This window comes from Cyclopterus lumpus, chromosome 18 (genome assembly GCF_009769545.1).
Source record: "Cyclopterus lumpus isolate fCycLum1 chromosome 18, fCycLum1.pri, whole genome shotgun sequence".
In the NCBI taxonomy this organism is placed as follows: domain Eukaryota; kingdom Metazoa; phylum Chordata; class Actinopteri; order Perciformes; family Cyclopteridae; genus Cyclopterus; species Cyclopterus lumpus.
The window spans coordinates 9,871,791-9,943,879 of NC_046983.1; the positions used below are offsets into that span (position 1 = coordinate 9,871,791).

General features: G+C 41.3%; 1 protein-coding gene across 1 annotated transcript; it reads left to right on the forward strand.

Moving 5' to 3' along the window:
* The first annotated feature begins 12,921 nt into the window (after window positions 1–12,921).
* LOC117747995 (multiple PDZ domain protein) lies at window positions 12,922–56,601 on the forward strand. Its single transcript, XM_034557563.1, has 46 exons — window positions 12,922–13,017; window positions 15,998–16,077; window positions 18,274–18,440; window positions 20,814–20,975; window positions 21,312–21,451; window positions 21,839–22,052; window positions 22,430–22,552; window positions 22,832–23,029; window positions 23,539–23,641; window positions 24,215–24,303; window positions 24,921–25,155; window positions 26,877–26,948; window positions 27,243–27,322; window positions 27,495–27,641; window positions 27,921–28,076; window positions 28,799–28,984; window positions 29,426–29,635; window positions 31,045–31,197; window positions 32,857–33,198; window positions 33,618–33,729; window positions 34,631–34,829; window positions 35,680–35,721; window positions 36,928–37,035; window positions 38,003–38,083; window positions 38,314–38,491; window positions 38,683–38,793; window positions 42,457–42,519; window positions 43,605–43,782; window positions 44,694–44,890; window positions 45,080–45,171; window positions 45,938–46,016; window positions 46,367–46,435; window positions 48,009–48,104; window positions 48,187–48,258; window positions 48,439–48,547; window positions 48,634–48,779; window positions 49,426–49,509; window positions 50,558–50,751; window positions 52,754–52,901; window positions 52,989–53,075; window positions 53,163–53,253; window positions 53,364–53,527; window positions 54,212–54,316; window positions 54,597–54,691; window positions 54,851–54,974; window positions 55,095–56,601. The coding sequence occupies exons 2-46, from the start codon at window positions 16,062–16,064 to the stop codon at window positions 55,239–55,241; spliced, it is 5,964 nt and encodes a 1,987-aa protein (XP_034413454.1). The 5' UTR covers window positions 12,922–13,017; window positions 15,998–16,061; the 3' UTR covers window positions 55,242–56,601.
* The last annotated feature ends 15,488 nt before the right edge of the window (window positions 56,602–72,089 follow it).

Below are 72,089 nucleotides of genomic sequence, written 5' to 3' on the forward strand. Positions count from 1 at the left end.
TCAGTTGTGAGATTAGTTCAGATTCTGACACATATTCATAATCAAAGTTAGTTTACTAATGTCGATATAGAGGCACTGGTGATTGCTTATGTCTTAACGGGTTAATACATCCACCCATAAAGATGAACACTGGAACATTAAATAGTACTGGATATTGTATTCACAAATTTAAAGTGGAATGGTTTGTGATACAGAACAAAAAGCAAAACAATAAATAATTCAACATTTTTGTACTGAAAATGGTTGTTCCATTTTCTTATTGCATTTATGTATGCCAAAAAGCTAAACAATGCTAAATGTTAGTGAATAAAATGATGCAGAAGGAAGGTGGGGAAAGACAACAAACATAGTTTCTGAGCCAAGTCATTTGTATAAACAAACTCATCTCAATGTACGTATATTTCCTTGTCAACAACCTTTCAGTTCTTGGAAATATCTATAATTCTGTGCATCACATGCTAATGCTAAATGTCCAGCTGCCAACAATGGATTAACTAAATATAGAGAGTTAACACCTGAGACATTCATAATTGAACACCATAAAGTTATGCACAGGACCATAAAACCTCTGTACAACGACTCACCATGCTGTTGTAAGAAACTCCTGCCAAAAATAAAGCTGTTCAGGAAAATTAAGGCTTATGGGGAGAGTTGTTGTGCAAAGTGAATCCAATAATGTCGGAGCCATTTTCCCTGTTTATCCATGCTAGCATGCCCAGGAATTATCATCTCCACAGTGCTGACACTTCCATATGCAGCAGTGCTTTAAGTGCTTAGACAACGAGACATTATTCTTCAGCCGTTTGTGGGAACTGTGTGGATGTGCACTTGGCTTAAGAAAGTGGGCTACAGAAAAAAAAGTGTGATATTAGGACTAAAAGTACAAACAAAAAAAGACATTTTACAAATCAAAATCAACATCACCTGTCACAAGAAACTGAACAACGCTCTCACTGCTCAAGTCACAGCTGTTCACGACTAGTCAATCCACGTTGATACCCCATCCATGAGGTTTTGTAACCAAAAACATCAACTTCACAACTTCTGCCTTTGGTCCTGACAGACAAGACAATAATTCACTCTGCCACTAGAAATCCTTGTCAAGTAATCCTACTTGTATGCTTTTTAGGCATTGGAACAAATAACGATGCTGTGTTTTTACTTATGACATTCTTTGCTCAAAAAATAAATAAAGTATTGTTTGTTTGTTTGATTGTAGGATGCAAGATAAATTACTAATGTTAAAAAGTAAAGACACAACAAATCAAGGCCTTACAGTTTGGTTCTGTAAACTTCATCAGATGACAATAAAGGTCTGATGAAGGTCCTGCACCTAAATAATACCTTTGTTTTTTACCAAGTTATGACTGTCCAGACATTGACACAGGTGAGTCAAGGCTTTCCCATCAAAGTCAAGTACTAGATTGAAGAACAGATTCTTTTTACAAAACTCACCATTTGATATTTTGCGTTATTGGTCGATCCCTTTACCGATTACTTCTCGGCATCCTGGCAGTGTTGAGATCCCCCAGTGCTGCATCTACAGTAAGAAAAGAGGGACAGAATCCAGTCAAAAAGTTCAGCCAAGTTCAGCCAAAGCTAATATGAGGCTTCAGCAGTCTAAATTGTCAAACTGAGTCAGTGTCTTTATCAAGGTTTTCCTTCCTGAACCACGGCAAAAGGATACATCTAGTTAGCTGATTTACAGAAATAATAAGTAACAATAAATCTAGATACTCAACTTCCTGGACAATCCAGACTTAATGTTGATTTGGGTAATCCAGATGGCCAATTAATATTTATGCACGGACCGGGGACTCTGCTGGTTCTCATTTCTTTCAGTATAGTTTATCAAACAGAGAAATTGCATCATGGTCAGTATAAAGAGTAAGAATGAACAGCAACACATCCCTCAGCATACATATACTTGTGAAAACAAATTAGTATTTCAAACCAAATTGAATACGATTAGGCATCTCCTTAAGCAGGCCATCTTGCAATAATAAACCTATTTTGTAGATGTTCCTTAACGTGTTAAATAGTTGACTTCAGTGCACACACGACACCCCACAGTCAGTAGGCACGACATGCCTGCCTACATCCAACGTTACATCAGCTTCACCAAGCAACACCTACGCATCTTTCACCCACTGTGGCCTTAATTCTTCAACAAGGGAATATTCAATTTTATGTTAAAAAAACCAAACTTTTTTGTTATTTTAGAATCAGTTGCCTTCCAACTTCCTAAAATGGCTCAAAACAAGAATGGGAGAAGATGGTCTAGCTGTCACGAGTCAGAGTGCAGTCCAACATGCTGGTCGTGATTGATTGTATTTTCTGTATGCAGGAGCATGCGAGTCCACCTACGCATTATTAGCCTCTTTTTGGATCATGGTAAAAGTTTCTCTTTTAAATCTCAACCATATGATGACTAAGACATATTGGAGTCGGTCCTAATCAAATTTTATTTTCATAATTTAATCAACAACAACAATTTCCCTATCAGAATATTGGCTGCTATCCACTTCAGATTAGTCTGTGTCCTAATGAATAGCGGTGTAATGATTTTGACACAAACTAAAGAAAATTAAAAAAGCGTATTCAATGTGGTGAAATTAAAAGCTAGATCGATGACTCTCTCCTCAAGCTAAAGCGTGTGTCTGCAGTGAGTGTGTGGGAGCTGGGCCAGATACACACACCTACTTTTATGTTGGCAAAGGTTGTGCGTGGAAACGGGAAAGAAGAGTCACTTCTGCTGGGTGTGTATTAAAGTTGTGGGTGTGTTTATTATTTCAGCTTTTTTTAAACTTGAGTTTGCATCGTTTCTTAAGCTTTTTGCTTTCGTCTTAGTTGCTGTCAATAATACCCCTTCACAAATCATAAAATATATAAATGCCACGTCAACAATATTTCATTTAGATAAGCCAAATCAAATCAAAAGTTGTTGTTTTCCTCTATACAAAGGTTGAAGAATCAAAGTTCTATTAATAATCACATACATACAGTGCATCTGTGTTCCTTGAGATTTGGGCTTGACCTTTGATCTGTTAAAACCTCCAGGTGACTGAAAAATTGCTGCAATAAAAAAAGAGCAGCACAGAGACACCACAAAGGCAAACACTGCATCTTTGTGCTAAAAAGGGTCTTCCTAAGCCCACATTGCAGTGTTTCAGAACAGGTTGCTAGTTGCATACAGTTTTTGTGCACAAAATGTGAAATGTACAAACTTGTTTAAAAATACTCTATTTCTAAAAGTTCAGTTCATCATATCGATGCAACCAGAGCCATTTGTGTTATTTAAAAAAGGCGTAAATGTGGTTGGGAGAGTAGATCAAAATCAACAGCTATTCAAACAGACAAAGAATGATACGAGTCCTTTCTACAAATCCAGTTTCAGAGTTCTCATTAATGGGATGGATTTCCACATATTTCACTTCTAAATGAGATCACTGGGAAGCAGAATAAATGGTTTCTGAGATCATGCTAATAACCAGATTGATTTTGGCCAAAACACAGACTACCACACATTTTATATTTTCAAATCATCAGTCAACTATACAGAGGTAAGACACATTCAACCTTTAGAGAGCATGACTTCTAAAGAAGTCCTGCAATCAAATATGGGGATGCAACATTTGTCAATTTCGTTCATGAGATTAGTGTTTTGGATAATCGCTTTGACTCTAATTATAAGAAGGAATAAATCTAACATTTTGGGCAAATACTTGCTTACAGGGAGTTGAATGAAATTATCAATATAACTCTCAGGTCTGTGCTTTAACTTTACTTCATCTTTTACACCCCAGCCTATTTTTGTAGGATTCTGCTCGAAATACATACCCAAACTAAAAAAAGGGTGTATCTCCTCTACCACAAGGGCTATTTGAATAATGTTGGTGTTATAATAAAGTAAACGCTTGTGAGAATACTTCAGATGTGTACATATCAGCTGATATGTTACTGGTTAAGATTAAATGAAGATGGCTCACAGCACAAATTAAAAAGAATTACAGGTTCGCCTTGTAAAAAACACTTATTATTATTATTTTTTCCTCAGCATCCGAGCACAACATATGAACAGTATCTCTGCAAAGGTCGAATTTGAAAACGTGAAGCAGAACAGAATTAGAATTAGAGTTTTACAAAATTGGCTTTTGGCCACATTTGGCACCATCTGTGCCATTTGAGTTTTCTCATAATTAATATATATATATATATATATATATATATATATATATATATCACTTGTATATTACTAATGGGGTTCAATACATGCAAATACAGCATTAAAAAAATTGTATTAGTAATTTGAAAAATGTGTTTTTTGAAATTTGCACACTGTAATGTGATGAAGCGATTTGTGTTGCTTTGTCTTTTGCTTGCATCTCGGTGGGGGTTGGGTGTTGAGGATTTTTAAAACTATGAATCCGTGTGGACTCCTCTTGCTTTTTGGTGATTAGCTTTTTCTGCTAGGACGTAGCTACGGGTCGCTAGGCCCAGAAAACTGGACGGTGAGCTGATTCAAGGCAAATTATGAATATGATACTTGAGTTATTATTTTTACTATTGTGTGAGTTGTGTTTGGAGCATTTGAAAACGGCTTACTAATTATTGTAGCTTACATTCTGCTGTTTAATTTGATGTGAAACATCATGATATTATTGTATCATTATCTTTATGGTTTTACATGAAAACCCAGAGACTCCTAATTCGGACCCTTATTTGGGGGCTGTGGGAGGTAATTAGCTTAGTTCAGCTTAAAGACTGGAGGCAGGGGAAACGACTAACCAGATTCTCTCAAGTTAAAAAATATGCCTACCAGCTACTCAAAAGCTCACTAATTAACATAGTACATCTCATCTGTATACATTACATTTCATTTAGCTGACGCTTTTATCCAAAGCGACTTACCTTTATACACCGTAGACACAGCTACGGGGACCAATTAGGGGTTAAGTGTCTTGCTCAAGGAGACGTCAACATGGGCTGGCAGAGCCGGGGATCGAACCGCCGATCCTCTGATTTAAGGATGGACCTGCTAACCACAGTCGCCCATGCAAACTAAAATGTAAGCGCGTCAATAAAGTGCCTTGTCTTAACAGTGAGTGTGCCAGGGAACCAGCGGAGACGCTGCATGAGAGTATTGAGGCGATGGAAAGAGTAACATTAGTGAACATTACATCACATAATTCCTCCTAAGACAAATTAAAGAAATTAGATGTGTGTTAAATAATTAACTCATGTTTTAACCTTAGAGAGAACCCGGCTAGTTTGTTTCCCCCCCCCCCGGCTTCTGGCATTTATGTTAACCAAGCTAGAGTAATTGTCTCTAAGCTGCAGCTAACATATTCAAAAACCAAAACACAGTGGTATTACTCTTTCATGAACTCTAGGACTCTAGGATAAAAACAAAATCATCAAGTGCATTTCAAGAATGCTGAAGGACTTCAAATGTCACTTAACATCTTTACTTAAGTTTTATTAGCTGGCTAATTGTCAGCTAAACTAAGTTTCTTTACAATTAATTAAATGCACGTATTGGCAACTTTAATTTAGGAATATCAGGGCAATGTTCTGCGCCTGTGTGGGAATGCCAGCCACAGAAGCCAGCTGTTCAAAAGTCAAAAAATTGGCCGCGATTGAACGAGTCAGACTAAGTTAGCGATTCGCGTGAGTGTACTCAATCGTTTTTTTTCAAAAAAAATGGCCTGATATTTCCCTCGGTAGAACAGACTTAAAAAGGAGAGAGAATATTGGACTTACTTTTTTAGAAACACAACTCCGAACAAATGCCAACATTGCTCCACGTCAATTGTTTGCCATCACAATCTACAAGCCAATAGTACACCAGTGTTGTGTTCTACTGCCCCCCCCTCCCATGTATCCAAAAACACATTGCTACTTTACTAATAGGCCTTTTCTCACGCCAGACATTTTTGATATCATAGTAGGAAAAGCCCAGGTGTTACTAATAACACTAATGAGGGCTCTGTTCCATTCAGGTGGTCCATTGAGCGTGCCAGCGAGCACAAAACCAGGGACCTGAAATCAAAGCAGCGAAATTGAATTTGGCCATCGATAATTCATTATTTTACACCTGTGCTTTTTGCTACTGTGACAAGTCAAAATGTGTTCTGTGGAAACAGTCGGTTTCAGAATTTTAACAAGCTTTTTTTCATCAAAAAAGTGTGATCTCAAAATATTAAATATTTAGTATACCACACACGCACACGCACACACACGCGCGAATAGTCTCTTTCTGAAGTGTCTCACGTCAGAGGACTCCTTTCGGCTAATTAGAAGATAATGCCGTGACGTTTCGTTATTAATTGCCTGTTAAAACCAGGTGTGTTCCCTTCTCTGCGTTGACCGGAGGCGCGGCCAACTGTCACCGCTGTCGGCCGTGTCGACATAATATATAAAAAGAAAGTTTGTTTGTGAATAATTTCCGTCTAGCTGCTTTTCTGTCTCTCCGTGTCGGCGCCACTAGTGAGCACGACACGTTAAATGCACACGTCATTACTTTTACACAGTTAGCTTGAAATGTCATTAAGACAGAAGAAGAAAAAAAAAGCATGTGAGGTAGTAGTTAGCTCTGAAACATGCACTGTGTATATAGAAATGATTCGAGTTAATACACTTACTGTTCTCTGTCAGCTCAGCGTCAGCGCGGCTCTCCACCGACTCCAGACCAGATTTGACACGCGCAGCCCCCGGCGCACTGATTGAAAGCCTCAACTTCTCCTCCTCCTGCAGTGGCTTCCGACCATGCTGCTTTTGGACGGAGTCACGTGACAACAGATCAGCACCATCTGACCACTTGCTGCTCAACGAATCGTGAATGCGCAACGGAACAAACGAAAGTAAAGTTGCGAGGTGACCGCATCCAAATGAGTCATGATTATTCTTAAATTATTATTTAAAAAAATAAGAATAATACAAAAATAAAACTCAATGCAGCGTATGCGTTGTACTCTTACTTAATACTTCTCTAACAAAGAAAAATGTACTTAAAAAAGTTACTTGTAGTAAAGCTCTGGTGGCCATGCACATCCAATGAATGAACATCTGATGCAGGTGCTCTGAATTCAGAAAAGACATGTGGCTCTTATTAATGGTGCTGAAAACGTGTATGCACTTACAATCAGTATGATAAGTCTGTGTCTTCGTAAATGCATTATATGATGATGATGATCCTGACTTGGAATAAACGACCCAACAAAATATTTATTGTGTCCTTACCAACCCGACACTTAACAGTATGCAAGTTGTCATGTGCATCTTAATATAGAATATCAGTCAACAAGCAGACCGTTTTTAGCAGACATTTTTAACAAGATACTTGTTTCCCCCTGTCACACATACAGCAACAACTTCCTCGGCAATTAAAAAGCATTTCCACAAAAAACACTACATTATGTATCACCATGACAAGCATCCACAACTCGCTGACATTTTCCCTATAAAGTTTGTTGTGAAAATGCCTCTTAGAAAACAAGAAGTTTAATTGAAACGGATACAGACTTTACACTTGTCACATTCCACTTCTGTAACTTTGGTTTAAAAAAAGGCCAAAATATTAAAATGCCTGTGGCCAAAAGCTTTCTTAATGAGCTACTTTAACAATTGAAGCGTTTCACTTTATCGGCTATATGGAACACACGCATCCTGGTGGTAGAAGTCTTTAAGTTCTGAATGATTGCTCAAGTCTGGTCCCTCACAAAGCTCCATTTACCATGAGACACAGTCTTATGGTAATAATAATACTGACAGGTGCTTCCTGGTTCAAAACTCACTGTGTTCCACTTCTTTTGAATTTGTATCACCTAATGTCATTACGAAAAAAAAAAAAATTTGGCCTAAAGTAATGACATTCCCATCAGCTGTAATTTGTGTTCTTTGCTAATTGGTAAATGTTAGAATACTAATATGCTAAACCAAGAAGGTGCACCTGGTAAACCAGCATGTTAGTTAGTGTTTAGCTCAAAGCACTGCTGCCTATATGAATCCAGGCTCACACACATAGCTGCTAGCATAAATGTTTCTTTATGTAATATCGTATGCTTTTGTTCCTCAAACCAATAAATTACGGCAGCAGGATGTGAGATCACACTACCCGTTTTGGTCAAAGAAATATGGAAATGTTATTTTAAAATAATTAATCATTTTCCAAAGATATAGAGTGACGTAAAAAAAATAAATAGAGATGCATGAAAACTTTCAAATTTGGCTGATGCCAGCCAACATCTTTGTTCAGACAATAAAAAAAAAATGTAGGAAAAAAGGTTCCACATCCATCTTGTTTTAATTTGCTCATTGAATATGTTTTGTGGCAGCCGGATAGAAAAGTCGTTGAGGAAACAGAATGTGCCTTCAAAAGAGCAGTACGTGTAGTTAAATGACCTGCGGCATTTTTCAAAGTCTGGCTTGCGATTTATCTTTGACAAAAACAGATGCTATAGATATGTGAGTGGAATGTAATCATCAATGCAGTCCTAAATGTCTACATTATGAATACAAGAGAGCCACAAAAACTGCTGTATTATGTAAATGAATAAAATATGATACTTTCTTCCTCAGCATTGACAACACTTACATTTATAGAATGAGTGGCCTTTCCATACATCAGATTTGGTTTTCCAATCTTTTCCAAACACTGTTATTATTTACCCCCCACTGCTGCTCATCTCACCTGATGTGACTCATGTGTGCATTCAAAAGATGTTGGTTTGAGGGACATTCAGCGCTTTAGGGCCCTGATTGTGGCTGTCAGATATACTGAGATCCGATAACTGCTCTAAAAGCTCTTTCAAGTGTTACATGAAATACATTTCCTGTTACGTGATGTAACAGGAAATTCTAAAGGAAGGTGGAGGGAAAGAAATTGCTCGTAATAAGCTTCCATGCCAAGTTAGCAATCCACGACCTATAGCAAACAATCGCACAGCTGCCGACTCTCACGCATTGATGGAACTTAACCCAATCACAATTACTCACACCACATTTCTATTTATGGTGAAGTATCGTCTGAAATGCTTTCACGAGGAAATTGTTATATTTTCTTTTCACTTGCTTTCACTCATAAATGCTTATTTTATGCGCTATCATGTCATGGTCTTGAGGAGATGATACATGTTCCATTGTATATAGTGCTCTTTAATTTTCACATTTATGAAAAAATAAAGAAAACAGTCAAATAATCTAGAAGATTTTCCACTTGCTGTCCAGGACCTTTGTCCAGCAAACCCAGCTTTCCTACGTTGTACTATGTATTAGAGAATTCAATTCTGCATTCGGGCCAAAAGAAACTGAGAAAAACGGAAGGTTTTACTTCAGCAGTTGTCGCAGAATGTGTACAATGGATTTTATTTTCACGTCTGATTTGGCATGACATTTAATGTATACATTCACGCTCCCAAGGGGCAGAAGAGGATTGACTTTGATGACGTTATGTGGCCATCGCAGCCTCTCAAAGTCTCCAACGTCTCCTGCTAGATCGGCATCAAATTTCATCTGCACATTCAAATTTCCAAAATTTTCAATCCTGTGATCCGCGAAGACCAGACCCAAAGCTAGAATTCCCCACACGATCAGCATCAAGATAATCTTCTAGTTTACAAACTCCTAAATCCCCTCAACCTTTATTTGGTCTTTCAAGTTGTATGCCATTTAGCTGCAGAAAGTGTGAAAACCACTAATCATGATATTGAATTATTTCTGTGTACCCTTTTACATCTTTTGGGATGTTACACTTCCAAAGGCTATTTGAATGTTGATGGATTCATTGGCAATAAATCAAGACTGGCAGACAATGCCAGCTTCTACTCTGCCAATAAGGCCCAATCATTGGATTTGTGATTCCTTCAGGGCATTTATTTTATTACACCTTACACCTTCTTTATTACATCTCATGACTTCAGATACCCAACAGGTATCCAATAAAGTACGATGTGTGAGAAGTGAGGTATTTTAAAGAAAACGTGTGGTTTTCAAGCAGTGATGTGAGTTTCACTGCAGAGGGGGTTGTCATGTTATTGCTAAAGCATTGTGACCTCGCTGCAAAATGTCCGTTATTGGTCCGCACAGTAAATTGCTGTCAAGCAGTGTGAGCTAAGCCATGTGAACATGACTGGCACAAAGAACTGCATGTCACCCATCTATAGACCATTCCTTTTGACCTGTCTAACACAGGTGTTTCCAATAGCATCCATCATGACAGCTTGTCGCTTGGGCATGCTATACTTTTTGAAGCGGGGCAGTGCCTTTGTTAATGTTATTAGTTACACACATAGCCATGGACAACATCTCACCGTGGCCCACCACACATCAGGTAAATTGGTGTATTCTTTAACACAAAATACACCAATTGACCTTTTCAGCGTCCGCTTTAACTAGACTGAATTGGTCCATTTCAAAAGGTTAATGAAATGAACAAATGAAATGAAAACCTAGCCCGAAGTTGGAAACGGCGATGGAAACGACACCGTAGATTTGCATCCAGTTACCACAGATTTGGTGTCACGACTCACGAAGCGAGCTCAAACAATGACTTACTGAGGGCTCGTGACAGGCAGGCATAAAAATACAAAATGCTGAGGCTGCTTAGCATCGAGCTGAGATCTTTTTTTTTCTTCCTCTCTTTCTTGTTTCAATCTCTTGTCTCTTTTATCGTTTGGCTGAGTCAGACCTCCCACACAAAAGTGGCTTATTGTCAGAGTAAGAGGGGAGTTTTAGGGTGGATAAGAGGGAGGTAGAAGTAAAGATATAAATGGTGAAGGGATTTAGTCAGTATCAGCTCTCTGAAAGCAGCTTGAATCCCTTTCTCTCTTGTTGAAATGATTTCTTACACAGTGACCTCCCTGCTCCCCTCTGGGGTCTTGATCCATGAAAACTAAAGGTTCTTCAGGGTCAGATCAACAGCTTGGTGCGATCTACCTGACCAACCCATACCTATACAGACCTTCTCTTTTCCTTAAAACAATGCAAACATAATCAGAGCGTTGCTATTTTGGTGCTGTTGGATCTGAGTCATGACTTAACAGGCAACAGCTTCTATCCCAGTGGGCATTTGCTACATTTCATTTGGAGTCACAGCTCATATCAAATTTGATAAGCATGGTGCATTGCCGCCAGAAATGGAGTGCATAATCCTGTAAACAGGACACAGGCATTGCATTCTGGTTTTATCAGGATACGGTGTCCTTTTCCAAGGTGCTTCCTGGGCCTAAAAATACGATAATGTACTTTCCCATTGGAATCAAATAAAACCATGTATTGCTTATTGCACTTGGATGCCTATTAGTCTCATACATTGAGGTTGTAACATGTACTTCTGTGGGTCTTGGCATTAGAGTTGTGTGGGTGTCAGCAGTACCTGTTTATGAGATGGGAGTATTAATTATATCTTACTTTTACAGTATTACAGTGTTTGGTATGCAGTCTATAGATGAACTAAATGTGTAAATGAGTATTGTCAGAATAAACCACACACACCTTGTCTGACCCATGGGCCTGATTCAACGAAGATGGTGATAATCAGAAGCTGATTGAAACTGAATCATAACACCAGTTTGTGTCAGTTCTGCCAAGAATGGATACCCTGCAGCAGTATTTGTAATAGGCCAAGAATAATGAATTCAGGTCTGTGTTCTTACTACGTGACTCTAATATGTCTAAAAAGTGAGAAAAAAAGTATGTAGCTGTATTATTCTTCCCTTTATAATAAGCCTATATTAAAGATACAGACCTTATTTTGCTCAAGGATGTATAAACAGTGCACTACGACAGCTGTGACACTTATCGGTTACAAATGTTATCATTTCAAGGACTTAATTCAGTTTCCTTAGACACAACAGCTCAGTTTTGACATTTTGCCCAACAAACCTGCATGTTAAAAAGCTATCCTCCAAGGTAACTGACATTCACCTATTCATTGGTGCGAACAGTGCAAACTACAGCACAACACCGCTGACAGAGCTAACTGTGTTGACCTGAGGGGGAACCGGAGGGTGGGTCCGGTCGGTTTTATCAGCTTTAACCGCTGCACGAGTGCAGGGCTGACCAGTGAGGCATGCACACAAAAAGCCCGGCACGTAGCCCGGCTACTGCACCAAAGGCGCAGAGATGCTCGAAATACAACACACACACAGAGGGAGAGTGATTTCATTCCCTGCTCAGGTAGACATTACACCCTGTATTTTTACATTGCAAATTATGTTTGCTGCTATATTAATGCTCTGCATATTGTCCAGAGAGCCTTTAAGTGCACACTGCTGACTACAATATATCATATATGGGCCCCTGGGTGTCTTCAGCCATGGGGAACTACCAGTAAACTATCAGTCTTGGTGATAGGTATATAAATTCAATGTATGTCCTAGCTTTGTGCTTAAACTGAAAAAAACAAAAAACTGATATACATGAGGTAGAAAGCAGAGATGGGGAGACTTTGGCTTGGGAAGTGAATTTAATAAAGTCGCACACACACACACACACACACACACACACACACACACACACTGACATTGGACTTAACTTGGAGTTGCACAAACAAATGCAGAAATGGTGATAGTCCACACAACTCCTCAGTGAGATTTACTATCCTTCATTACTATAGGTGGACACATCTGCTCTGAATATGAATTATATTAGTACTAACATAGGGTCCAATATCCAATATGGTTATAAAAAAATAAAATAATAATAATTGCAATACATTTTCTCCCTGAATGTATCAAGTGGACCTCTGTTGTGGAGAATTGAGTATTGTATTAGCTGTGACCACAACACGTGTGACACACAGGAGCTGGGCTACAGGCCCAAACGTCCCAGGCCTTGGGCCACCAGTAAGCGGCGCTTCTGTCCCAGCTCCTCTCGCTCAGTGAACATGTCCAGAGAGGATCGGGTTACACTACGCCCCATCTTTAAGCCCCGGTCAGTGGCAGTGCGCCGTTAGCCGCGGGACTACAGCGGGTAGGATACCGGCGGGCCGGGGGAAAGTACACGCTCCACACTCATGTAAGTGATTGTTTTCGCTGACATTTTTTTTTTTTTGTTGGGTGGGGGGGGGGGGGGGGGGGGGGGGGGGGGGAGTGTATACTACAACAACAAACTTCAGCTTCGGCTGAGAGTCGCTTTGTGAGCTAGGTTACGATGTCGCCAATGAGAGGGAGATTTTCCAGAGACGCCTGTTGTCGTCGCGGTGGTTTAATGAGCGAGAAAGACGGGATTCAAAAATAGCTTGCTGTGTTTCTTCTCGAGCTTAAACTACATTCCGTCACTGTGAGTACCCTGGGCGTTTAAAAAAAATAAAGAATACACCCGAAACCAGCTATGCAACTTCTTTACCGTCTCCCTCTCGGAAGCCTGTTGCTTTTGCTCCATGGATGAGGAGGAGGAGGAGGAGGAGGAGGAGTTGAGAAAAGCGGATTTGTCCCAAATGCTCTGGCGACTTTATTCAAAATACGGATTTACCAGCAATATGCATACTTCTATTGGAGCAAACGCTCTATTAATATCCACAGGTGTTAAATGGGTACGTTCTCGGCCGACATGTCCTATTGTTTTGGAGAGGACCCGCACGATGCAGTGACAACCCGTTATTAGCTATCCGTGGTCACGGCAAAAGCTCACGCATGACTCACCTCCGGTTATTTTCGGAGGCACACGCCACCTTAAAGCTCCCGTGTTTTGGGTTGAAGTCCAAACTGTAACACGGACGAGCTCCTTAGGCCTTCTGCGAATTATTACAAGCAACTGGTTATATGTGTGTGCCCTTATTGGAGGAATAATAATAAACTATATAGCCCGAATACATTCTGACGAACAGTGTGTTCCAGGTCCCTGAACGCAACATCTATAGTTAGTATTATAGCCATATTATTGGTGTAGCATAAAAACACATATAAACCCTCTTACAAGCACAGACTGCTGAAACCCAAGACCATAACAGCCTTTATATGAATTAATCAAAAGTAAGTTTATTTGTACACAAGCACAAGAAATGCATCCTTTGTATAAATCAAATACACTGGGGCCACATACCACGCTTAGAAAAGCTCATTAGTCAGTTGGCAAGTTCTAAACATTGGATGGAGCAAATTAAATGAATATAAACAAACCAGTGCTGTGGTGATCCGACTGACACATGTACTGTGGCTATTCTGAGATTCTATATTGGGCTTTTAATTGTCTTACCAATCTCCTTTAATCGTGTAATGTCTCCCCGAGTCATGTCATGCTTGTAACAAACCAAATATCTAGTCAAGTGTGACGTTCCTAAGATGGGAAGTTGATGGCCATGACACCGCTGATGAAAGAATCAGTTAAATAAAAATCAACAACATAAAGTTACCTTAATATGTTACCATTTGGTTTCAAAGTTGTGACGTGTCAATGATTCTTCTCCGATTTAAGCATGTGACTAATAAGTGCACCACAAGTCAAGTCACCACATGGCAACATGTTTATAGTCCACTGAACTGTCGCACATTATAAATCAGATGTATGAATTAATGGTGGGTCGTGAACGAATGAGGACCTTCAATATATCTTATATATGATACATATTTTGAGCCAAGTAGTAAAAAAAAACAGATCACATCAACTTTGATTTTAAGAGAAAAACAAGTTCAATTCTAAACTTGCACTGAAATTCTGACATAGAGCTGCAACAAAAGGCCACCAAGGGGCGTCTCGTAAACATTGTAAACATTTTAAACATTAGTTTATGGTCTCAATCGCTAGTTTCAAGTCTTCTTCAATACAGCACGATGCGCATTTTGTAAATGATGGTATGGTTTGCAGTAAAATAGTCGATAGAGCAGGGGATGCGTTAGGCCGTGGCTACGTTGTGATTGACAGGTCGCTACCGAGACGTTTTCCGGTCTGGGATTTGAGAGTCTGTGTTTTCATCTTAAAGTCTGAAAGTAAATGTATAACCGCTTTGGTCGCTTAAAAATATATTTTTCTGCGTTCGGTTGTACTTAACCCTCTTGTGTCACTTCAAGATTCCATCAACCAAGATAGCAAGATGGCGATGCTCAAAATGCCCAAATCGAGGCTTCAAAACTACTCCACAAACCAGTGAATGGCGTCATGGTTACCTTGCTCTGTGGGAAATTCTTATGGGCATTTTCACTATTTTCTGACTTTTTTGTAAACAAACCAACTAGAACATACTCCGCAAATGTATATATATATATATATTAAAAATAATTGTTGTAGCCCTATTATAATGCAAGCAGGAGTTAAAAAAAGACTCTTGGCCTGAATATGATTATTTAACATCCGAATGTTCGTTTCAGTAAGAAATATGACTTTATTTATCTGATAGGAGTAAAATAGATAATCATACTTAATACTGGCTGCAGACATGCCGTGAATACTACAACACTACTTCCAAAGTGCACCTAATTAATGTGAATTACAAATTGATAATCCATCAATAAGTGCATTAATCAAATATAAGGGAACTAACAACTTGCAGTCGATGTGTGCTCAAACAGGCAGACTACACCATTATGCTGTGGACTGAGTAAATAGCCGACGGTTCTTCAGCACAATGGTTACTCTTTGACGTTATGGTGAAGATTTTTTGAAATAAATATGGCCCTGATGGAATGGAAATAAAACATTTTTTGCTTTCATGTTGACTTTTCGAGAGGTTTCAAGAAGCGGGTTCAGAGGTGAATGAGCTCTCGCTCTTACTTTCTATTTGGATCAAGTGTGTTGTGGAAGTGTACAAAAAAAAACGTGTGGCTGATTGTTGGTGTTGGCAACATTGGAAAGACCAGCAAGAGTAAGCACGATTTGATGGGCTTTTTATAGTCCTTCGACAGATACTATATATATAAATAAATAACATAACATATAGTCCTGCGACAGATACTATATATATATATATATATATATATATATATATATATATATATATATATATATATATATATATATATATATATATAGTATCACAGTAACATTGTGTTGTTCTTTGCAGACCTTGAAAATGGGAAGCGTTTGCTGTTAATGGGGATAAACCACATTCAACTGGAGTTCTAAAAATGATAGAAACAATGGGTAAGTAATCACTTTTTGTTATTGTTTTATGCCAACTAGATATAACCAATACCTAATGCTCAACCTAAACAAGAACAACTATTACCTTCACACACTACCTGTGCCTTTTTTGTTATTTTTAATCTTAATTTCTTAAATAAGTGGGTTTTTTTTTTGCACAGTTAGTCAATTGGGTGTCCGTCTTTGCTGGCTCGACATCCGTATTTGGCTTCTGCTGTGAGTTTCTCTCAACCAGAGTAAGAGGAACTGGATTTGGTTCAAGGCGTTGGGACTGCCAATGTTGCCATATCTGATAATGTTGCCATATACTTGATTGTTTGTTTGTCCCCATAGAGATGTATGTGTCCAACTGTCAAACATGGAGCCACATCGCTGCTGCCAGTTTCTTTAGTTTAAAGCTGCAAACAGTGGTCACTCTTAAGACTGGCATGTTGACCAGAAACGTATGTACGTCCTCCCTACAGTAATGTGCAGGTTGGGGCAATGGGGCAATGGGGCAATGGGGCACTACAAACCAGTCTGGGTAGTTTGACAATTGAGGCTTTAAGTCCCCCGTAAAGTGAAGTTGGAGCGTCTTTAGCTTCTGTACTGTGAGTATTCCCCAATGAAAGGGATTACTTGAGCGGTGTACAGTTACAAGATGGATTTAGATCAAATTATTTCTCTAGTTGATTGGACCACTATAAAGGGGGCCACCTTAGAATGTAGCTCGGTACAGACAGAGTATAACTAGGACTGTAGTTTCACATAAGGTTGGGCAATAATTAAATGTGATAATTATAGAGCTGGAAATATTGTTATTTCTTTCTCTATAATTTCACTTGTAACCATTATGTTTATTAAATTGTTAATTAAATGAGAACATATTCAGTAGTTTTCATTTGTCAAGCAATACAAAACGCTTTACCTGAAAACATGCTATATCGAGTCATATACCGTTCTCAAGCTATGAAGTGATCTATATGGGGAGAGAGGGTTTTGGCCATATTACCCAGCCTTGCTCCACACACTCCTCGCCTTTCCGGTAAACGTCGCAGATTGATGGATGGAAGTCATGACATTATTGGTTTAAATTAGATGGTACTATCTTAGGTAAACACACATCATATTTAGTTTTACAGGAAGAAAAGATGATTGGATTTGAAATATGAAGAAATAGAGTTTTTGTTCAAAAGAAATATGCATGTATTGTTACGTAGGTGGACAATATGACCATGGATAGGACCTAAACGGCTTTAAAAAAAAAATGTAATCTCATTTTAAAATCATTTCTATTGAAGTTTTACCCCATACTTTAAAAAAAAACTGTATTTTGAAGTACAGAATTAAATATAAAATGTAGGAATCCAATTGTGATAGTGCCATCCTTATGTTCAGACCACCCTGTCTTTTGGAACACACGCAAATGCAAACAGATGGACACACACATACATGCCACGCTCTGGGGGGGAGGCAGGACTCCTCATTATGCTCACTGTGGTGGGGGCAATACAAATGATACAGTTACCTCCAAAGTACAAGTGGCGAACAGCAACAGAAACATCTCTCTGAGACCCCACTGCGGCTTGTTTACAACCTTTGTTCAAACAACAAAGCTTCTAAGTGCAAAAAGTGTTTTGGACCTCGTGCGCGCCATATTAGGTCTTAGTCACAGTTGCTGAGCTTTGGAAATTGCTTTATTTTTGTCCAGATGACGTTGGGCTGGCCCATCCTCACTAACAAGGCACTCTGGAGTTGCTCGATTGTGGAGCTTATGCAGGGTCCAGCAAGCAAACGGTGCAGGGCCTGCTTCTTTTATCCTTTCCTGCCGATACCCATTCAATGCTCGTGTGAAACACTTAAGGAAAAAAAAGGGAAACATTACTAAGCCAAAGACAGATAGTGTGAGTTGCCTTCCTCTGGTGCAAACCGTGATGCTCTGCGATTTCTTCTTTCCACGTTGCTTTATTACATGTCACGGTAAACATAAAGACATATGTTAAAAGGTGGTATGGAATATGGCATATTATGAAAAAGTGAATAAAATGTAAACGAATACACACGGCTGTGTTCAAACACCCCGTACTATCTCGGCCCGTGAACTGATAAAAGCCTCTTTCCTCATCACCTCTCTCCACCTCTGCCTCTACCACGTCTCCCTGCATCCACTCCTTCAATCTGGCCGTTGCTGTCACTGAAATATGCGACGGCTTGCAGATACACAGCGTGCCTTGCAGGCGGTGGAGCGTCTCCAGGCCAAACTGAAGGAGCGGGGGGAGGTGCCCACTGAGGAGAAGCTCAGCCTTCTCAAATCGGTGCTCCAGAGCCCCCTCTTCCACCAGATCCTGGCCTTGCAGAAGTCTGTCCAGCATCTCAAAGACCAGGTAAACTGACAATTATTTCACGGTGTCTGCTTTTTGTCCAGGTATTCATAACAATGCAACAAGCACGACTACAGGACGATTTGATCAATTAAAAGTTTACATTCTCTTGGGAACAATGCAGTATTCATTATTGTCAGCCAAACTGGGCCTTCAAGACTGTGCACATGTTAAATTAGAATGACAATGCTGCATTCAAATGAGTGATGCAGGGTTCCAAGGCCCCGTGGAAGGTTACAAGGTTATGATCATTTAGAGTTCTGTGTCATTAGTACATATGAGTATATATAGCCAAAATGCCAGATGGCAGCATCACACTTTGTTAGCACATAAGTAATATAAACAGAAGTGGTCATGTTTGATGATAAAGAAGAGCTTGTCTGTCTATTTTCATTATCATGATGTTGGACACGCTGAGGCAGGGGTAATATAAAGTGCCAACCATAGTTATTGTGTTGGTGTAGAGAAGTGCTGGAATCCTGCATGCAATGTAAAAACTAGAAAACTTTGTATTACCTGTATTATATAAAGTATTTTCCATATCTTCCACAATTGCCACTGCCTTTTATCTTTCCGGCTCCCTGGGTGACCTCACTGATTCTGTTTTTTGGCTCACCCCCACCCCTTTAAATCCCCATCCCCAAATAGTGTTGCCGCTGTGGCCAAATTGCTGTCAGGGTTCACACCAGCCATAAATAATATGGGTGCACGAGCAGAGATACTTGGTCTAAGTCAGGAACTCTTTTTCAAGCTGATTCTCTCCATGGAGAATAGAACATTTGAGTGGAGGGAAAGAGCTCTTAAGTCACAGTGGAAAGGGGCCAGACTAAGCGTTTGAGAAATACAGACGAAAATATTTGAGCTATGCAGTGGGAGGCAGGGATGTTAGAGCTTTTTACCCCTTATGGAATTTAGATTATAAAAGCCCTGCTGGCATTTTTGTGTGCTGGTGATTTAGCTTATTTCAAAAGAGGTACATTCCGCCTACTGCATGTGTGTGTTTGCTAATGCATCTATTTGTTTTACTAAACAACATTCATCAAGCAGCTAGTTATCAGAAATTCCCCATCAGATTTTAAAATGGACCGATTCCATGTTGTAAAAAACGATAAAGAGACGTATTTCTTTTATTATTTTTGTGCATCTGCAACAAGTCGGTGTTGTGTTTTTAATAGAGATTCCAAACCTAACTTCACTTGTTTGCCCCCTTTCAGCAGATCCAATTTGGAGAGAGGATGTGTTTTGTTGTGAGACGAGAGCCAGACACACGCACACACACTGTCCTTCTTCTGGCTCTGCTAGTTAGGCCCTGCACAGACCATGTCGCTATGGCGACAAGGCCCCACTCTCCAATGAGATCGAGGCCACTGTATGAAGTGGGGCAGAAACAATTTCTTAAATGTGCAAGAACCAAACTGGAACTTTAATCCTCTTAGCCAGGCCCCAGCTAACAAAGCTCATGCATGAGGACAGAAACTTAGCAGCATGCTACGCTAAGTTAGCCCCGACCCATAGGGTGTTGTTTGCAGTTGCAGCACTAATGTGTCTTGTCCAATGCCGTTTTGTTTCTCAGTACTAATCTGGGACTGTATTTAAAAGGAGGCATAAGTTACACTGCATGTTTCCAAAGCTCAAAGTTGTGCAGTCAACTTCCCAAAATGCAATTGCGGAAGTTCCCAAGGACAGCTTTAGCTCGGCAATGCCATATGCCAAATGGAGTGTTTATGAAATTATTGCTGTGTGTTATATCCGTCCTTTTAAATCCAGTTCAGATGGCCATAAACATTATGCCCTTTGGCTAATGAAATTGGAAAAACCCTGTTTTATGCAGTTGTCTCGTTCATGTAATTCATCTGTCGCACAAGTAAAGTCATTGCAGTAATTAAAACCAACGCCTAGTAAGGCATCCAGATGGCCAGTGATGCTTCCCCCTTCCCTCCCCAACCCATCATGATAGAAATATTCTATTTGGAGCCTACTAGTCAGTGTTGGAACATCAGCTCAGAGCCATTATACCCTGAAGGATTAAGCAGCCGTAGATCCAGTGAATCATTGTGGGATAACAAACTATCTGTCATCCCAGTGATTTCAGACACGTGGACTTCTGGGTTTTGGTGTCTGAAATTAAACTTGCTAAATGTTTACGTCCACAGGAGGAATAAATGGAGATGTTTGTTAGACTTTTAATTGTCTTTGGCTGAATTATTGCCAGTAGTTGCTGCTCTCTGCAGATGCATTTTGCAGAAATTCAACTCTGCTATGTCGCATTTCTGTTTAGATATTTAGTTGAAAAATGCATATTAGAATAATAAGTCAGTGACACATCTGCGGTTTTCCACATGGCACACTACATGTGTATTTGTTTATTTATTTCAGGAGAGTGTCCCAGTGTCGAGTGGGAGTGACCTCAGCGATCACGCAGCAGCAGTCAAACCCAATGGCGGCCACGTTCCCTACTCTGACACATCAGATTCTACACTCATCAATGGCAAGGCATCGTGTGACGAATTTGAACACCTTGTTAACTCCATGGCACAGGTATAGACAACTGTAAAGCCAGAGCAATCATTGTGCAGTTCACTTCAACACACTCACACAAGTCAGCACCTCATCTTTAAACAGGTAGATTACCTTGATTAGGTCTTTCTTAACTCAAACCAAATATCTGAAGACGGTCAAAGATGAGAACTACAGGCTGCACACTGCATTCTTTTCTCTTGAGGGACCTCAGATAGACTTCTAAAGGCAGTCTACAACTTTGTTGCCTTAGTGAAGAGGCAAAGTGTGTACATATATATATATATATATATATATATATATATATATATATATACGGTATATATATGTATGTGTGTGTGTGTGTGTATGACCTAGGGGCGCTGCGTGACACACGTGGACCTACAAAAGCCAGAGTCAGGAGGTCTTGGCTTCAGCGTGGTAGGCCTGAAGAGCGAAAACCGAGGAGAGCTCGGCATCTTCATCCAGGAAATTCAACCAGGAAGTGTGGCTCACTGGTATGTAAAACTCAACATGCCATTCTTGAAAGGTTACAATTGTATCATAGCAAAGTCAACATTCCAGAAAAAAAGGATTTGAGAAGTCCATTTCAGACAGTCAGGGACTTATACAGATTTTCTGGAATATTAGAAATTTATTTATTTTTTTATTCCGTTTAAAAAAAAAAGAAAAAAAATCTTTTGCTAAAACTGCGGCTTTGAGATGTTTTCTTCAAATTAAAAAACTTTTCATTACATGTATGTTACTCAATTGGGAACATAATATAATTAAATAATTAGAGGCTGATTTTGCTGAGATATCAGAGGCTTTGACATCCAACAGTGGACCACACCCCTCTCTCTTCCTCACTCTGACACTCCATGCCCCTCCCCCCTCCCCCCTAGTGATGGGAAGCTCAAAGAAGCTGACCAGATCCTAGCCATCAATGGCCAGCTCCTGGACCAGAGAGTGACCCACCAGCAGGCTATAGGAATCCTGCAGTGTGCGTCAGAGAGGGTGCAGCTCACTGTGGCTAGAGGACCAATACCTCAGCTGACCAGTCCTGCGGTGTCCCGCACGCCCTCAGCTGCCAGTACACTGTCAGCCAGCTCCAGCGCGGTAAAGATACACTCTCACGTCACAAATAAAAACTTGCATTTGCACGCCCACTTGCCAATATTGAAAACAAGAATTGTGCAAACAGATGTCGGCAAGGAATGTGGAACAGGTACAGGATGTGTCAGATATTCTTGTGGAGACATACAAAAGAACTACACACACATGCTCGCTTTGCCAAAGAGTGTAACACGCAGAAAAAGTTAAGCTTTGCGACCGCTACTGATTTAAATATATTCTTATGGTACACTAGATAACAACAGTTTTAGTGAGAACACCATCTGCGTTATTCATCCAACAATGTTTATGGCTGAATAAATACAAGAAAATGAGTTCAAATGTCAATTCTTTGCCTTTACCTTCTCTTTTACTACGCCTAGTGGCAGCATGTGGAAACGATTGAGCTGGTCAACGATGGCACCGGACTTGGCTTCGGTATTGTGGGAGGAAAGACCACTGGAGTTATTGTCAAAACCATCCTCCCCGGAGGCATAGCTGATCAGGTGATTGCATTAACACATCCCTACTTTCTTTGGGGATTTTCTTTCAGTGTTGAGCCTTGCTAATAGTTGTTTATACAGTGTTTCCAATAAAATTGCTTTTTTATTTTTGTATCTTATGACACTTTCAGTGTTCTAGAGAGACAGCTTTTGTCAGTTAGGTATAATGAGAATGGCAAGCAAGCACATAATTAACTGTCACTCTTGTCTTTTGTTTGTGTCATTGTGGGTTCTCTTGAAGCAAAACCGACAAAGTCAGAAAACGTATTTTTTCTCCTGCAGGACGGCCGTCTGCGGAGTGGGGACCACATCCTGAGAATCGGAGACACTGATCTGTACGGCATGGGCAGCGAACAGGTGGCCCAGGTCCTGAGGCAGTGTGGCAACAGGGTGAAGCTGGTGGTTACAAGGGGTCCTGTGGACGAGAATCCCTCTCTCTCTGCTGTCATGCCTGTGGTGCTCCCCACTGTCAACGAACAGGTAAGAACCACAAATATGGAAGAACAATGTATACAAAGTCTTACAATATGGAAAAGCATCACTTTGCAATTGGTTGAAGCATTTGGCGTGTCAGTAAAGTAATGCAGTTTCTCTATAACAAATGGTCGAGATGATGATTCGGATCTAAAGTTCAGGTCTGTCGTCTCCAGCCCTGAATGAATGGAATCAGCAGAGCAAATGTCGCTTCACTTTCTCAACAACTGCACTCAAATACAGCGATCTCATGGCTACTCTCAGTACTCAACCCTACTTAAACATGAATGAAATTTAGTGGCTCGCTATATGAATGACATAATACCATTTTTATTGCACACGCAAGCTGTGATTTTATGGCTCCCAGGTTCAAAGCGCTGAAAGAATGTATTTTTGTAGTGCAGTCGGATGGCTGCAGTGCAATGACTTGCTTTTCTGCTGTTATCAAATGTATCATCCTTTACTTTTTATGTTGTTATCAGTGGCTGTTGATCTCACCATTAGTCCTTTCACAGGGCTATGAGGAAGAGGAGGATGAAGCATTTGATGTGAGCCTTATTAAAAACACCCAGGGACTGGGGATCACTATTGCTGGCTATGTTGGAGATAAAAATGCAGGTGAGAAATGGCAGCCTGAGTAGATGACCATTGAAATTAAAGTGTCATATTGATGTTTAGTTACCTCCGCGCTTCACTACATACTAATATAAGTTGCAAAGATTCATATTTTTCTCACCTATAATCAATGGATCCAGCGTGGCATATGAAAGTGGTTGCTGGTTGTGATGAACCCTGTATTAAGTCTCCAGAGTGTTTTAGCATCTTTTAATAGCTAATCTTAGACTTCAAGACAGAAACATGAAATATATAGAAGTTAATATAATATTTTCACTTTTGTAAAATGTAGAAATAGGCTACATACAATACATTGGAACTACAGACAACCTGTTATTATGAGCTGCTATATTTATTGAATCAAAGTGGCCTTGGCTTAAAAGTTTTTATTTCTCAAGGGTGGCTCAAGTGCTATGATTCATCACAAAAATTGTTTTGAGTTGTGCATCGTAATATTGAAACATGCAGGATGTCACCCTGACTTTGGACATCAACTAAGGCATCTGTTTGTTTTTCCTTGGCTCTTAATGTTCATTTATGTTCTTCCATCTCACCATTTCTTCTGTACTTCATCAGAGCCCTCTGGCATTTTTGTTAAGAGCATAACAAAAGACAGTGCCGTAGATCAAGATGGCCGTATTCATGTTGGAGACCAGATAATAGCTGTAAGTATCCCAATTATCCTCTTTGTAGCTATTACAATGTATCTGTCTTCAGTTGCATGAAGTAAAATGTGCAGTGAATGTTTAATATAATCTATTACAGTAATCACATTTAGTCGATGGAGAGGCATAATGAATAATTCACTATTAACTGATATTTCATTAAGTGTTTTTTTCCCAGTGACTGTGAATGTACGACTTTTATTAGCACACTGAGCAATTAGGTTTTTCGTTCCATTACTGCAGGACATTAACAATGAAGGTAAACTGTGTAATTCCTTGCGTCATTTGAAACATGAGTTAATGTTGCCCTTTGTTTTCTAAAGTTCTCCCACACTCTCGTTTGTTGTGGTGTATTGATGTTCCCGTGGGCCTGATGGGGTTCTGTTCTTAAGCGTACATGTTAATGTGCTTTGAGAACTTAAGAACTGCATAAAACACCTAATTGACCGTGAATTCTTTAAAACGAATGCCGTTTCTACCTGTCCTAAATGATCAAAATAAATTAAAGTTAATGACTGAAGTAAATGGGAATAGTCATGTGCAGCACTCTGTTTGTCGATTCAAGCTGTTTAGGCCCTTGTTTAATCCATGGCCTCACGAATGATCGCCCTCTGCAGGTCGATTGCGTAAACATCCAGGGATACACCAATCAACAGGCGGTGGAGGTGCTCAGACACACAGGCCAGACAGTCCACCTTAAGCTGATCCGGCGGGGCTTCAGGCCTGAGGAGATCCCCCCTAATGTGGACCCTGTTGTCATCGTCCCGTCCCCTTCCAGCAGCATCCCCACCACCACAGTCGTCATGATGGAGCTGGAGCCGCAGAGGAAGAAGGCAGAGGAAGCTGCTCAAGGTGGGAAGGATGAAGTGCGAAAAATTTAATGAGGACAGATGAAAACCCATTCCTTGTTACTCATCACCCTGTCAAAAAAAGTTGTCATTTGATATGTAAATGTAGCTCAGACTGGGTTTTTTATGATGCAGTAACAAGTGTCTCCAAATGGAAATTTCTGTCACTTTTATCAATATAGTTAATACAGAAAGAGAATATTCTCCTGCTCCATATAAAAACACTGACTTAAATTATACTGAAAAGCAGTCCAAATTGATGTGAACATTGTGATGCATTATAGAAAGAGAAAAGTGTCCTTCGACTGAATATATAGCAGGTGTCAGTATTATTCTCCCGAAATATTTATTTCTTATTATATCTTTATTAAATATTTCACATTTATTATAGAATAAGAAAGATTGCCCTCTACTGGATATGTAGCAGGTGTCAGTATTATTCTACATAATTATAAATTGTTCTAATATTCTGATTAAATATTTGACACCGTTCTTAATACTGAAAAAAGTTTTGCCTGTTAGAGGGTTCCTATAATGAGTACGCCCACATCACTCGCCTTCTTCCCTTCCTAAGAAAGTGAAATTATCACTGACAAAGGCCAAGAGGACATGTAAACACAGAGTCAAACAATTCCTATTAAATTCTATCCTTCTCATTCATTGTTATAGTGCACTGGATGGACTGACCCAATGACCTCATTTCTAAAGAAAGAATCCAAAGCTTTCCATCATGTTATTTAGACTGAAATATATCCAATAATAAATCAACCTGTGATGCCCAACATTATGCATGATATCCACACAGCTAAGTAAGACATTGGCAATTGCGTTACAACTGAGGTCTGCATGTGTGTGCAAGTTTTTATTTCGTTAGACGGAGAGTAAACAGAAAGATTCTTGTCCCCAGTCCTGACGGGACCTCCAGGCCACGACAAAAGCAGGAAAAGCAAGTTGCATAAGTTGTCAATATAGTGCTAGATGGAGCTTGAAAGTGATTTGATTTGGCAACGGGAAGTTCAAGCCCAAAAACCTGCAGAAAAGCAAGCAGCCAGAAGTCGACAGACAAGAGAGGGTTTTCTTGGCTGCTGTGAAACCATCACTTTTGAGTATTACAGATAATAAAAAGGACCATTTCAGTGCATCATGTTATATGGTGTTATGTTCCTGTAGCTCCCTTGTTATAAACACAGAATAGTTTGATGAGTAAGAATACATTTGAGCTAATTCGCTGGGCATGATGTCACACGTTTGATGGACAAACTGGTAATGGGTCATTTAATAAATAGATAAACGGAAGAAATTAACGACTCACTTAAATTGTTGTCAAGTCAGTGTTGCGATTTGTTTGCACTTAAAAAGGTGCCGGGGAACAGTGTGGAGTAATTTCATGGGCGACCACTTCGGTGCCCTTTGGAACTCCAAAGACATAAACCGTGGCATTAAGTTGTAAAAAACATACCAGGGTCATTAAATAGGTATTTGAAGTATGTTTAGAGTCTGCCATTATGGATAACATCAGCAGGACAATGTATATCCTTTCTAGACCAAGAAGGAAATTAGATCGACGGGTCTTTGTTTCAAAGAGAACGAGTATCACATTTTCAAATATGTTCCTGATATATATATATATATATATATATATATATATATATATATATATATATATATATATATATATATATATATATCGTATATTTGTTTAGTTTTTTCATCGTGCTCTTACAGTCACCACAGATGAAAAGAGTGAAGGATCTGATGTCAGCCCAGCCGCGGATCAGCTTACAGAAGACAAAGATGGTAAGGGCTCGGCGGCAGGGATTCCTCTAAGTACACCAGCAGAGATACTGGGCACACATGTGACAGATAAGGGTTTATTGTCGTCAGGAACACACAGACTACAACACACAGTGAGGTAACACTGAGATGGATGCAGAAGTTTGAACATTTCTTTTAATAAGCACAGATAAAAGTTTTTGTTTCAAAAGGTTTGAACTTGAAGACAACATAAACACTGCGGCTGTTGGATCATTTATGGCAAACTTGCTTTTTTATGTCGTTTAGTGTATCCATGCTTTTGTCTTGTTATCCAAGGGATGGAACTAACACCCTTTGAAGAGGAAGATCTAATGAAGAAGTGGCAAGACATTCTGGGTCCAAGTAATGAAGTTGTAGTAAGTGAAGCATCAAAATGTACTTCCCAGAACTTGGTTCCTGGGCATTTGATTCGCAAACTGGTCTCTAGACAAGAAGGACGACCTTCGTCGTCAAACCACATTGAGTTGAGTCATGAACACAATTTGTTTAATGTGCTAGCTGAAATGTGATTTCTTGTTTTCACAACAGGTGGCTCAGGTGGAGAAGTATAGTGAGAGCAGTGGACTGGGCATAAGTCTCGAAGCCAACAGTGGGCATCATTACATCCGCTCTGTTCTGCCTGAGGGACCTGTTGGTCGCTGTGGCAAGCTGTTCAGTGGAGATGAACTGCTGGAGGTGTGTGGCCCCGGAATGAAAGGGAGCATTTCATTATCAACAGTGTAGACATTTTCATATTGTGTCTGCCATTAACACTGATAAATACTTTGATATACGACATATACACATACCAGAGCTCATGGCTAGAGACATGACTCCATATGAATGTTAATGTTGCTCAGTGCCTGCAGGATGTGTAAACAGGCAACGGTTTGCCAACAAGAAAAAATAAATAAAATGAATGAACGCCGCTTATTAAGTATTGACTGGAGCTAATATTAGGCTCTCCTTTTGTAGGTCAATGGCTTACCCCTGATTGGTGAAACCCACAAGGAAGTAGTCAGAATCTTGAAGGAGCTTCCACTTTGCGTAAACATGACATGCTGTCGGCCCGCCCCTCACCTGCAGTCTGACGTGGAAGCTGTCCAACCAGAATCAACATCAGAGTTAAAGGTATTGCATTTGCACTGCTGAACTATAGCAAATGTATTCTTTTTTAAATGTACATTGTTAGACTTTCATAACTCATCATTGCATAGAATTTGTCAAGTATTGTTAAGAAATAATCTTTGAGCAAGGGACTGAATGAGCTCAAGGCTATAATAATGCAGGTTATTGCAGCAGATGATGCATACAAGTAGGTATGGAAACTCCCTGCATCCCCTCGAAATGCAGTTATGTGAATCATGAAAAATGTTATTGTTAATCTTGCAAATTAACAAGGGAGTATGATTAGGGAGCAATACTCACTAAAGTCCCCCTCCGTTATAACCCATCAACTGTTATTAGCTTAGCCGGTGTGTCAATCACTCCATTGGCTTTCCACATTGTCAACGACGGTGGATAAAGACAAAACACAGGGGAGGCTCCAAGTTTATTAACACCAATTCTAGTCAAACCTCATCATCAGCAGCAGCAGCAGCAGCAGCAGCCAGCAACATTTACTCGAGATATGAGACATCAAAAGCAGCTTCCCTTTGGGGACGGGGTTTTCATCTTTCCAGCTTTATCTGTTATAATGTACTAAGGCCCGGGCATCCCAAAGATATTTCCCTTTTATCTACTGCCAGTAACCTGAGCCAGAGACACAACTAGGGGGTAGCAGGCTATGGGGTTGGGAGTTAAAGTGACGAAGGCATGCTGTTACATAGAGATTTTGGGATTTTGCTCTGCAGAAACAAATAGACCCGAGCAGCGCACTGGTTGCTGAAGACTCAGAGGAGAATGTAGCGGCAGCGACACAGGATAATGTGACAGAGGAGGCGATAGGATCTCCTTTGGCTATGTGGGAATTGGAGCTCCAGAACATCGAGCTTGAAAAGGGAGAAGGGGGATTGGGATTCAGCATTCTGGACTACCAGGTGGGAAATCTTCCTGGGATTTAACGTTGTAATTTATAATTTTGTTGTCACTTTAATAGCTGTTGTATGTGGTACTATTTTACAACATATTGATACCTTTATAGATGTTGTATTTGTTTCCATCATAAACATATGGAGCCGTAAATGATGTCACAAGGAAAGCAATACGTAACATTTAAAGTCATAATCTGATGACATTTTGGAGTACTGTATTTTCCATCTACATTAAAATACTCCTTCTGATCGTCATACAGGTATCTCCACTGAAAAAAGAACATACTGTATTACGCTTACCGTACTTATTTAAGCCTTTGTATTGCTTGTGGAACATCGGCTAAAATATATTACTAACCAAATACATTAAATTCCCATATACGTTTTAAGACTGTGATAGTTTACCTTTTGGCATCATCACAATTTTTCTGGACCGGCTTGCCACAGGACCCACTGGACCCCGCCAAGACGGTGATCGTGATTCGCTCTCTGGTGCCCAGCGGCGTGGCCGAACAGGATGGCAGACTGTTGCCAGGAGACCGACTCATGTATGTTAACGCCACCAACCTAGAGAACGCCAGCTTGGAGGACGCTGTCCAGGCCCTGAAGGGAGCCAACCTCGGCACAGTCCAGATAGGAGTTGCCAAACCCCTGCCTGTAAGCATCAACCATAGCATTTTGTATTTGTATGCCTATCAGTTGGGGTTACCACAAGTTTTATAATTTCTTCGGTTACATTTTTCAGCATGTGGGGGATTTTTTTTTTTTTACTGTGTGTATTTGAGGTTGTCAGTCAAGTTGTCTCTGTATCATATGACTTAGCATCTAGTCAAGAGGGTTCATTTTACGAGTGCATGCATTTTTCATAAAGGAAAAAGAGCTGCATGGTGTAGCATTCAACCCGCTGCTCATTCAGAGGAGGCGACCAGCCTGAAAAGCCCTGCGCTCTTTGTTTCATATATTATGTTATTGGATTTTCCAAAAGCACATAACCTCTTGTACATTTTAACACACTGGGGCACCTGTCAAAATATTGGGTGGGTCCAACGGCATGTTCATCGCTCCAGGCACCTGACGGGATGTTTCTCTCTGCAAAGCTGCTTGCGTTTTTTTTTCCAGCTCGAGAGCTACATTTCTCTTGTATTGAATTTGCGGTTGGATTACACGGTGACACATCTGGGCTGCCAAGGTTAGCTGGATTACACAGCTGTAGGAAGCCTCTGTGGAATAATCCAACTCTCTGGCAGGATGTGGAATGTACCTCCGAGGTGTATTTTGGGGTATTGCCACTCAGAATTGAGTCTGAGAGTATGCATTCTTGGTTTTCTTATATTTGCCGAGGCTGCATGCTTTATGAAATCAATATAAAAAAAACATATTTTCTTTCAAGAATGACTTCAAAGAGAGTCATGAATGTGCCGTTTGGAGCTATTTCTCTGTTTGAACACTTGTGCACCAAGATCAATATTGGTCTCTATAACAAGTGTATCTTAGTAACTTCTAACATCTAACACCATTTTCATTTCATACTAATTTATTTGTACTTGATTTGGTCACACAAAAAAAGAAAGAAAAATCAAAAATCAAATTACATGAAGCTGGAGACACTGAAAGAATTTCTCCACTTTCTTAGGGAATATGTGGATATTCCCACTCTCCACACCCATATGGTGAGCAGGAAATTACTCCATCATCCACCATCCATTCATTTGACTTCATAAATATTTGGGTTGAAGAAGGAGAGGAAGAAGGACTGACTGAGGGCATCGTTTACCGAGCAGAGCCTGCATTGGTTAGTTAGCTTTTGGGAAAACAAGTGGAAAACAGATTGTACTTAACATGTAATATTTGCTTCTGCCTAATTTGACCAAGAGAGGTCTGTTTGTTTGTAGTCATGCATAAAGTTATCTTATATAAGCATTATACTGACAAATAGATTAAGGGAGTAATTAAGGGATACATATATGTTGTACTTTGTAGTTATAGAAGTTGTGCACCAAATTGATCAATAATTAAGGCCGGTTCCGTGTCCCAGTTGGTTACACTACTTCCGTTCATTATCACAGATTGACACCAGCGACGCGGACCTGTCAGATGAAAAGGTGTTAGATCTTACTTACTCTGGGATAGAGGACGACACTTTTCAGGCATCCATGATTGCTCTTCATGGAAGCCGCTGTAGTGCAGACCTGGATTACCTGCACTCATCCACGCCCAAGGTAAGCAACAGTCATTGCCCTTTGTCACAGGAACAATACTGCGTGTCGTCATTATTCTTTTTTTCTTTTGCTATCGAGAGTCAAAATGTCATGAGAAATGTTGTTTCTTTGTTAAGGCAAAGAAACAACATTATTTGTTGTTCTATCGGGGGGGGGGGGTTGTAGCTTTGGCTGCTTTAGTTGTTCTGGCTGCCCACGAGCAGCAGCAACTCCCCAAAGGGTTATTGAAGTATTAAGGAAAATAAACAAAGAAGAGCAAGGACCACACAAACTTTTTTTTTCCTCCAAAAGGTCACAGCTGATCTTATTTGTAGGGCCTTGCTAAGAAATGTTTACTTTAACAGGGCAGCCTAGAGGGACAGACATGGACCAGGACAACGTGGGGCATTTTATGGTACTGGGGGATTTCACAAAACAGATTTCAAATGTTTGTATGAGGTCAGACAGCTCAGTCTTCTTGTGACGAGGAACCATTTCTTACCCTTAAAGCGCCCTCTCTGTTCCCCTTAAAGAACAGAGAGGTATGGACCAGGTCTCTCTCGCTCTCAGGAGAGAGCGAGAGAGACCTGGTCCATACCTATAAAAGGTCAACTGGTTGTTCAAGATGAAAGGAGTGAGTCCTCCTAGCCGCCTCCAAGCCACTCGATAGATGACAGTTGTGCTACTTGGAACCACTCTAAAAGAGACTCATCCATGCGCTCATGCATTGGTTGTTTTGTTCGAGAACAAAGAAAACTCTATTTGAAGTATGTTTAAAAGGCACTCTAGTGTAACCTCTGCCGATGAGACTGTGCCCTTTTGAAATAATGCAACCGATTAAATACATTTCCCAGAGCAAACCAGACCAATAATATAATTTCTTGCTATGAAATATTTTAATTTTCAAAGATATTTTGAAAAAGATCATGGATTTAATGGCATCTCAAGCTTTATCTGGATATGCCTTGAGTGTAAAAGTCAAAGTTTGATGTTTGAATAGTTTTTAATGGTAATTCATTAATGTCATGTGTCAAATTCTTGGAATGTTTGAGGAAACTGTCTTATTCGTACGGTAGAGTGATTTACACATTTAAATGGTGTGCATCTACTAGAGACATCACATATACTATACTATAATACAGTGATTCCTAACTTAAACATACACACATATCTCTCTTGCCTGTAAATGTATGTTCTATTTAATAATATCTCTACAGGAATAGTTGAATACCTTTTTAGTTGCCACAGACCAGTTCACCCCTGATTTATAGCTCTACCTTATTAAAATGATCCTATTTCTTGTTCTACTGTACCATTTCTCCTGTCTGCTTTATTGAGCCCCACTTGTATTACGTATTTGCATATTTAAACGTAAAAAAAAAAGAAGATTTATACTTCTCTTATCTGGCTCCCAAAGGGAAGTGCTTGCTGAGATTCATCACTACTCAATCCGGTCAATAAAGTCTTAAATGCTGTTACAATAAAACCACATTTTGTGCATGGCAAGCTCAAGATCACCAGTAATTTCCACTCCTCTCTATTGGCCACTGATGGCTTTTCAATGGCTCATTACGAGGAGTGCGGGATGGCGAATGAGCAAGATGAATTCCCCCCGTTGGGCAATTGTCTAACTATCACAGCGGAACGTTCATTCAGCTGCTCTGCTTTGTGTTACCCTAGCTGACAGCTCGCCTGGACTTGTTGGATGAGCATCCCTGCTTTGCGACGCCGTCCGGCCTCGCGGACGACACACAAGCGTTCTCCCCGGAGAGGCCGGCCTCTCTCACTCCTCCGCGTTTGAGAGGTCGTAACCCGACTTTTAAGGCCATATTAAGCAGTTCGGATCAGTTTCTGGCACAGCACTCAACACAAGAAGAACCAGCGGAGAGCTCAAAGTCCTCCAGTCCATTGGCTGAAATAGGGACGAGGTCAGCTGTCTCAGATGAACCTGTGGAGTACGTTCACGATCAGAAGGAGCCACCCATGTCTTTTGAAGATATTGGAGATATGAAGATCTTGAAGGTAAAAATAATCGTCTAATAACAAGCTATAGATCTGGAGGATTTCATGTATAATATTGGCTCGGAGGAAAGAATAAGATGAGCAAATAGTGCTCCGTTTAGCGGATGAATGAGTGTAATTGATTGGCATGCTGTGAACATCACTGATGTGTCGAGGTGCATTCCAAACGCAACTTAATAATCATCCTTGATCTTCTTTGAAATAGAATTTCTCCAGGTGACATCTAACTTCTCCCCAGTCAGACGTGAGACTCATTGCAAGCATTATATCCGCAAAGTTCTAAGCCCTGTTTGCAGTTCATTCCCACAGCCAATCAGCTGCACCTGCCTTTTTCTCTAGAGACCGCTTCTTTGTTTGGAATCCGGCCCAACATTTTAATTTACTTTGATGAATAACTGTGTTGAATTATCACCCTCAAGGGCAAGGAGGGTGGTGTGAAAGAATCAGCAGAAGCCGGTGACAAAGAAGTACTGACCTCGGGGAGCAATTTTGAAAGGACTATCACAGTTGTCAAGGGCAACTCCAGCCTAGGTTTGTGTTAATTTCTTCACATTCTTTGATTTGTTCTTTTATTTATTTTTCCCTCATCCTTCACAGAAGTGTAAATGAGGTTGCTGGACTTGAAAGGCGTGTTGGCCTTTACTTTTGCGTCATTTTTTATAAATGCCAGATTTGAAGCAAAATGATAGAACCGATTTGTTTCTCAGTCTGAAAGGGTAATTTCATTGCTATACGGGGTATTTCCATTTCAAAACCTACCCATGGGGCTGCCACCGGCTCAGAGAATACTTTTATAGTTTTAGCTTCTGCACAAAGGAGTTATGAAGACACTGTTTAGAATTTCCAGTTCCTCCTTGAAAGCCGTGCATCCTTTTGCTTTTTTAGTACTCTTTGAAGGTGTTTATATCGTGCTGAATTCAAAATGTTTTCATAATACATTTTGTTTTATTAATCTCTTTACCATGTGGACTTCAAAACCAAATTCCACTTCTAAATAGGACATGTGATGTTATTCCTTATGATATTTGCAAAATAATCCTTTTACATTGTGCAAGTTTGTCAGTTTTAGATTTCCAAAAATAGTCTCCAAAAATATGATGCCACATTCTGAAGTCACTCCACTGACAATATATTGAAACCCATATTTGAGAAATAATATGACTGTACGATAATTTGCTGAGATAAGAGGAAGGTGTCTGAACTGATAACCCGATTGTGAATCAGATTAATTTTAAATAAGGGTACCTTTTCATTCGTAATAATCAGTCATAACATGTTGATTGGTGGCACTGAGGTTTTGATCTTAACTTAAAGGAGCTCACTTATCAGTGATTGTTCATCAATGTCAAATTTTTAGACCGTTTATTATTAAATCTATTTCCAAATCCAAATGTTTTTCGCGTGTAACAGTTTCTTATAATATACCTCAAAGGAATGACCGTGAGCGCCATGAAAGATGGTTTGGGAATGCTGATCCGCAGTATCATCCACGGTGGATCCATCAGCCGTGATGGACGTCTGGGTGTCGGTGATCTCATCCTGGCCATCAACGGAGAGCCCACGGCCAACATGACCAATGCTCAGGCTCGCTCCATGCTCAGACGCCACTCTCTCATTGGACCAGACCTGGGGTAAGCACTGGCCACACATGGTTACACATACTGTATTATTGAACCAATATTAAGACTTTTCTTGGTAAAACATTACCGCAATTTATTTTCTTTTTTTTAAATGTAAAACACATCAAGTCTAAACTCTGAAATGTATGTTTGATGTTGTGTTTGAATGTTGCCCAAATGAATAGTAGTACAGTACAACATAGATCAAACTGTGATTTAAAGATTACCTTCTTAGTTCGATTGTCACTGATGCCTCGACGCCGCTGGTGTGATTGCATCATTGTTTCCTCTTCACAATGCAGTTGTTTAACACCCTTGCTACAAGGATACTATATTATTGTCCGTTACATTACATACCAGTTTGTCACTTTTAGTGTCCGATAGAGCTGCCCTGTATTCTCCCTGCACAGGTGGACCTCAAGGTCCAACCTCAATTACATCAGGGTTGATTAAAGGGGACATGAAACAGACTTTTTCAGTGCTTGTGCACATACATGTGTGTGTCTGGAGTGTCAGACAAACAAGAAAAACATACATACATGTTGATGTAATTAAGTTATGATATTTTAGATGAGTATGATTTTTAAATAACTGGCTGATGTTAAAGAGGTATGTTAAAGTCGCAACGTAACCAAACCTCGAAAAGTTTTCCCAAACTCAAATCAATGCTTGAAATGCAGCTAGAAGTGGGATTCAGTGAGTAGCAAAAAGTAAAATTATGTTCCATAACTGGACTTCTTCATTCTCGAAAAGAACAAGATTAAAAGGAAATTGGATGTGGTGTTTCAAAAGTTCTGCTTGCTGAACTAAACTTGGCAGTTTGTTAGCTCCGGTACATAAAAGCCAACTCTTCACATTCTAGATCTGCTTGTGCACCTGAGGACGATCTGTGCCCATTTTATGTGTGAGTATGACTAACTTCCACACTGGTGGTGTTTTTTTCGTCAAGAAGCTGCCGTCTTTGGTTTCCTTCCTCTCATTCTCTCCATCCGCCGCCGGGCTTCATTGCAGTCTGTTAAAGAGCTTTATCCAGACACAGAGTGTCGCAACATTGACAACAACAACAACAACAATGTGTGATTGATGAAGATAGGATTCCAAATATCATTCCGATTTGGTTGATTCACATTTTGATGATGTTGACCACTGCACTGTGTATTAACCAACGTTTATTTCAAATCATTTCAAATCACACATACATACAAAAATATCTGGATAAATCGTGATTGACTGCACCACGTTCTGACTAAACTCGCTGCCTCACTTTTCATTTCTTTTTTATATCCGTGACTAACATCTTCAGTCATTACCTGAATGTTTTCTCTGTTACCTTTTGGATTACTCAGCTTTTAACCCACAGTTTTTCTATTAACCCTTGGTATTTAAGCTCCGCCATATCTCTCCCTGCATCCATGTCATTATTTCACTGCGGTTGCTTTTCCTCTCCGTCTGCATGCCCATCATGTAACAAAAAAAAACAACCGAATTAACCCGTCTATTGAAGATCTGTCAGCTTCACTTATATGCGTTTATTGTGCCCTTGAGAATCAACTTCACTCTGAATTGTTTGGAAACAGGACTTTAAATGGCTGTCAGATTTTGTCAGCTCTCTTTCGGGTCATTTCTTAACACAAATTAGTAATCTGCCCCCATACATTTATGATGGGCCTCTCCTTCCGATCTGACACATGTTTAGTACCCAGAAGGTGATAGAAGACTTGATTTGCTCAGACATGTATGAAGGTAAACATCTGTTTGAAACCGTCAGAACATGTGACTGGTTATCGGCAGAATGCTTCTGGGAACAAGACAGTTCAGTATAACTGCACTCTTTTGTTCAGTGGAAAAAGGGGGGTAGTTTTAGTGCTTTCATACCTGTTTGCACTTGAATGCCAGTTCTTCTCTCTTTTTTTTTAGCTCAATTTACGATGTGAGTTTATTGAACTGGGGCATAGTTTCCACTAAGGAAGGTGATGGAAAGTCTAAAAATGGGGATGCCAAGTTGTTGCTTTAAGAAATGTCCGACTCATTTGTGTGATTGTGCGTCTGCTTGTGTGTGTGTGTGTGTGTGTGTGTGTGTGTGTGTGTGTGTGTATGTATGTGTGTTCAGTATTACATATGTTCCAGCAGAGTATCTGGAGGAGTACAAGGCCAGCCTAGAGCAGGCGAAAGATGATGTCTTCTGTGAAACGCCTCCAGTCCCAGTAGCAGATCCAAAGTATGTCCTCACGTTCGACGTCAGTAACGTGTCATGTGATTACACTTAGGAACAGGTCGACTTAAAATGTGCCCACAAAGCACTTATGTTTACATTGAGTGACCAAAGCACATTGGGTGTGTCCGTACAGACAACGTGCATGTGAATGTTTTGCACACAAATCCAGGATTCATAAAATATTTTCTGACCTGAATTTGTTTGCGAATACATTTAGAACTGCCTTTTGACAATGCGCACGCACAAATCACGAAGGCTCGGCTAACTTGGAAAATGTAAAAACACACCTGGGGTGCATAGCATATTAAACCCTCACTCATTGAAAAAGGCTTTCATAGACAACATTTACAATCATTGATTTACTAATTTATTGGCCAAATGCATTAACTATGAAAGTGATGCCCTTTCATCCTCATCAATTATTGTCATCATTAAAATATTCAACTATAAAAACAGTGTGTCCCAGTCCTACCTTACAATGGAGTACATTAACGCTCTTCCTTCGGGGCGATGCTTCTCTCTTCTAACACCTTTCTCCGAATCACCGAATGGAGCAGTATGCTGATTACAAATGCCTGTCAATTTAGAATGATTCTGGTTCATTACATACGCGCGCATGTGTCATGAATCATTCATTTTGCGTGTCCACTTATTTAACAAGGCCCTTTTTATTTGTATCCGTGAGCTCTTACAAACATGTGGTATTTCCTTCTTTTTTTTTTAAACAACGCAACGCCAATTTTTGTACTTCTTTACGTGTTACTACCTCTAACACCAGCTGATCAGTGGTTAAGTATGAAATAAAACAGTGACCCACTTTTAAAAGCATCTCTACATAGCTCTATTAGTGGTCAACACCTCCACCGAGTACCTTTAAGCCACGTTATGTAACAAAGTCTATCGATTGTTTGTGTCTCTAGAGCTTTCTTTAGAACTCTACCAAACTCTCCTTCCATTGTTGTCTATCTAGAGATATTCCAAGCCTCCCTGAACGGGAAGACGGCGAGGGAGAAGAGAGTGCCGCTTATAGCAACTGGAACCAACCTAGGAAGTGAGTACCCGCTGTATTTCCGCATCTGATCTGATTTTGGCATGGTTTGCAGAACTTTACATGAAAAAAAATGATTGATCAAGCTTGAAGCATTGACACAAAAAGAAACTAAACTAAAAATGTAGAAATCTGAGATGAAATAAATCATATTTTTTCAGTCCAGCATACAACATTTTTTACGGTAGAGCTTTGAAGAGAAACTAAAAATCTAGCTTGTATACTTTCCTCAGAGTGGAGCTCTTCCGAGCGGCAGGCAAGTCCTTGGGTATCAGTATCGTCGGGGGCCGAGGGATGGGCAGCCGGCTGAACAACGGAGAGGTGATGAGGGGCATCTTCATCAAGCACATCCTGGAGGACAGTCCTGCTGGACAGAACGGGACCCTGAAGACCGGAGACAGAATCGTAGAGGTAAAAAGGCCATTTCAGGTCGCAGACCAAATAGCCTGAACTAGTGAGCTTTAGATTTGAATCAATCAGAAGGCTTTTTTTTTTTTTTTTGTAATTTGAGAGATCGGAGGGTTTGAAATCCTAAAAAAAAACCCCCAGTTTTCTGGAGATTGCAGGTACCTGAGAGTCTCTTCCCTGATATGTTCTGTCAGGTGGATGGAGCAGATCTCAGAGATGCTAGTCACGAGGAGGCAGTGGAGGCCATACGCAGGGCGGGCAACCCTGTGTCCTTCTTGGTCCAGAGTATTATCCACAGGCCCAGGGTAAGTCTGTATAATAGCGCCAAACTAGTAAATTATCTGAAGGTCACAATTTCCTCTTCCATTTTCACGACATGTAAAGGCTAATCGGCAAAGCCCATTTAGGGCACTTTCAAACCCCACGATGTAAAATAGCCAACCCCCGTAGTGAGGTTTTTTGCATGTGATTGTTTGAAGTCTTTTAACAAACCCCATGTGACACATTAAATATATTAGAACCTCTAATTGCAACACTCATTGAAACCATATCAATAAAGCATCGTTTGTTGTTTGAAAGTGCCCTCAGGCTTTTAAAGCATGCCTAAGTAGTTTCCCGCTGGGGCTGCAACTGGTTTGGCTCCAGCGTCAGCTCTCTCATAGTCAATCACTCGCATTGTCATCCATGTGATACTCCCGCTTCCTTTCCTTCACATTCCGGTTACCCCTTAAGCCTCGGAGCAACTCATAATGTAATGTAGCACGTGCGAGAGGGGGAGGAATTCATGTTAAAAGGAGAATCATATGAGACGGTGGTGACTCCAAAAGCATCTTAAAGTAGATGAATATCCGCCCTGAAATCCACTGCATGCTAAAATGTCCAGCACCAAACCGCCGACAAAGTTGGCTACTGGTTGGCAGCAACAGTATTATTAGTGTATTTAGCAGCTACTAATTACGCAGTCAGATATTTCCCCCAGGAGCTAAAAGGAGAGTGAGTATTGGACTTGCATTGGCCAGGTGACATAGAATCAATGCCTTGGACAAGGCAAAGCTAACGTTAGCTGTACCCCCCTATTCCAGTCTTTATGCTCAGTTAAGCTCACCGTCTGCTGGCTGTAGCTTCATATTTAGGATACAGGCATGAGAATGGAATCTAATCTGATTTGCAGCAAGAAAACAAATGCGTATATTCCCTCATGTCAAGTGTTCCTACTTGTTTAACTACAGTGACGACATTATGAGTTCCCTCAAAACTTGCATCTATATGTTCCTCCGCACTGCTTTCTCAGCCCGAGTCAATATGTAAGCCAGCCCCATCGCCTGCTGTAGACTCCGCCTCTTTCACATGCATGCCACATCGCACATGTCAGGTAATCTGTCTCTCTCTCCTCTTGTCTCTCATTTCTGTTGCATCAGCTATCCATCACCCGTTAATCTTTGTTGCATTATCTCCCCTGCCTCTGCTTTCATTCCATCTCTCAAACTGTTAGCTGAGTCTTTCTTTTTAACTGCATCTTTGACTTTGATATATATCTATACGCATAACGTTTCCATTGGTTGAAATGAAGACAAAGTGGAATTGGAGGTTCCTTCTGGGAGAAAAAGGGCTTCCTGCTTAGTTTTCTATCACAGATTCATCTAACGATAACAATGACGTGGCCCGCAATTTCGCTTTTAATCAAAAGGCTGAGCAAATGATCAAATCTATTTCGTCATGGTGATATACTTCTTTTTTTTTTCTTCTTCAGAAAACCTCAGTGCTGAAGGTGTGTAACGTTAAAGCTCTACAGACTATATTCTTAATGCAATGTCCCCATGCGGGTTATTGAAATTCCATTTCTATATTTTATATAAAAGGAACTCCACAAGTAAATGATAGAAGAGCAAAAAAGGAAATCATTCGTACCTGTGTTGCTAGGCGGCTCTCAAAATGTTGCTCAAGACTGCTTCAATACAATAAATAAAAGGAAGAAGACATCTTTTCAATTTACTATCAAGTTGCAGCTCCACTGGAATTCATAACGATGGCCTGAACAGTTTGAAAGAATATTATTTTGATTGGATGATAGCTCTTAAGTGCTGTGGGCAGGTCAGTAATGCCGTTTTTAAATGCAGCTACCGGGCTCCACCGAGAGAGGATAATAGCACATCCATGCTGTCTCCCTTTAAGTTTCAAATCCTTCTCTTGTAAGCAGTGAATAATCTCAACGTAGCTCGGAGGAATCTCTGAAACATATTGTGGAAGTATTTCAGAGAAAGCGGCTTTGCTCTGAATTTTTTTTTGATGTAGAGGAATGGCTGTCCTCAAGGAAGCCGCTTGCTTTAATGGTTACTCATTTAAATAAAACCTGAGGTGCCTCTGTCCTCCAAACACACCCCTCCCTTTTTTTTTTTCTCTCCCTCCCGAATGGCCTCCGATTCAATTTTGTCACAACGTCTCGGCCGTCATATTAAGTATTCGTCATGCTGTCAGCCTGTTGGTCCTGTGTGTTGCTCTTAGAGGCCGCCCCTGCCCTTTCTGCAGCTAAATAGCCACCGCGGGTCCAACCTTTGCTGCACTAATCAAACCTACTTAGCGCCTGCCCTCCCTCAGGTTAGAAAGCTGCCCCGTGCCTGTGTCCGCCTGCTTGTGTCTGGGTGTGTCTTTCCTTGACCTGTGCTGCTTTGACTTGGTGCAATTGTGTTAGCAAAGAGCTGCATGGCACGAGAGAAGACGCCTACGTGTGTTTGCGTGGTGTCTTGGGTTAATAAACAAGACGGATTATTCAGTTTCATTCTGCATGCTGATGGACCACCCCAAGGCGAGATCGCCATGAGTTGGAACACATTTTTATTTTAATGGTTCCAAACACCAAACTTTTTATTTTCCTTTATGGTAAACCATATGGAAGCCCTGAGAGGCAAGTGAGAAAAACACATTTGGTCTTTAAAGTTTTCTCCCCTGTGTTTCTGACTTAAGAACAGGCTATTCTTTGTTACTTTCTTTTCTTCTGTGAAACAGGTGAACGTTTTTAATTTCTCTATACACTCTAAATATACACAAATAAACAGGAATGCTTTTCGTCCTAGTTACATGGGATAGTGGGAAAATAAGGACGGTGGGAACAATGTTCTCCTCTTCTTAAGTCATAAACACAGGAGAGGCAACTGTTTAGAAGGGACTTAGAAAATGGATCTCACTTGCATTTCTGTATGAAGTTGCTGTCACTATCCTTAACGTTATGTGTGTGCATGCCTGTTTTGAATCGATACCTTCCCTTCATCCGTTAGCGTACGTTGCTTTATGTACACCCTCTCCTTCTGGGCTTTGCTGCATCCTTCTTTTGCACCAAATCATAGTCAAAGCTTTTACTATAAGCACATTATATTTGTTTCCTGTCCCCAGCTTTTAAGAGTCAAATTTGATGTCAATTATCCCTCGACCATTCTCCCAATTGTCTCACTGCCCGTGTGAAGACGACAACTTGACCGGACGGTATAATGTGACAAACTGCACAATCTTTTTTTTAAACAAAAATACCAGACTTTTTGGCAAAGTCCCTTAAGCTCAATCGCTGTGGAGAAATGTTAAAGCTTGGACAGACATGTGCTGTTGGCTAAGCTCGACTCAACACATCAATAGCTCGGCGTGGTTTTTGTGTGCTTGTGTGAGTGACGATGGTTTTGCCAAGATTTTATTTTCTTCGTTTTTTTTTTTTTTTAAGAAATGCCTTCGTCTTCAAGTTTTTCTTTATTTAAAATAAAATGTGTCTCTTTCTTCAGTAGTATCATTTCCAAACAGATGGGTTTTTTTACGATACAGCATATGGTCCACTCGGAACACTTTTGTCTTTGCATGAAGTTATTGTTATTATTAATGATATTTAAACATGATACAGTATCCTCCGCTGTATGGTACTATGAATATGCTCTCCACAATACGTGACCCAAATTAATTGACCTCCATGTCTGTCTCACGCGCCGCAGTCATCGGTAACGGACTCCGGTGAGGAGAGAGCTGCAGCTACGACGAGGGACAACAAGGACAAGGTTGGTGTTTTCAATTACCCTCCACTGACAACTTGAATCAGTGTTTTCTATTCGTCCTTGTTCCCCTGTCAACCTTCGGGAAGTGTTGCTCACCACACTCGGAATCGGGTCCGATTACATCAACGACACACACTCGTGTTCCAACTTTTCGCCAAGAACTCAATATGCTGTCAATAGCTGTGGGTATCTGTCAGAAATGTGCTGTTGCAAAGTTGTTGCCCTTTGTCTCTTCTCCGTAGGAGGGTTACAGTCACAGTAGACTTTTCCTCCGCCTCTCCCCAACTAACCCTTTCACTCCTACCCCGTTTAAGGTTTGTGGGTCCCTGTGTTGTGCTTTCCCCTCTCTGCGTATGCTCGCGCAGACATGTTGATTCAGCATGATGCATGAATGTATCCCAACATGCTGCACACGCATACACTTTTCCATGTTTTAACATCTCTCGCCAGCTGGATTTCCTTTGTGCATTTTGGGTGAAATCGGAACGTGTTTTGACCTTTTTGACTCGTGCATTTTGTTTCTTCTTTTAAAAAGACAACAGAATTGGTACACGGCTCAATAAATGGCAAACACACATTTGAGATCTTCTTAGCTCCGTATCTAGTTTGACCACAGACTTTTGTATTTAAATAAAAAGTAATCAAGTGTGATTTCTTGTTCTTACTTTTCAGGTAAGTGAACACGATTGGTGGATATTACATTTTTAGTACTAATTTGATGATAAGTAATTACAACAGAAATAATTAAGTGATTAAATGTACTATGTTTTGATTGGCACAATTTTATTATAAATAAAGCTATTTTCCAATTAACCTAATTCTGATTTGAGCCTCTGGCATCTATTTGGAACCATATCACATAATTATTTTTCAGCCTAAAACTAATATCCTATTAAAAGTGATGAAGCTGTTAATGTAAACCAAGCAAAGGACTTCTATTGATTCCATCGCCAGCGCTCATGTGCCTTCCTATTTCTGTAAACCTCGCATCAAGCCGATTCAAACTTAAAGAACAAAGACACAACCTTCTTCTCTCTCTTTACCTTTCACTAATAAACCGTTGTTCAACTCCGTCTGTGGCGTGACAGCCTGTGAAGCGTGAAGCGGCGAAGGCATCTCCCACCAGCCCTGTCCTCCCCCTGCCAGTGGTGCCCCATGTGGGAGAGACTGATACAGACACGCTGACCGAGATTCCTGGCAGACCTGCTGAGGCAGAGGAGGAGAATGAGGAGGAGGAGGTGGAGGATGAGTTTGCATACAATTGGAGTGAGTTCAGTTTCAGTTTTTTTCTTGAGGGTGAAATTGTCATTGGTTTATTTCATTTCACACTAGTCTATTATCAGTAAATCCTGCTTTGTGTGAATCCTTGTGGTGTGAATGTGACATGTGAGGACGGCGTGTAGATAGAGACATGCAAATATATCCCTGGAGGTTTTACCTCCAATAGTAACCATTAATGTAGAAATGATTTAAATGTATATGCTTTATCCCCTAACTGCCACTAGATGTCCTCCAAGGTACATTTGGTTTCACGCCTGCTCATGAATTCATCCAGAGCCTGTGCAATGAAAGGAGCACAGATTCACAAGAGCTCATTAGCATAACGCAGACACTCAAATGTCAACTGTAGGAGGAAGTCACCGCTTCAAGGAGAACGGGTAACACAGTCTGCCTCATTCAACTCAGGCAACCAGCATAAAGGACAGACCTCCAGCCTCTGAACACCTGGGACTGTGGCGAGTGTGTGTGTGTGTGTGTGTGTGTGTGTGTGTACGTGCGAGTGTGTTCCCATCCTGCGGGGATAAGATTGATGATGTTGGGCCCGGGGAGGTGAATTGTAGAGATTAGTACAGGACTGATGGTCCAACAGTGGCAGGGAGCCCAGAACAACAGGCTCCCATTGGTCTGAACAGTGGCTATCTAACATGCCAGAGACAGGAGAGGTGGAGAGGGAAGGAGGGGGGCCTGGAGTGGGAAGGGGAGGGGTAACAATGGAGACCAGATTGAGACAAAGAGATAGAAACTCAGCAGTCTGACATTTAGAACTTTTACCATTTACATTTTGTGCCTTTGCACAAAACCCAATCTCACCATATCCAAACACGCGGCCCTCTTTCTGAGCGACAAGACCTAAAACTGAGTATTGTCAGCTATACGACTTCACCCGCTTCTTTCAGAGAACATAATCCAGCGCTATGGCAGCCTCGCGGGTGTCCTGCACATGATTGAGCTGGAGAAAGGCAAGACAGGCCTGGGCCTCAGCCTGGCGGGGAACAGGGACCGCTCTCGCATGAGCGTGTTCGTGGTTGGAATAGACCCCAACGGGGCGGCCGGCAGGGACGGACGTATGGAAGTGGGGGATGAGCTGCTGGAGGTAAGATGTGTATCGATTGTGGTTCTCAACTCAAGTGGGTTTGTAAACAAAGTTTGCGGGATATGTGACCCCTTGAAGATATATACTCCGTTCCAGAACATGTCTCAATTTCTGATGTGTGGCTTTTAGACATGCTTTGAATCACATATTTACAAGCGTCCATACGTCTATGTTTTTGTATCCTGTCAGATCAATGGGCAAGTCCTGTATGGCCACAGTCACCAGAATGCATCCTCCATAATCAAGAGCTCTCCATCCCAAGTCAAAATCATCTTTGTCAGGTATTGAAACCCATTTCCCTCCTATTAATGTTCATGGAACAGCAACTACATTTCATTGTGACAGACAGCTTATGATGAAAACTGGCCTGGTCTGTTGTAATTTTAGTCAAGATTCAATAGAGGGAGCTATTGCAATTCAACATAAGGGTGCAATTGAAAGTGAAGAGTTCGTATCCATGTTCAGTGATAACTACCAGTCTCCCTTATGCACATATCAAAGAAGAATAAGCGTATATATATATATATAGTTTCTTAAACCATGTTTTCCCCCAGTCATTTATCAAATGTATATATAGTGCATACATCAAAATGTATATATACAAATGTTTAATAACATTAAATCAAGGTGACATTTATCTATGAAAGTAAGGATTTACTCGCTGCTTTCATAGCTCCTGGAACACCTAAACACCGTATTCAAAATATAACCAAAAATATATTCAGAAAAACCTGTTCCTCTCTTTGTTAGGTGTTAATTAAAGTATTGTATATTCTCCTGTTAAAAGATTGAATGATCATTTCTTGTACACATTATGGAGATTATCGGGACATTGCAGCTGACACATCAGCACAGTGAGACCCATTTGACCCTTGACCCTTCGTGAAACAGTCCTCTCCCAAATCACTCTACTTAACCTTCTCCTTAAGCTGACATCCCTTTCCTGACCCCTGAAACAGACACTGTGACCAGCCCACGTTAATCACGGCTCTGCTGTCACAAAGCAGAGGAGCCGCGATTCACGTGAGTTATGACTCTTTGGAACAGGAACACGGAGGCGCTGAACCAGATGGCCGTGGGACCCGTGAGAGAACACGAGGGAGACACAGTGGAGCCCCACACTGAGGTAACACTGCGCCCGTGGCCACACACACAAAACACACGTTGCACACATGCACAAACGACGCAACAGACAAAGATCATGGAGACGTCAGGGAGTGAAGTAGCGTCTGCATAACGAGCAGTGAAACTCGCACACATACCATTATAATGACTTTGACTCGAGCCTTGTGCAATTAACTTGTTGTTTTTATGGATGTTTTGCTACTAAAAGTCTCTTTGTGTGGTCCTGGAGTTCCCATTCAAGCCTGAGTGTAGGAATCAAAATCCCACAAACACACTCAGTACTGTACTCCCACCAGCGAGCAGACACAAACACACATGTCACTGTATCAACTGCTGCCGGTCTCTTCACAGCTAGAAACGACTGCTGCCAATGGGGATGCCGATACTTCAAAATATGTGCATCACGGCATAAAGCTGAAGGTGAGATAACTGGACCCCCTCCCCCCGTATACACATCACACACACACACACACACACACACACACACACACTGTTCTTTTGAAAAAATCAAAATAAAGACAATAATGGAGAGGAAGCAATGCTATAATGAGGGAGGTGTACACACAAAAGGTCAATGGGGTATGGCAGAGAAAGAGAGAGGGAGCAGTCAAGTCTGACAAGCTGCCAGCCGAGAGACGAGAGACCGATTGTCAAATAAAAGGTTGAATAAACAAAACGGCACATGAATGGGAGAATAGCTGTTCCGAATAGGCATAAAAGTTCCATTCACCCAAATAATAGAAAGGATTTTTACCCCTTGTGGTGTCTACTTACTAGTCATACGGATATTTTTCAGTTTTATTTGCCAAGCTACTTTGAATGAAAAATATCCCATTTGAAAAACATGCAGCAACGAGTCTCTCTGGAAAATAGTTCCTACAGAAAAAGTGCTTAGAGTGAAGTCTGTGGATGATTTTTGATGTCGTAATTTTTTTTCTTACTGTGAGCACCACCAATAACACATTCCATTCAGGTCCATCATATAGCAGAAGTGTCACCGGGGATGTGTCAAAATCGTACCTCTTAAACTGAAAACATCTGCTCGAATACATGCAACAAGTGGTAATTTGGAAAACTTGTTTTGTTGTGATCCGAGTTAACTGGCCCTTTTAAAACTATAAAGCAAGGAGTCTCTGTCTGTCTTTCCGTTTGATCTTCGCATGTCTCGAGAAACTGCGCCTCCAATCTACTTCACTCAATTTGGACAATTTGAATAAACAAGAACACAGCTCCGTATTGCAGCGGGGGCGGAGCTTCAGGGCCCTGCGGGCAAGTCAGCATGTCGTACGTCAGAAGTCGACTAACCCTGACCTGAAAGTGTGTTTTCAGGGCCGGAATTAGTTCCGGTGCTCAAAGAAGTGCTCAAAATCTAAGGTAAAACAATGAACTATTAAAAGTAAAACTATTTATTTTTTCGTTAACTGTAAAAATACCTAAATAAAATATTAAGTATCAAAAGAATTTAAGTAAAACTATTAATACCGCACAGAAAAAGTCCTGCATTGAAATGTGTACTTTAAGTGAGGAGTGAAAAAGAGGCATTGTCAGCACAATGTAGCCTTCTTAAATGTACTTCCTTCAGCGAACGTTCCCCCGGGACTATGTTGGAAAGATCTTGCAGGGGTTAGGGCCCGGTCGGAACAGGCACTTTTAACAGGCACTGAAAAAGAGACGTTCATGGGCGCCCCAGTTTGGGACTATCCATATGGTGGTCAAGGCGACAGGGGATGAAGCAGCAGCATCTGGGAAGCTCATTGACACAAACACACAAACACAAAAAGGCCCGCTGGGAACATGAGGTTAGAGGGATGTAAGGTGGAAGCTGTGACTAATTGTCTTTCTGGAGATAATTGTCATGAGTCATGTCTGTTTCGGTTAGCTGGTGCAGCTCTATTATGGAGAACATGTTACAGCCATGTGCCGGTCTGCATGCTATGTTTAGATGTACTGTACTAAATAATCCTATTTACGCTCTATTGTTTTCCTCCAATAGGAAGACGGAGGAATTGGCATCACATTTGTGCAGGGAAACACTGACAGTGGAGTTGAGATTCAGAGTATATCTGAAGTGAAAGGACACGCAGGCAATGTATGTATTACATACTGCAGCTACTGGTTTGTGTGCATTATACAGTTTATTTATAATCAAAATGGTGACCTGCTTCTTTCAGGAGGGCATAACAGCAGGGGACAGTCTCGTCGCTGTGAATGGTGAATCAGTGCTCGGCTACACTGAGGAAAAGGTAGAGTGGCTGGAAATACACTGTAATCGTCATATTGTATTTCCCGTAAAGGCAAGAATTTTACAAATGTGTTGTGTCCATAAGAATGACCTAAAAAAACAACAACAATACATGATCTACTGAGAAAAGCCAAAGGTCCAGCGAAGCTAACCTTCTAAACAAACCTCCTCTTTTCTCCAGGCAACCTGCCAGGACGGGGATAGCTCGGCTGACGTCTTTGCCAGCCTACCCAGCATGCCTAGTGCCACCACGAGTTCCCCGAGTCAACCACAGGCAGAAGTAGTCACGAGTGAGTCCGCATTAAGAAGTCTGACTTCCTATTCAGGAGGATACATCATGTATCAATTGGCTTACTATATGCTCCCTCTATTGTAGGTCAGAGTCGCTCTTCCACCCCTTCCACTCTGGCCAGTGACCCGGCAACCTGTCCCATCATCCCCGGCTGTGAGACCACCATTGACATCTCCAAGGGCTGCACAGGCCTGGGCCTCAGCATTGTGGGAGGCTGTGACACCCTGCTGGTAGGCAACAACAAATATTACGTGGATGTATCACTTCACCAAAAACATTCCATGAGTTCCATGAGTGTGACTTCATTTTCTACATTTGATTTAACAACACACGTGAGGTCAATATATATACGTATTTGCACTTTTTACAATCTACAATCCTTTTTGAAATAAACTGTGAATTTGTAATAACTTAAGAAAGTTACACAACTCCATCCACCATGCCACCCACTTAGACTCTTTGGTGGTGGTATAACTGGTTCCGAATAGCCCAGGAATGTAGGAAAGGATGTTGTCACAGCCTTCCTCGTCCTCGTCCTCGTCCTCCTGCCGTCCTCTCCTCATTCTGTCTGCTCAGTCAGGCTTGGGGGAGCAGCTCTTTGTCTGGCCTCAGACAATATCCAGCCCTGGAATGTAACCTCTGAACCCCAAATGACACACACACTGGAACGCAGAGAAAACACACTCGGAGTCAGAAACATACATTTAAAACTGTATGCTGTCACTTTGTATAATGACTTTGCCCATTATTTACTGTCCTGTATGCCTCACATCTCCTCTAAATAAATCATCACTGCTCTCACCCCGCAACTGTTCCTGTTCACCTTCTTCTCCTATTCTGTACTAATTTGCTCTCTTTTCTTCCTCTCATTCCAAGGGGGCCATCATTATCCATGAAGTTTATGAAGAGGGAGCAGCCTCAAAAGATGGCAGGCTGTGGGCCGGAGACCAAATCCTGGAGGTGCTGTGCCGTATAATGAGCATTGCAGATGACCTAGATTAAAAAGAGGATGAACACATTTCAAAATCTTGTGACGCGGCAGCCTGAGGAGCTGTAACATCGAAGCCAGGGTTCCCAGGTTTCGTCAAATAGTGCGATACGTCTCAAATAAATATATGAAAGCTGCATCAAAAATAATCTAACTCGCACTCAAACCAACCGCTCTATTGTTTGTGAGACAAGAAGAATGAATTGATTCTGCGTAAAAACTCAGGGGAAAGTATGAGCCAGTATGAACGTAGAGAAAAGTTAAGTATCCCAGCTCAACTTGGATTTACCCTCCATTTGACCCTCATGGTTTGTCACAGAGGGAGGGGCAGGGGGTGGAGCTCAGGAGTTTTGTTATGGGAGCTCAATCAGTGGACCCTTATTGAAAGGCACACATGCATGCACGCACGCACACAGACACACACTTAATGACTTAATTGCCCTCTGCTATTCATTTCTGTCGTCGAGCCAAGCTGTCGTGTCGGGTCAGAGAGGAAAAGTGAAAAAGAGTGGTTTCCCAGTCCACAGCAATGCTATTAGCTGCGATGGGAAAAAAATGTTTTTGCCTGTCCTCGGCCAAAGCTAATGGGGTATTTTCCCCTTTAATGTGGTCAAATAAGCTGGACATCAAACTCTAAATTGACCACTTAAGATTTTCCCAGACTTCTGTGGGAAGACTGCTTCCCTTGAGTTAGATCTAAGTGTTGTAACATTTTCATATTATGATCCAGTGTTCAGATAGCTCAGCAGTTTGGGTTCCTAAAGAAGAAACTTTATACTTTATATTTAGCGGTTGAAGGAAAAGCATTCAATTAGGCTGTTTTTTTATAGCCCTCTGCATTATATCAGGAATAGAACAAAAGGGCGTTGCTACTTTTCTTGCACATTTCTGGTATATGTTAATATCATTTTATTTAATATAATTGTGCTCTACTTTTTAAGACATTAAGAGTGCTGAAGTCGTGATATGTTGTGTGTTGCTGGAGCCCGCCGATACTCACCTCCTTTTCTGTCGTCACAGGTGAACGGCATCGACCTGCGTGCAGCCAGTCACGATGAAGCCATCAACGTGCTGCGGCAGACCCCACAGAGAGTCCGGCTGGTGGTCTACAGGGACGAGGCCCAGTACAAGGAGGAAGACCTGTGGGACTCGTTCACTGTGGAGCTCCACAAGAAGCCTGGCCAGGGCTTGGGCCTGAGCATTGTAGGAAGGAGGTGAGAGAGATGTATTATTAGATCTGCTACTTAACGACTACTTTATTTAGAAGAAAGATGGTCATTTTAAATATTATATTGTATTTGGCTCGTCTCTTGACTGTGACATCAAAGTCAGAAGAGGTACCGAACGGTATTGGTGATATAATGAGCATAATTAGCTAGTAATCTGAAAATCAACATAGTTTGACATTAACTGTATGAACTTTCTTTTTTTAAAGCAGAGCACGGGACCTGAGGTAATTGTTGTCAAAAGAAAAAACTGTTTAATAGGGTAGTGCATAGACAGATCGTGTCCACAGACAAACGCACGTTTTTAGATCTATCAATACATAATGTCTTTAAATTTAATTTTATGGTTTAAAAAAACTGTTGATATGCCTGGCCGGATTGCTGACATGTGAAGCATAACCAGAAATGAGACACGTGTCAGCACAATAGGTGTGTAGTTCTCTGCATAACTTGAAATGTCTTTCATGATTCCTCTAATGAGGACATGCAAAGCTTCCTTTTAGCCCGGGGACGACTTTCAGTGGCACTAGCGGGGCTCATGACTCCAGCGTTGCCATAAACAGGGCTGTAAACAACCGTTGGTTATATCTGGGAATGTTGCTACTTTTCTTCCCAATAGAGCTGTGGAGGAACATTTACTGAAGTCTTTCTAGGACTGGCAAATTGGAAACCGTCTTACACATAAACTCCACTGAGGCTTCTCGTCTCGCAGTAGCATTTATAGGTTAAGGCGCACGAGGGAAAAGGCCTGCTGGTCCACATGCTGACAGTTCTTTACTGACAGGTGTGGAGTGTGGCGATTAATCTCACCTCGGGGGTAAACCGTAGGAATGGCTTATAAAGACCACACATGCATATGCACTGCTGGCTATGTGTGTGTGTAATCGTCTTTTATTCTGGATTTGTCCAAGTCCACGGTAAAAGACCCACGTTGGAGTCATGGGTTGAACAGCTTGGGCAGCAGTAAGCATATCAACTTTAAATGTACTTGTAAATCTTTGCCTCTGTCACAGTGGTTTTGCTCCACGAGCGGAAAAACTAGTAAAATGCTCAACGGGATGGAAAAGGCAACAACGACCAGACAACCTAAAACCCTCGGTTAAAATGGAAAGTGCAAGCTAGCAGTTAGTGGTGAGGAGTTGTGACCGCCGACTGTCTCTGGCACCTCGGATCGTATGATCAGGCTGCCTTGCTTTACGGCTTCAGCCTGTGTTGGTTTAATCCACGTGGAGATTTGCACTTCGGATACGCAAAGTCAACAGTAGCGATGCACTTTTTGGGGGAGAAATAGAAGACACAAGCCATCATCTTCCATGCAGTTAACTTAACGCCCCAGAGGTCAGTGCTCAGAGCAAGCAAATATTGTTTGACTGTGTTTGTCTTTGGCTTTAGATGAACACGATCATGCTGTGTTCTCCTGAGACCAAACCAACTGGTTTGTCAAAGGATGTTTTGAAGCTTGGATTCTGGTTTTCACTCGCTGGTAAAAAAGGGAAACAGATGGCAATCATGACAGTTGACTTTGATAGGTGTAGACACCTGTCAATCAATCAAGCAAGCGCCAAGACATGCGTTTTAAGAAGGCTTAATATCCCCGAAACATATTGTTGGTGATGGAAGATTCATAGAACTGTCACCAATCCACGTATAAGTGGAAATAAATAATAAAGTTCGTCATTAGATAATATGGGATGGCTCCTCACTTGTTGTGCCTGGCATGCCCACAGTAAGCATTAAGCAGGATCCAAGATGGAAAACACATTTATTGAGGTCACAGCTGGGGGCTGAACACACTCCTTGCTATTAAATATTCCATCTTACCAGCAGTAATGGGAACAATTTTGGAATTGCTGGATCAATAGTGTATTATCCATTACATGCTCAACAAGAGTCAGCAGTTTAAGGTCAACTAGTAGAGGGAAAATACAGCACGACTCTTACAGTGCATGTCATCTCACTGTCATGTCTGTCTTTCAACCTTTCCCACCAGGAATGACACCGGCGTGTTTGTGTCCGACATTGTGAAAGGAGGTTTGGTGGACACCGACGGCCGCCTGATGCAGGGCGACCAGATCCTGTCCGTCAATGGTGAGGATGTCAGGTCGACCACTCAGGAGGCCGTGGCTGCACTACTCAAGGTACATCGAAGCATCGGTACTGAATGACACTGCTGCTTCAAACTGTGTTGGATGACTGGAGTCAAAATATTGTGCCTTGCGTTGTAGTGCTGTGTGGGGCCTATCAACATGGATGTCGGGAGGTTTAAGGCAGGCCCCTTCCACTCAGAAAGAAGGCTGTCTCAAAGCAGTCAGGTACTGTATTTTCACATCTTTCGAGGATAATATTTGATTGTACGACAAAACAAAAGGAAGCAACGGCGCTGACTATCTGTGTTTCAGATGAGCGAAACAGGCTGCACCAAGGTGGCCTCTCTGTCATGTTCCGACTCTGGGAACCGTCCCGGGGACCATAACAAACTAAGTCCGGATTGTAAGTATCCTAAAAAAAAACTAAAAAAACCCCAGCTATTAATTCGAGGCAGCCATAGAAAGAATGTAAGTTGTGGCCAAGGCATCCCCACATGTTTGCTTTTCTCACAGCTCCCGAGCATCAGGACACCAGAACAGTTGAGTTCATTAAAGGTCCCAGCGATTCTCTGGGTATCAGCATAGCGGGGGGCGTGGGCAGCCCCCTGGGTGATATCCCCATCTTCATCGCCATGATGAATCCCGTCGGCCTGGCTGCTCAGACACAGAAGCTCAAGGTGCCGCATGTACACCTCCCTCTCAGTAACCTTTCGTCAGCCTCCAGCGGATTACAAGAGTTAGAATTTGCATGCCAGTCATTCTTGTGTGGGAATTAATGTGAATCTTAATTATGTACAGCGATCTCATTCCCACTCACTTTACTCAGTCTGTGACTCCAAAAGGTCAAGAGCGACAGCCTTTTGCAGGGACCTTCGCAGTTAAATGACAGAGAAACTGACAATTGTAGCTCTGTGTGACACAGACCGGAGGAGGACAATAGCATTACTAATGCAGATAATCAATCTCCCACTCCTGCATTCAGATCATGAAGCCTACAAAAGGGCTCATTGAAATGAATAGGGGGTGGAGGGGGATATTTAATAGTATATTCATGCTGCTTCATCCTCTCCAGAATGAGAGACGAGAACACGACATAATGAAATTACTCAGCCAAACACAAGCATAGTTTTGCTTTTGTATAGCATGTTGAATTCAATTTTAAAATAGTATTAGCCACATCCTGTTATCATGCAGAGTTATCCAGATGTTTGTGAAGCAACAGCATTCTCATTGACCCTTTATTAAAAGTGGTGATACATATGCATTCTGGATTGAGGGAATGTCATTGTTTCCAACCCAAACACTGACGTGCCTGCTTCACCATTCCATGTGCTTTCCTCTCATGTCATCCTCTTTTCCAGATTGGCGACCGCATCGTCAGTATCTGTGGAACCTCTGCTGAAGGCATGACCCACTCACAGGCTGTCACTCTGCTCAAGAACGCCACGGGCACAATACAGCTGCAGGTCTCGAAGCGCACACAAACACACACCTCTCTGTTCTAATGAGATGAACCTGCAGACACAATTTGATAAACCCTTGAGGATGTACTTTATTCCTTTTTTAAAATCTGTGTTCAAGTTTTCACCTCAAAAAGAACAGTCGAAGGCTACCGGCGGCAGACTTTGAAGCACCATAAAACTTGCCTCCCTCAATCAGCGCTACCACCAATGCTATCAGTCTTTGTGTCGCAAGTCTGCTATACCATTAAAGTGTGTGGTTGTGTGTGTGTTTGTGCACCTGAAGGTGGTAGCGGGCGGTGACACCACCGTGACGGGTCCCTCTCAGGAGCAGGCAGCTGGAGGTCTCACGCCCAGCTGCATCTTCCAGGATGACCTCGGGTATGAACTGTTTATCACACAGGAAGAACATTTTACTGTGTAATGTCCCCTATGACCCCTGTAATTCCGTCTGTCTAAGGGACTCTATTGAAACTACTGCCGTTTCTTTTCGCTGAAGGGAGTCGGTATAGTCCCTAACTGTCTCCATCTTTCCATCAGCCCACCTCAGTACAAGACCATCAATCTCGAAAGAGGACCAGACGGACTGGGTTTCAGTATAGTCGGAGGGTACGGCAGCCCCCATGGAGACTTGCCCATCTATGTTAAAACTGTTTTTGGAAAGGTACGTAGCACATTTCTCTGTCTTAAATTGAGCAAAATTGACAAATTGTGTGTTTCTAAGCAAAACTCCACTGTGCGTGTGTGTGTGTGTGTGTGTGTGTGTGTGTGTTCGCGCGCTCAGGGGGCAGCAGCGGAGGACGGCCGACTGAAGCGAGGAGACCAGATAATGGCCGTTAACGGGCAAACTCTGGAGGGCGTCACTCATGAAGAAGCCGTTGGCATCCTGAAAAGGACCAAAGGAACTGTCACGCTAACTGTGCTGTCATAGACACACATATGTAATAACCCACGAAGAAACACACACACACACACACACACACACACACAGTCTTCACAACTGTTCTTACGCTTCCTATTAAATCCAATGTTAATCCACATCAATAGAGACTGAAACTTTGAAATAGCGAGACTCCTCGCGGGTGTGATGTCATGTAGCAGGAGGAGGACTCAAACCAGCAAATATTTCACGACTGGAAGGTTCTGTGGAAATATGCACACTGAAATAGGGACAACTTTTTCTGATAATCATGAAGGAGCTTTATGTAGCTTTGAAAACTGTGATCCACGTAAGCATACAGCAAGTACACTTATATATGTCTCATTATAAAATTGCTTTCATCGCTGAAACAGTCACCTAAAATAGTATGTAAAGTAGATACATAAATAGTTTGCCAGCCAGTGTTTTAATTAGTTGTATAAATCTCAAAGAGGTTGTAAATACTATTTGAATGATAGCCCAACTCAGTTACATTCCGTGGCTCTGGATTGAAGTATTCACTGAACGTACTCAAGTATTTTGCTGTTTCCTGTATAGAAATTAATAGCTTGTGAGATTGTTGTTTTACAACAGAGAGCAACATCTGCATGTTTCTACAGAGAGGAGGCTCAAGGTTTTTATCGGGGTAAAATCTAAATTAAGAGCATGAAAAAGCATGAAAACGCCCATGAGGTAATTAACAGATAAGCATAATTTGGCCAATGGCTGTGCTAGCTGATGACAGCATTATTTGTCTTTTACATTGCACTGCTGTTGGCAATTTATCGTGCCGATTTTCCTGAAATGCTGATGCTGCTGTAACTGGTGTTAATCAACTTGTTTAAAAAGAAAGTGGCCAATAAAGCATTTTTAAGTGCTAATGGCTAGAAGTCTGATATTGTAAATACACAGAAAGATGTGAAATCCTTAAAACTAAGAAGCGTGGTTTGACAAGATGAGGAATTGTGCGTGTATGTATGACCTACTCACTGAAATATAGTGCTGCTAAAGCCGATATATAAGGTATTATCTCAGTATTTAGATTTTTTTTTTTTAAGTATTCATTAATGTTCCCTTCATGAAAGTGGAAAGTGCAGAAAATGACCTGCTATCTAGATTTGAGTGGATGTGTTTCATTTGTCAAATGATTATATAATGGACCAGAGCTCATTTTGACGTTATTGTTTACCCAAAACAAAGTCATCTAGTGTGTAGTCCCTGAAGTCAGTAGGCTTGTGTTTTGTGGTCTAGTTTATGAGAAAGTTGTCTGTTCTCTGTCTTATCACCTTATTGTATGTGTCTCTAGCACTGTCAATGTGACAGTATTGAATTTATTCACACTGAATTAAATAAAAGTGACCTTTGGATTCAATCAATGTGTTCCACTTTTGCATCCTAACGCAATTTATTCCACAAGGAAAACAAGCTTGTTAAATCTCAGCAAAGCAGCCTATAAACTGAAATAGGAAAAGAACAAACAATGATCTTCAATAAATAATGGTTGAACAGAGTGAAACGCAGGGCAACTTTCCAAGTGCACCAGTTGTTTCTCAAATCAAACTGCTCCTTATGAATACTTAGGTTATCGTACGGTAGACAATACATCACATTAATATATTTTTCTATCCACGAGATTAAAGCAATTCACTAGCGCAGGAGGTCACATTTAAATGAAAGGCAAAGGGTTTGAAGTCAAGCTGAAACTATAAATGCACACAAATGAAGATTTATAGATATGTGATAATATGGCCATGTGGAACAGCACGCGTGGACTTGCATGAATAGACGTTCTGTTGTCACTTGAGACTTAAATTAAGCCTGGCTAGAGAGAGACAGAGTTCCCCATTAAATAATGGCATCCCATCTGTCTGCACAGCTGCTCCACAGCCCGCCAGGTGGGTTTTTGTGGAGTCCATGCATGAAGTCGGTTTACAGCAAACATGGGGGCTGGACCTTTGAAGATCTGCATCTAATGAGGTATATGACAAAGACAGGAGAACTCTTTAAAAGTCAAAGTACACATGCTCAACTGTTTGGTGACTCCTTCACCCTGAGGTCAAGACTCGACACAGCTACCTGCAGCTGCTGCTAGCTAAGCCACAAGCTAGCCGCTGCCTGCACTCAACAGCTGAGCTCTCCCACAAGCACCTGTTGTTTTAATGGCCCCTGTGGGTTTAGAGGTTACCCGGCCTCCCTCCAGGTTCAGGAGACGCTGGTTGGTTTACACACGGGACATGTCTGCACAAGCCTCTCAGATGTGAGATCAGGTGTTACAGCCGCGTCATGCTTGACTTGTATGTGGGCGAGCGGTGTAAAGTTCCACGTCAATGGCGCCGAATCAGGCCTCCATGTACATTTTTTTTTTGGAATTTCACCATGAACAAGACTTCTTTATTGACCTCGCAAACGAGAGTTGTAACAAAGACACTTTTTTCTCTGTCGTGCTGATAAGTTTGTTGTGGCCCGTTTCAGAAGTCAGACTCTTCATGATTCATGCTAGCTCCTGTAAGATTTGTGTTCAGAGCTCCGGGTCCCGTGGCCGCAGGAAATTCAGGATTCAATGAGTTAAAGTTTAACAATATTTAATGGCAAAGATAATACTCATGTAGCGTTCACGATCGTGGGGCCAGAAAGGAGGAACTCTCCACAGACAGACTGCAGCTCCCAGGGAGCCACAGACCGGGGCTGTCTCGAGTCTCCAGACCAGTAGAACCATGTCCCCAGAACAAATGCTCGGTCGTTAGTATGGTCATGCAAATGAATTCACACCTAAAGGTTAGTTCTATTGGTCAGTTCAAAGGAATGCCGCAGTTCTGTTCGCTAAGCCAATTGATAAGCTGGCGAGGTCAAAGCTCACACTTCCGGTGAAGGACAGGAAGTTCCCCTTCAGAATAAAACCCACTATCCTGCCTTCAGAATAAAAGCAACACATTAGGTTTCAATCGGCATCCATTTTAACTATTGTCTAAACAATAAAACATTCATTCATTCTCATGCATCATACAGTTAATCATTACATTTGTCATTAAAACAGAATAATAAAACAGTGATCCTCTCTTATGTTTCATAATACATTCCTCCAGAATATTCCTCATAATATCCCAAATTAATTATCATATCTTTCTTTGTGTATTAATTTAAAACATAAACTTCTCTTATCTACATGTGCAAATATATATTAAATCCACTACAACCCAACACTCCACACTGGCTATCAAGAGGTGAAGCAAGCAGAAAGATAGTTGATGATTAGGCCACGATGACTCGGCAAACATGCTGAATGGGACGCCATCTTGCCGGTTAAAAAAAACGCTAAACGGGTTGTTTTTTTTAGTCTAAAACTGACAAGACTGGACCTGACAGAAAAATTCCCCAAAGTGAATGTAGTTTAGATCCTGACGCATTATGACAATAATTGTGACAAAGCACGAGCCTCGGGATGTCTGTGCTTTGGTCGAGACTGAAATATCGCAACCACTATTGGATGGATTGCCACGTATTTCATACAGCTATTCATGATCAACAGCGCGTGAAGGTCACCGACGTTGTGTCCAACTAAAACTGCAAACACAGTAACCGTTATACCTGCTAAACATCTACATGTTAGCCTCACCACTGTGAGCTTGTTGCCGTGTTAGCGTAAACATTTAGCAGTGCTTTGAAGCGTGGGCTCACAGAGCCTCCAGCATGGCTGTAGATCTGTAGTCTGTAGTCTCACAGAGGAAAGTTACTTTCTTTTTTTTTTCCTTCTCACTAAGTGTTAAAATAATTTCGGCATCCTCAAACCTGTCCTGACAAATCAAACTGCCACAAAGTACAAATGCATCTTTGAGCACACACGCCTGGTTGAACAACATCATTCATCTCCTGACTACCCGATCCGCCTCGTGGACTCGTCAACGTCACGGAAAAAGAGTCGGCCATAATTAGACATCTCCTCTGCACGTTGAGTGACTTTTTGCCTCGGAGACCAGGAGGTCTTAAAAAAAGGGTCACCTTTACCAGCCTGCCCTCACAATAACGCCGCTCTTGCATACACAAACTAGCAAACTTAATTAAATTTCCATTGCCGGCCGATGAGCAGACTGCTCTGCGAGACAACACTTTCCCCTTCACCAGCTTTGAAGGAAAAGTACTCAGTAAGGAAATTAAAAATTAAAAAAAGGTCTCCGAGGTAATCATTTGACCTCTCTGCTCCGGGACTCTGTCGCTTCAAATCTTTACTTATTAGCTGTCAAAAAGATTAGCACATCACAGGCACACACAGTCCTCTGCATTGTTTGAGGTGTGACTGCCTGACTAATTGGTTGGAGATTGTTGGCGACAACTGAACCTATCCACTGGATACACACGTCAGCTGAAGATGTCTCTCTTAAATTGATGTAATTAAAAACAGTATCATGAAATGACTAATAGACATTGGAATGCGAGGAATTGTTTTTACAAGTTTAGTACGTGTGACTAAACTTTATTGGTGTAGGATCAATCAAATAACCGATGGGAGGTGAGTCTAAAACAACAAGATTGATAAACAAGTCTCACAACTCAAACTAAGAATGAGGATTGTAAGTCGGATGAAAAGGGAGCGAGAAAAACTCAAAGAAATAACTTATTTTTTCCATTTCAAATTTGATCCAGCCCCATGCTTATATGGCATTTTAATGTGTTAAGTTGTACATGTCTCACTCTGGTGTCTTGCTTCCAAAAACAAACAAAAGCACATATCACCATCCTCCTTTATTTAGATGCTGACAACTGAGATGTTCTTGAGTGAACAGATACCAACAAACGCATGCGTAACCTGTTCATTATGCCCTCGTCACACTTTGCAAGCTGAATGTTATCAGGGTTGACATTGTCACACATCACAAGGATAGCGTCAGCTCAGCACACACTCCTGCCTTTCTTCTTGCAATGAAGCCGGGAGTTAACCAATGCAGCAATGACATCATGCGAGATCGGATGTCCTCATCACCTTTGGCACACACAAAGTTGTGTGTGCGAGGGCCGAGGCTGGTGTTTGCAGAGACAACAGGGCCCATGTCCAATGAGGGAACAAAATCCGGTGTTTCGCCCCATGAGTGCAGTTATTACATGTTAGCAATACAAACACGTCTCCTATCTGACAGACTCTTAACAGCACAGCACACACAAGACAAGTTGTGAATGACCCATCTCAGTAAACAACACAGTCTGAGATAACAGGACTTCACCATGAGGCCGCCGCTGGTCTTTAAACACCTTGCGTGCATCTCTTAGTATGTTTGCATTTCTGTTGCAGCTTCAAATTACATCACCGCAGCTGAGGCCTGATAAGGCAGAGTGTGCAATCATCCTTTTATGAGCCGGGTGTAAAGTAATGCAGTGACGCATCCCTTTGAAATGTTTGCTGAACCGAGGTTGGAAGAATTACCTTTGTGTGTCCGTGAGAGCTGCACATGTCTGACCTTGTGGAAGGACGGCAACTGCAGGGCAGTGGAACCAGCTTTCAAGGACGCCTTCAGACCCAGGACAGCATGAATGTATGGTTCCCTCATCTTTTTACAATTAATTTAACTGGAGATTATATGAGAACATAGTCCTGAACTCTTGTCTGTAATCAAACGAGAATTGTCAAAAGTGTGAACGAGGGCGAAAGGTGGACGTGGCCTTAGTTTTAACATCTGTACCAAAATATGGTGTAAATCCATCAAGCAGATGTTGAGATATTTCGCTTGATAAGTGAATATTGGAAAGGTTTGTGGGGCTACATGCAAAGTCAGGGGTTCACTTCATCCTCTGAATACAATCGAGAAATATAAGTGTAGAACCAAAGTGGTGGAAAGACAGTAACATAAACTAAAGGCCTAGCAAACACACTGCAGTGTGCTCCACATGTGTTAATGGGCTGTGTTATCGACTGCCAACTATCATTGCTGGTGTAAAAACAAAAAAAAGGCATCCTATTGATTTTAAGGCGGGGTGGAAAAATGAGCCGGTGATGAAAGCCTCCTTTACGCCTCAGGCCCTCGCTGTTATTTCATCACATTTTCTATCTTCGCTCAGCAAACTGGCCTGCGTCATTAAATAGAAGCAAGTGCCAAATTAAATGACGTTCCATAAATAACCTTTAAAAGTGGTACTTCGGACTTGAATGTTTAAGCTCCCTTATTTTTATTCTGAGGATGACACTTTTAGAGCCTGTTATCAATCCCACATTTACGACCCAGTCTTTAACCCCTATTTAAAAACTGGGCTACAATTGTTGTGAATTTTAATGTGTGTTGTGGGAGTGGGAGATATACTTCATCTGGAGCTGTAAAATGTCATATTCAAGGCTGTGTCCCAGAGAGCTCTCTGCCGTCTTGGACCTGGCATCTTACCCAAGTCATTACTTGCGTCACACAACAATTATCTCGACTTAACCTAGAATTGTTGTTATACTGTCACATAAAATTTCGCCTGTGTGGAGTTACTCAAGTTTTTGATCGGAAGCCGAGGACATTCTTGCAAGCTTGCAGTCTCAGACCAACCCATAAATCGTAAAAGAAAAGAGCATCTGTGACAAGCAGTCACATTCCCACATGAAGGGAGCCCTGAAAAGTGCTTATCTGAATCAAGTTGTCACATTTAATTAAAAAAAAGAGTATTAGTTCACATTCCAACGGTGAACTAATAACTAATATTAACACAATATGTTTTTCTATCACGGCAGCTATACGTGAACCTGTTCTGTGGCCGTACTTAAGGTGCTGCTCTTTACCATCCAGCTAGCAGTTGCTTCTAAACATGTGTTGCCTCGGACCTGGTGACGTGGTTCGTGTCTTTTTGTCCTGTTAAAGTGTTTTCCTAGAGATCCCAGATGTCAGATAGTTCTGTTGGCTTTTTTTTACTTCCTGAGTGGATTCCAAGCTTTAAAAACAGGTGTACCCATGTCCTCTAGTCATTGTAAAAGAAGGAACACACACACACACACTTTCATCTATAGTACCCCCGCTGCCTTTACGTCAAGGCAAATATAAAGAAAAAACAACACCCATGGGTGACTCTTGGGCTGGTTTCCATTGATGGCTATCTGGAATGCTACGTCACATCAAAATGCAACTGGGTGAATATGTTTCCCGTCGTCTAAAGACGAAGAAACGCACCTCTGTCTGGCTTATTCTGCAAAAAGCACCATGGGGAAGTGCCAGGGCAATAATTGGACTTTTAAACACCTCTCATACCTCCACAAAGCCAAACACACAATATCAAAACGTGAAGCTTAAAGTAAAGATCCCAGATGTCCTGTGTAACAGCATCGTACGTGTACAGCTATTTTTGCAACGTCGTGAAATGCAAAATTCAAAACACCTGCATATGGAAAACATAATCCCGACTCAACACACGATTAAGAGCAGATTCACTCGGCGTATGCCTGAGAGAATGTCAAAAAGCAAAAGAGAGCACACACAAGTGCCAACGGCCTCCAAGGAATCCATCACACCGCACCTGTAGGGGATTTAAGAAGAGGAAACGTTCCAGCAAACTTGCATGGACATGTTATTTGCAAGCGGCCCAACTGATTTATTGCGGTGTTCCTTTTAATTTCCTCCAGGCAAAATCAAGCCACATGCCGTCACCACCCATCATCGCTCATGACGACGAAATGGTATTATTTTGGGCTTAATTGCCACCTCGCGCCCGAGGATTAATTGAATGGCTTCGAGGGGCGAACGCAGACGGAAATCAGTGCCATTGAGAATGAGAAAGTCAGCACATGTGCAGAAGAGTGAGCAGGCCAACAGACGTGGCTGCTGACACATGACATCATCGTCACAGGACGCATCGCCACATGACTCGACAGGTTTCATTTCTTCTCCCCCGTGTCTCGGGAAATGCACACCCTGCTGTTGCGTTTGCAGCGTCACGGATATCTTTTGAAGAGGCACTGCGCCCAATTTCCGACAGAACGCACCGTGTTCTGGAGAGACAGAGAACAAGATGAATCAGATCACTTCGGAAGGGTAACGAGCATTCCTCTTAGTCAGCGTGGCAATTGACATAATGGGATGTCTTTAGTCGTGTGAACAGAAATCTGTAAAGCTCATCAGGTTGTTTTTTTTGTCTCCTTTTTTATTTCGAAACATTTAACTCCAGTTCAAATTAGCTTTAAAAACACGCCTTTCATTCTTTGAATGCCGAGTTAGAAATGTGCGACAAATATATTGTCCAAGTACAGCTTGTTTAGCAAAGAAACGCTTCAGTGCAATAACAACACATCAGATCTATAAAACGTGAATAGAATTAACCCTCTCCAAACATATAGTGCATCAAATTGTTATGATCTGAAGATGCATCCCACCAACAAAAGAGAGCCTTTGCAGCCGTGCATCTATTCTCTCATTGAGTGAAGGGTTGTGGAATCCCCACCATGTTGCATTGCTTGCCACGATCCAGAAATTCCCCATGCATTTAATTTGCCAACTTCTCATGAAGAAAGAGCTAGGAGTTGTAACTCACATATTTATTTACTTAACATAGCGATAACATGACGCGGCCAATGCCTTGTAAGCCTCAATTAAATCCAGAAAGGAACACGCAGTGTTTTCGCTTTATTTATTATTTCAATGTGATTCTGTGCAAAATGTGAGCCTGAGCATGCAGGTTCTTGACCGGTGGGAACGAACGTCTGTGATAGAATATTCTAAAGTTCACTTGCCTGCTTTTCGAGGGATTTCGACCCAACAGCTGTCCCAACTTCAATTCTCCTGTTTTCCCCATCTGCCTTGTCACCTGCTGTCCCTGTTGATTGAAGGCCAAAAAACAGACCTAATAAATAAATAAGGAAGGCGGGCATATCCAACATTCAGTGACAGAACTCCCCACCACTCTCTGTAAATGTGTACATTTCTAGTACAGAAACCGAAAAGCTAGTGAGTCAAGCTAAAGCTAGGAATATTTTATCACATCAAATTAAGCAGTTTGTAAATGGAAATCATGGTAGTCCAGTTTATTTTTGTTGTCATCAGTAATTATTTGCTGGATGTTTGTATGTTTACAATACAGAACAAAAAGCACATCACCTTTTCCATCTCAGTGTAAATAGATGAGGAAATGTCTCCGAAAGCCATTAAAAGAATACATTCAGTTCCTAAGGCCAGGACATGTTCCATAAACTTCCTGCACTTTTACCCGATCCGCAATCTGCACCATCATTTGTCTTCATTAGTCTCAAGTAGAACATTCTCACCTATGTGGTCGCAGCACTCAGAGAAGGGGTGTGTGTGTGTGTGTGTGTGTGTGTGTGTGTGTGTGGGGGGGGGGGGGGGGGGGTCATCAAACCATCTGACTACATGAGCAGACAAGCTGTCAGTGATTAAAATGGCGATCTGTGCAGAGGGAATCATTAACCGCCAGCAGCCTGAATACTGTTGGGTCAGTTCTGGGCGTCTGCAGCCACACGGCGTGCTGTCAAACTGCCGTCACCGTGACTTGCCTGCTCTGTGCTCTTGACCCTGTGGTTTTGAGAGCTTTCATAAAGTACAAGAAGCCCACCGAAGCCATATCATAAAACTATCTTTCCCACGGGAGACAGCAGGTGAACCACGCCACTGTAATACGCCGCTGTCGCCCCTCCTGTCAGTGACAGCCTGCTAAGAGGCTTTACTCCCCCCCCTCCCCCCCATCCCCCATCCCCCAGCACAAAGAGCTGTCTGTTGGGCTGCGGAGGCATCCCAGGAGTCAGCCCAGACAGGTGGCTATCCCCACAGGGTATGCATGTGGGGGCTGGGAGGCTGAACGCTGGAGTAATCAGAGACAAGTCAAGACAAAAGCATGGCGTTATTTCAGCGTGTAGGTTTCCGACTGTTGAATGTCTGTCGGACCCAAAGGAAGTCAAAGAAGGAATGTATATTTTGTCTACAACTGCAGCATGGACACATGAAAATAAATAATGAACATCTTTCTGAATGCTTTTCGATTAAGGGCTGTTTAAGAATAATGTGGGCTGGGGTTGCTGGCTGTGTACAAATTATTGTACCATTATGGTTTGAGGTACATCGTACATTTAGCCTCTTTTAGGTTTTGATTCAAATGTGTTGAACCAATTCAATGTTTCATTATGTTTTACTTATCGTGTAAGTGAGTCAGTGTATGCTTGCCTGTCTGTCCACGGCTATTCGTGCATACTGCACCAAACTGCATATTATTTTGGATGCTTGTTTTTGTCTGTATGCTTAAAGATCTCTGGTTGTTGCAGTGACTCACACTTTTTCAAAACACTCACTCACTCACTACTCTCATACAATGCATTCAAGACAGGCGTTAGCCACTTGTGGATATTATTAATACAATTAAACAATACGGCAGCGATCTTTGCAGGTGCACCTGGAGGAGCGCTGCATACATTTCTATGTTGGACATTGTGGTGGGTGGGTGTGGTTTTTTTCTGAGTAGTTTTCTGGGATGGTCCAAAGAAATATGAACACTAAGGGAGGCCATATTTTTTTTAAAAAGAAAGAAAAATCCAACATAAAGTTCTGCCCCCTCCCCGACATCAATACTTTCCATAGAGTCTTGAACATAAATAGATGCGTTCATCAACGTTTATAAATGAATGCCTTTGATTGATTGTCTTTGTATCCATAAAGGAAATGACAAATGTGGATTTGTTTAAGAGATTGTAAATTAAATAGCATATGGTTGATAAATCAACATGAGGAAACTCTTTCCAATTGCTCCTCCACATGCACACCCGACTCTAAATCTACTTTTCTTTTGCGTGCTAACTTTCAGGTAGACACTTCCAAATCCTGCTTTTTTTATTTGAATCTCTGGGTTTTAATGAGGGGGCTTTAATTAACCCCCCACCCCGGTTTTGCATCCTAATCCCTGCAGATATTAGGAGGTCCTTTACCTCTCAAACCAAAGCACTCAAGTGAGATCTTCCAGGTCCTGTTACACCAGTTTTGAGATGCAGAGCAGGTGATCATATGGTGATCAGATAGAAACATTTAGAAGGCTGAGAATGAGCAGAAATACGCTAAACACAAATCAAAACGCGGATGAAAGCTAAGAATGCGTCTTGATGAGCCACAAAGACATTATAAAACAACTGTTGGTGCTAAAAATTGGCTGAAAATGTTTAGCATTTGATTGCCAACCAATCTTACAGTTTTATAGTTTTCAAAGATATTAGAAAATACATTTCCGAAACAACAACCAGACAACAGCTATGCCAACTGCAGTGCCACAGGATGACCATGGGAGTGTCTTTTGGACAGTTGTGGGGGAGTAAACTATTTGTTCTTTCCCAAGGGGATCACATCTCTTTTCCCAGGAAGGATGACAGTTTATGAGAGGGTGCAGACAGACAACGATTGGGAAAATAGAATCCCATGGTGACAAAGAAAGCTATGATACTCTTGTGTACAGTAATGAAGACAGAAGAGCAAATCCAAAGAAACAAAAAGGCAGAAAATAACAGACAGAAGGCAATACTCGAAGAGCTCGAGGCAACAGAAGAAGAATGCTGCATGAGACTTGACAAAAGGTAGAAAAATAACTTGGGAGTAAACACAACAAACATGATCTATGGCCTCTATTTTCTTCTCAGCACTGGCAGTCTTTCACTTAAAATCGTATGCGTCTCTTGGATTAAAACAAAGCCGGCTCACATGTGGACAAATGCAAATATGCACCAGTTAGGATAATAAAATAACAACTTCCTGAAAACAGCTCCTGGCAGAATAACATAAACATGAGCTACTTTCTAGCAGATCGGTAGAAAGTCCAAACGACTCCAACAAAAAGTCAGCTGATGAACGTGCCTTGACCTCTCTGGGTCAATCGATTGTACTGCTTTCTGGTTGACCCCAAACTGCCCTCATTTGACTGAATCAGTGTCCAGGTATATTACAAAGCAGACATCTACGGGGAAACATTAGCCACATTTGCCAACGAAGGAGTAGCCTCGGCTCTGCTCCCTTAACGACACAGGGTCATCTCGTTGCCAGGAAACATTTGAAAAGACGTTTGACCTTTTGGCTTCATGTTGCCTGTTTGCCATGTTGCTGGAAGGGTTTCTCACGCACATGCCGTTAAAACCAGTATGGAAATAATCAATGTGAGATTATCTTAAATGGTTGTTTGTGTCCGTTTTGATTGCATGTCTGTCTTGTTCCATAACTCATCAAATACAAGGCTAACCCACAGACAAAAAGTGCAGTACAGCTGAAATAATCACATACACTGCAACTTCCGTAAGCCTCAAAGTAACCATGATAACATGTATTTCTTTTTTATGAGTCACAACTTGGCTATCAAAGAGCAAAGCAAAAGTTCAAAAGCTGTGGCCGGGTCAGTGGCTTCTGTAGAAGTCCCTTTGATTCCTAATATAGTCATGGAAAGGCTTCCTGGCCCGGATAGAAAGAGAAGGGAGTGAAAAACAGGGGGATCAAATGGGATAGAGGTTTGTTTTGTTCTCTCCTCTCTATCCGTTGAAGGTTCCTGGCTGATGTAGCCTGCTGTTTAATCTCACCCGGCTCAGCAGGCTCGGCCCGCGGTAGTGTGGTCGGGGAAAAGGCACCCAATGCAGAGAGCCATCACACACACAGACGGGGAGTGAGAGGGTGACTCAAAAGATAGGCTACAAGGGGTAAAAGAGAGACAAATGGAAAATAGGTTGCGAATACTGGAGGCACTGAACTGAGTCTGAACTAGTGCATCAGGGTGGCTTATACGTGTTCTACTGTGGTGCCCTTTACCTGCACTGCAATATGTGATATCTTAAACTCTGCTGGCTCTAAGTAGAGCAAAGATAAAGGTTACACTCGTTGTGACTAATGATGACTAATTGGCCAATCCTTAGTTCATAGCATGAATGGGAACACATCATAATAGGTGATGAGTATGTGGACATTAGTGGTGGGCACATTGCATAACTGGTTCCACCAGTTTGTGCTCTCAATAGAAAATAAGTTCACAACCAGCCCCTGATTGCGTCTCCATCACAGCATAATTAAATGTATAATGAATAATTAAGTTAATTGATAGTTTTTCATTCTTCAAGGGGACAAAGAGTTTCTTGTTTTGTCCTTCTTTCTTATATGAGCATTGGGTTGTTTGAGATAATTGTAAATCAGTTACTTTTTGTGTGTCCTAAGTTCTTAGGATTGGCTGCTTTCAAACTTTTGATTCACGAAGCAGAGCAGATTCAAAAGCAATAATAATAATAACTTTATTTATAGAGCACCTTTAAAAACAGGGTTTACAAAGTGCTCTACATAGAAGCAAGGTAAAAACATAACATCAATACAAGTAAACATTTCAGAAAATACACGAGGCAAAGGAGACAATGCCATATAGGCAATGAACACAATAGAGGAATAGAAAAATACAAATACAAAATAAAGCAGAACAGACAAACTAAAATAGGGAAAAGCAGTTCTATACAAATGGGTTTTAAGACGTGATTTAAAAGAAGTTACTGATTCTGCGAGCCTTATCCCCTCAGGTAGGTCGTTCCAAAGTCGAGGGGCTCTGATGACAAAAGCACGGTCACCCTTTGATTTAAGCCTTGACTTTGGAACGGCCAGAAGGGCCATCAACTACAGCATATGAACAGGAAGTCATAACTGCTCAGAAGAACAGGGAAAAACTATATAGTATTGGTAAATGTAGGTATGACTTTAATTTTAAATACATCTATTTGTTTCAGAGTTAATTAGTTAGTTAGGTAGTGTTCATTCAGTTTAGGACAAGGACATATCAAACTATGCTAACCTAACCAACTGTATTTGATCATTTAGGCTAATGTCATTGTCATGTTGTTTTGTAATTTGAGCTATATTGTGCTATTGTAAAATCTTCATAACTCACATTTATCAATAGTGCTCAATAAGAAATGTAGAGTGCATCATTAATGCATTATTAGAGTATAGAAACGTATATATTGCCTCCGCATGGCTATCGAGACGACGACAGCTAAACCCGCGCAGCTATCGGTGATAACAGCGCAAACAATGATGAAGAGTGTTGCCAGAGCTAACACCGGAGAGTGTGTGCTATGCATCCAAGACGACGCTGCTGGCTGGGCCGGCGTTCTCAGGTTTAACCCCCGTATGAGTGTCGGGCAGAGCAGCAGCCGTGAGCTAGCCCGTGGGGCACAATCTCCCCGCGCTAAATGCAAGGGCGTAGGTTTGTTCTCAGCATTGGTAGGGACACTGCCAGCTTCCCCCCCCCCCATATATAAAAAAAAAAAACGTATTTGATATTATGTTGAACAGGCAAACTTTATTAAAATATATTAACATTTGTGTAACTTGGAACTGATTTAAAACATAATTACAGTAATACAACCTTAGTTTAAATACAAAACAGTATTATGCACCAAATAAATAATAATAATAAATAAATGAGTACGAAAAGTTCTGCTAAAATTCCAATATAGAGTAACAGTATATTCTATATCCAAAACATATACATAAAACAGCTTTTACCAGTTGTGTAGTGAAAATAAATCTATCATACTTTTTATTCGACAGTGCCTTGCCTCCTGCTGTGTTTTAGCCATTGCGCGTCGTAGTTGTGTGTGAACTGACATTTTCTCCAATGCATTTGATGTTACAGCATGATGGTTTGCTTTACTCGCTTGATGGAGATTAAATCTTTCAATGGCATTTTTTCAATGACTAAAACCCTTTAAGCAGAAGGCTGGGTCATTCTTTTTTCCAGTGTGGTCTTTTTGATGGTGTATGCTTTGACACACTCAAAAAACAATGTACCTTTTTCAATGTAGGACTATAATGCAGCCACAGATACTACTGAAACCGGAACTCCTTGTACTGAAGTTGCTGGACTCTGATGAGTTAAAGGTCAGGATAATATGTTCATTCCTCATGTCCAGGACACTGCTACACTCACTCCATGACGATCACTGTCACTCAAACTGACTGTTCCCTAAAGAGCAAAGAAAACTTAGCCTAGTCTGCACATGCATGTTTTAACATAATAATAATTCACTTAAAAACAGGTAGACAAAGTTTACCCTGTCAGCCATGATAATACACCTCAACACAGAATCAATGTAAGACCTCACCTGGAGCCCTGATGGTCCAGCTGCTGCTTCCTCAACCTGATTTCTGAGTTTCCTGAATGCATCTCAACAGGATGCAGGTTAGCACTGTGTTAGCCTGCTACTAGCTAGCTAACAACGACCCTCTGGGTGGGGAACAAACTTCGGATATCTCTTTTTTTTTTTAGTGTCATTTTTCTAACTACAAAGCACAACAGGGTCAACATATCAATGCTGAGACCAAACGAAATACTCATATGAGGCTTTATTAACTGTCGTATTTAGTAGCTTACCGTGACAACTGCCAGCTCTCTTTCTGCAAGTTCACGGAGTGTTTCTGACTCTTCAGCCAATTACATGACAGCATATGTTTTCACATAGCGTCGCAAACAATATAAGGTCTCCCAATAATGTCTGGTGAATCCTCAGGGGTTAGGCCTATAGGTTAAAGTGTGGCGCTGGAATGTGAACAAACCAAAGGCCCACTGAGGCACAACAATTAAGACTGTAGCGATTCATTTCCAAATACCAGAAGAAAAATGTCCCAGAAGAGAAGTCTCATGGGGCGATTTGTAATCTTTTTAGCTGTAACTACATCTGATAAATAATCAAGAACTCGTTGTGTATATGCTGATTAAAAATAACCCCATGAGTTATGAACATAATGCAGCCTGACCAGCCTGCAGGAGTGCTCCGTTCTCAGGCTGGCCACTTTCTGTATTTGTGTTTCTCAGATGTTTTCTGTGTCATGTTTACAGAAGCTTAAAAGGGTCCTCTTTCTAAATCTCAGCTGAGCTAATTTATGAGAGCAGTGGCGGCCATCGTTAATGTTTAATGTTTGCTCTGACGTTAACAGTGGTGCGTCTCTTCGGCTCCGTTTGGTTAACGGTGGCTCCCAGGAGCACTGGAGTTTAACAAGGCTCCCAAGAAGTGACTCACAGATCCACAGCTTGGCAGAAGGCCAGCTGGGAGTTCCGTCAAGAACTTCCTATAAAACAGATGTTTCCCTAACGCATACGGTAGACATATATGACTTCCCCTTATGTAATAATCTTCTCCGAATGAGGTACATGCTTGGTCTGAAGTTGCCGCTATCATCGCGTCGGCAGTGCGGAAAATCTCATGTCAAGCACAACATTGGGCTTGTGGCTAACCTTGACATTCATTAAGTATTTTTCCTAGACGAAACAAGATATTCATGCTATGGGACAGGCCTTATTAAGTTTTCCACGGCTTCATAAATCTCCCGACATGGAGCTCCTCGTGTCTGGGAATGTAATAAGGTCGACATAGTGGATGTAATGTGCTCCATCCATCACAAGCATTAGCGTTTCTGCATGGCATGCAGGGCCCTCACAAACATTTGTTCTGAAGTCAACCTTGTTATGCACAAGACGTGCACTCTCTTTAATACAACTGTGATGTTTATAGAGCAGTGGGAACACCAACAGCACTGGGAACCAAACCAGAGGCCCAAAGATGGAAAAGCTAATGAAGCCAGAATAAAGTAACTTGACAATTGTGTATATTTACCAGCTATCTGCGGCTTACTGTGTCTTTGGCTCTTTTCACCCCCACCCCGCCCCGCCACCCAAAACCAACTCCAGTAACCCATATCCTGTATCAGTCTCCCAGATACCAGAGGTATTGGTTTCCCTTCATCTTGTGGCACAGGCCCAACCCCAGTGTCTAATTAGTTAATGGATCCCTGCTGTCTCGAATGTACGCAAGTGTAATTATTTGTCCTCAAGCAAAGTAACGGAGGACTAACTAAGAGAATGAAAAAAAGAAAAAACTCTTTTTGACCTCTGTTTGCTATCCACACA

What these genes read in the sequence shown, in the direction of transcription:
- LOC117747995 (XM_034557563.1), top strand. An exon ending in TCCAGCATCTCAAAGACCAG is followed by an intron (nt 18,441 to 20,813) that starts GTAAACTGACAA and finishes TATTTATTTCAG; the next exon opens with GAGAGTGTCCCAGTGTCGAG. An exon ending in GAGATATGAAGATCTTGAAG is followed by an intron (nt 33,199 to 33,617) that starts GTAAAAATAATC and finishes ATCACCCTCAAG; the next exon opens with GGCAAGGAGGGTGGTGTGAA.